The sequence below is a fragment of the Hyalella azteca genome, unplaced genomic scaffold (genome assembly GCF_000764305.2).
Source record: "Hyalella azteca isolate HAZT.00-mixed unplaced genomic scaffold, Hazt_2.0.2 contig5386, whole genome shotgun sequence".
NCBI lineage: Eukaryota > Metazoa > Arthropoda > Malacostraca > Amphipoda > Hyalellidae > Hyalella > Hyalella azteca.
This window is the reverse complement of record NW_025935579.1, coordinates 123500-195588: the sequence shown is the minus strand read 5'-3', so window position 1 is coordinate 195588 and position 72089 is coordinate 123500. Positions and strand designations below refer to the sequence as shown.

General features: G+C 37.7%; 1 protein-coding gene across 1 annotated transcript; it reads right to left on the bottom strand.

Annotated features, from left to right (window-relative positions):
* Positions 1-15487: 15487 nt before the first annotated feature.
* On the bottom strand, positions 15488-62553 carry LOC108668897 (irregular chiasm C-roughest protein-like). The gene is made up of 13 exons (XM_047880417.1): positions 62089-62553; positions 61054-61283; positions 60308-60496; positions 58205-58329; positions 55045-55196; positions 33005-33078; positions 32182-32358; positions 30327-30465; positions 28836-28994; positions 28167-28280; positions 25313-25401; positions 18470-18724; positions 15488-18127 (listed from the first exon to the last, which is right to left on the bottom strand). Exons 1-13 carry the CDS (start codon positions 62510-62512, stop codon positions 17597-17599), a joined length of 2658 nt encoding a protein of 885 aa, XP_047736373.1. The 5' UTR covers positions 62513-62553; the 3' UTR covers positions 15488-17596.
* Between the last annotated feature and the right edge of the window lie 9536 nt (positions 62554-72089).

Below are 72089 nucleotides of genomic sequence, written 5' to 3'. Positions count from 1 at the left end.
CTCAGTTCTTCCATGAAATTCGAACGCGGACATTCTTTCATCAATAGAAAAACAATGGAAAAATGATTTGATCCCACGATGCATTCGCCACCTCGGCTCACAAATTTCTACCCAGGTCTGGCACGACAGCCTGAGGCAGCAGCAGCCATTTCTACTGAGGAAACATATTTGGCTGGCCCGCCTGACGTTCTATCAATTTCCTGTAATCGTTAATCACAAGCGGCAGAACAATATACACTCCATGCCGCTGACCTGAGAGCTACGACTACCGCGTAGCATTCCAGTGGCACAGCCATGGTTCGTTTCTAATTTTGTTTTGTAATGATTAACTGTATTTCCTTACATATAATTGATAATAATTAAGAAATATGATTACATAATTACTTTTGCTTACTATTTTTGTTGTTAGAACTCATGACTGTTACTTTCAATTTTCAGAATTCACTGTGTTATTGTACACCATGCGAAGGAAATTTTTAAATAGTTTCCGAATTATTTAACATTTTTTAAGTTTGTAAATGTTCAGCAAATAAAGATGAAGCATTTGTGAAATCACCTTATGCTTGTGTACTATAAATTTTTATAATACATATAGTACTTCCCTATATGCCTTGGCATCATTTTCGCTCGTCTTTATGAATTAAAATTTTTGACCGGTATTTTATCACACGCCATATTGTTTGGGAACAAATTAATGTATTCCGAGTTATCCATTCAATAGAATAGCTCAGGCCTTCGTACTGAATCAAAATGTGTGCATGCCAGATAAAATCCCAATCACAATCAGTATATAAAACATGAATTTGTTGCCATAACGACGGTAAGTGATTGTGGTCAAATAATTTATTTTCGATTTATATTTGCTAGCAAAATCTGTGGTCGGGTAACGCAATTTTGGTCTGGAATCATTGTTGGGGCAAATTGAACGGTAATTCAATTTTCGTGTTGCGGCATCCACGGGCACAGATTGAGGTAGTTTGTGGGGCTTTTTGTACCTACGTTACGATTCAAAGTAAAGCAAATTATTGAAACAAGTAATGCTTAATGCATCTATTAACATATACTTCATGCAATATTAGTGTGATCTAGTTGCTTCATCGTTGGAAAATAGAAATTTAACGTCCTAAGATCGACGTTAATTCAACGTTGAAATTTGGTTGTTTTATGACTCATCGAGTGTTGCTAAAATTTCGACGTGGATTTAACGTTTAATTTATATTGATCAACATTTCAGCTTGAAATCAACGTTGTTTCAGCCTGAACAGGCCTTCAGCAGGACACTACTGTAGGCCTGCGGAGCGATGTAAATGCGCAGGGCGTCTGCGGAGCGATGTAAATGCGCAGGGCGTCTGCGGAGCGATGTAAATAATGATCACCGGCTTGATCCATTACAGTAAATTATCTTCCAACTTTTCCAGATTAAAGTAATTCTACCTTTTGCTCACGAACAAATTAATCGTCTTCAATGCCGATGTATGTAAAGGCCATTCGAAAGTTTAAGCCTATGCATTTGAGAAGAGAAATAAGTTTTTAAATTTTAGATTTTTACCTGCTTGCGCAGCTGATTAAATTTGAAGCTACTGACTCACTGATGCCCCACTGATGGCCAAGTATGAATAGATTTACACCGATATTCTTGAAAGATTTGCATGTGCGAGCTTGTATTGGGAAACTATAGCAAACGCTCTGGCCGCTCCAAAACTTGATGAGGTCCACTTCGTGAGGCTTGAAGTAAACTTGGTTAACTGCCCCAAGGATCCCAGCACTGAAACTGGTAAATGGATACCAAATACATCAACGTGTTCCTATTATTCTATTTTTATTTAGTGTAAATGCAACCGTAGACATGCTTGGATCCGGAGATAATTTTGAATGACTTAGCTAACTACTTCATACGTTTGGACTTCTAAGTAACTGGATACACTCTCACCACCAGACACTCGGAAGTTCTCTAATTATAACTGGTAGAAGTACGTAGAATTCATGTTAGTTATTTTGAAACACTGTTAATGGCATGTTAGTAAATATGATTACAGTGTGATGATGACATGATTACAGTGTGAATTATGATTACATCACGACGGTTTTGTTATTAAATATAGGCTTTCAATCAACAAATACTGTATGTTGGAAATATATTCAATGAGAAACTATTTCCAAAAAGATTCTTGGCACGAAGTTCTGATGACAAGATAACATAATATATTGATATTGGAACAAACCTTCCGCGGTCGATGACAACATTTATCACGGTAAACGAGCAGAATAATAAGAAGCTTCTCTCTTGACTGCAACAAATACGTACCAAGATTTTTCAGAAATCATCGTACGCCGCACCTATGAATGACACACAATGGACCTGTTTCTCCTAACACTAATTAGGTGGAATTGCTGGCTGCAGAAAGTTTAACATTGGTTGATCGAACCCAATATTGCAGTTTGGTTATCGATTGCAGTTGGAGCTGCAACTTTGTGAATGGAGCGAAATTACTGGCAGCTCCGTGACTTGATGAATAGAGACAGATTGCCCAAGTTGAGGCAAGAACCTGCGAGAAATGCCAGCATGATGAACCCCGAACGTTCTTGCTTAGGTAATGGAGAGGCGTCATTGAGCTGAGCAGTTCAAGGGATTGATGAGACATTTATTCGAAATTTCCGGAGAAATTCGTGCCGGGATCGACTGAAGGGTTCACCACTTTATCGTCTTTGAATTACTTGCGAGCTGTTCACGCTTCAGAGCTTCATCGATTGCTGGGAATTAAACTTGGAGCGCAGGAAGCATGTGCTTTAGCCTGTACCACAGTGTAATTGTGGAAACAAAAAGTATTTCTGCATCTTTTACGGATGATACTGGTAATGCCTAACGAAAATTTTGCATTTATATAAAAATTTCGTGATACAGTTACTTTCCAAGCGTCACTGATGATATTTTTTCAAGTAATCTGGCCAAAATGAACCAACAATGAGTGCCTCTCATAGTTTCATGGCCTCGGTTTCGTTATGTTATTCACGAAGGCCCTGACGCGTAAAGTAATTTCCCAAGAGTTAATTAGGGGAGTCAGAAGTCGGTGTGTGGCGCTGCGCTGTGCCGTGGCGTTGGTGTCGAGTTAGAGCCAAGTTTTAATGGCGGTCACGACAGCTGTTTGAAAGCATTAACAACTCGTCTCGGCACGATCGCTCACTCGGCCGACCGATGAAACAACACTATGATTGTTTGGCTTCGACAATTTAGGTTATACTTTATCTTGATGAAGAAATGGGAGGACCTGCGTGAAATGGGCGAATTGAAAATATTGTAATTTATTGTCAGGACTCGTATATACCAATCATTGAAATTTTTATGTAGAATTTAATGCCTGCATTGATATAATACAATAATGTATAATGTGTAATGTAATATAATATAATGTAATAACATATTTTAATATGTCCGAATTGAATGTGATTACGGCTACGTAACTTTTTCCAAAATATTTACGTGTGCCATGAAAATATTAAAAGGGCAAAGCCAAATCTTACTTGCTTCGAAGAGTTCTTTCATGCATGATGGATCATTTCCCTATATGTTTATTTGAAAGAAATAACCACTAGCGCCTTTGCAACTTAAAGGCGCGACGTGTGAAAAAGAAAACACATTGAAATTTAAAAATGCATATCTCTGTTCTTCTAGCGACCAAAAAGAAAAAGAACAGGGCGCTTTCGTAGAAGCAGTTCAGTTTTTGGCGATTTGAAGTGGCGCCTAAGAAGCCGAAAGAGTCAACGCTCTGAGAGTCGATCAATCTCCTGGACGAAAGGTAAAGAGTGCTCAAGAAAATATGACGACGCCAAAGTTCACTAAGTCATGTTAGTAGACTTTGCTGAGCGATAAAAAGTCACGCCGCAGGTCGGATTTTGGCGAGCCGCCATTGCAACGATGGTAGGTTTATATTGAGCTCATATGCCGTGATTAATAGGTCGTTATGCGAAAATGGTACATATTTTTTGTAATTTCAGATACATCATACAGACAATTTTATTAATATTAATTTTGTTTTAAATCAAATAAATAAGTGAATGCGAGATTTAGTTCTAGACTTATTATTAAATTATTTTCTCAAACGAGTAATAGAGACAGGTCATGTATGGCAATTCAAATTCGTTAAAAATCAGGATTTCGTTTCGTTAAAAAGGACATTGTGCCGTGACTTTCGATGTGTATATGTAAGAAATTGAATAATTCATACAACCCCGCTTCCCAACAGGTAGAATATTTTCTGAACATCACTCAGTAGATTAATGCTACACATCAATCATTAAAAACATTCTCTTTAATTAACTCAATAAATTCATGCGTCGTATCACGCAGTTAAATAATAAGTTCATTTCACTCAACAAAGTGACGATATGCGTCCCTGAGTAAAAATATCCTCTCTACATCATTTAATAAATCCATGTTCTGAATAAAATTTATCTTTTCACTTCACTCAACAAAGCCATGTTCTGCGTCCCTCATCGAAATATACATTCTACGGACTGAATAAATCTACTCTATCCCTGGTAAGAATATCCGCGTTACTTCACTAAATGAATCCACATTCTGTATCCCTCAATGAAAAAATCACTTTACGTCTCTCAATAAATCCACACTTCGCAACACCCAATAAATCCATACTGTGCGTCACTCAATAAATCCATGCGGCGGCAGAAGGCAATATGCGACAGCCAATTTTTCGCTCCCCCATGTGGGGAATGGCGCTAAATTCCTCCCAGGGCGCCCTATGACATCCCTCAGCAAGTCCCCCACTCCCCCTCCTATTCCTCCTTACTCACAAGTGAGTTATCACCAGAGCTGCGCGCACAGTTTTGTATTCCGCGGAGACATAGCAGGACAGGCCAAAATATTGCCACCAAATCCGGAATCGACTGCCGTAAAATTTATGATGTCAGACTTAAGTTTTCAGAAATCGTGCTCGACAGAATCTGTGTCTTAGGCGCGAGCAACCTATTGTTTTCGTGTTCTTGTTGTCAGGCGAGAGATATTTCTAATATATTATAATTGTAATTAGGATATAATTCTTCTATTTCTAATTGGAAGTAATTACAATATTTTCCTCATTATCAATCATTTCCAATTGGCTTGATCGTCGTTGTACATATAAAGGATTTGCCAATATTGCTTCATACACAATCGATAATCAGCTTCACCTGAAGACAGCCTAAATAATTCATCACTCTGACTACTTCCTGCGTACTACAATAAATCGTTCGTATGAAATGTCATATATGAACTGACATAAATCGTTCCTGTTCTGTTTCTATCTATCTCAGTTTTTTGTTAACTTATCAAAAATGTTTTCTGACCATGACCTTTTTACGCTCGAAAGTTGCAATAAAGGTTGCCGATGGTCATCTGTAGCAACTCGAGAACTTTAGACTCGCAAAACCAAGCGCCCGATTGTTTCCTGAAATTCGTGCACGTTTTTGCGAGTCTTGCGATCGTCTGCAAAACACGCAACTGTCTTCGCATGATGCATGCGAAGATGTCTTACTCTCTTCCTTTCCTTTGTCTTTATTCCCATTTGTATAATACAAGATACAAATACAAATTTGTCCTTACTGATTTTATCATCATCATGCAGTAGAGTGAATGGAGGTAGGAAAAATCGTTAACTAACATTTTATTTCGTTACGGATGCTCGTCGCTCAATTGTTTTCATGATTAACCCCACCGTAATTTCAAAAGTGCCTCGAAACCTCTTCGTTGAATATTTTTAAATTTTGAGCATATTACCAATTTTGCAAATACATACTTCAGCAGCGGAACACGAGGAAAACCTGTAACGGGTCGATAAAATACTGACAAGATTTATAGGTAAATTTTAATTTTGTCTGTAATCCATATAGGGTCTTTGTTACCGAGGTCTGTTAAATAAAATTGTTGTACCTACATATTATTAAGAAACTGTTGATCATTATAAGATTAAGTCTACAAATAATGTTTCGGAATCATGCTTCGCCACTTCAATATCATTCGAAGAATATTATATGAAGCAGCGAGGAAAATTATGCTTGCAAGCGCTACTTATGAAGTCCCTAGAGAAATCAGAGTCCGCTCGACAAACTTCAGCGATGCTCTGTAGCCTTCAAGGCATCGCTTATGTGAATACAAGACGACCTGGACAAGATTGCGAGCTGAAGTGGAGTGTCTGATGCTCAATGATGACATCGAATATTTATCATAGGGCATATGCAGCTATAAAATCCCTTGGCGATAACGTCGTTTATAAAATTATGAAATAAAAGAGAGGGTGAAATTCTTATAGAATTAAAGAATTATAAAATAGGAATATTTTCATTTTACGATGTCAGAAAATATTTTGATAAGAATGATTGTAAAATAAAAATCACAGCAACTATTTTATTATTAAAAGACTGTAGTAGAATATCTAAAACAGAAGCTGTGAGCGTGCTGAGAAAACGGAAAGAAGAAAAATATCACAGTTTGAATAGTGAGAAATGAACAATTTGTAAAATTGCAACGTAGCAGCAAAAATATAAACTCAGTTATTATAAATGAATGTTCAATGGGTGTTTTATTTCATTTCAGTGAAGAAAACTATCAACCTTCAGCGTCACCGGATAAATGATATTATCTGCTTCTGCACTTTTAGCACCCGATGCTAAAGTCCAAAATTTAATCGCAGAAATGAAAATTTGATTCTCAATTAAATTAAACGAAATATTTTCCGCTTGTTTTGCACAATTAAAATACCATCATACTACTGAAATTTGTGAACAGTCCAAGTCAGAAGACGCTCAAAATATTCCCAACTGACTTCATGATATTCCATCAAGACAAAGAATTATCCAAAAACTAAAAGCAATGCGCCAGAAAAGCAGCGACCTGCCGGACAGCCTTCAGTGCCCACAAAGTATCTCTTTCGGAGGAAGGCTTTCATCAAATTGATGAGTTCGTAAATTTTATCATACGGGCCATAAAAGGCAGGAAGAGTGTAAGAATTAAATAGACAGGTAGTATAACTTGGCGCTTATGGTTAGTTCCATTTTGTGGGCGATTAGGATAGCCATATAAGAGCTTGAGCACAGCCAATGTGAACGACGCTTCGAACGATAGCCCCAAAAACTTGCCTTCTGAACTTACCACCTCGTTCTCTGAACCAAATCCTTGTGTGCAAAGTTCCTGAGCGCTCATTCTTTTTCTAGTCCGAAGTGGCTCTCTACTCAATAGCTTCTAAGGAATGATGAAAGTATCTTCTTTATTTTTCTAAGATACATTCCACTTTAACGCTCATTGAACGGGAGAAAATAACCATGATCGTGTAAATCATATTATAAACTTGTGAACAATGCGTTTAATAAAGGGTTAACAGCTTTAAAATATAAAAAATATAATTCAGTACTCACAGTAGTGAGTGACACAGAGCGCATTTTCTCGTCGACGAAAACGTGAAGTCACGGACGGACAGACAGACAAACGGACGGACGGACGGACAGACAGACGGACATGGCGAGCACAATGGTGCATTTTTTCCACAATTGAGAAAATGCGCTAAAGACGGATATCATAGAAATATTTCCAATTTCAAAGGACTGTTCTCTGTTCCATCACAATTCAGAATAGAAATAAGCGTGAGTTCTGTCATAGTTTTGAAAAGCGCAAGTTCAATCTAAGGCAGAGGTCGAAGGCCTACAAAAAAAGTATTTTTACTGAATTGCGTAGCATAAAAAGCGAGCAACAGTGAGTCTGTAACCCCGAGTGTAAAGCGACTGTAATTCGAAGTAGTCCTTCTCAGCTAAGAACACAAGTTTTATTTCTCAGCGATCTCTTGCATTTCTGGCCAGACGTGTGTTTTGGGCGCGTTTGTGTCACCAGCAGCAGTGAAATGGAAGCGTAACGACCGCACCCGTCACAAAATACTGTTTAGGACGACCTGCTACCGCACGCGAAAAACAAGCGAGTTACGACCCGCTGTGCCGAGCAACTCAAGTCTAGCGCTGTTTGTTCCAAACCTTCTTTCGAATTTGCCGTCTGTTTTTAGCTCAGTGTTCTGCTTGCTGCGTGTTTGCCTCAAACGTGCTTGATTTGCCCTCGTTTAGTTGTTTACCACAAGTTTGCAGTGCGGATTTTGCGCTCTTAATTGGTTGTTTCGCACAAACATTTTAATTGCCAACTGAAATGAGCTAGCATATACATATATTATTTCCATGCCATTTATTGAATACACGTAGGGCTACGGAATGTAGTGGCTGTTTCATGGTACATGGTTATTGATGTGCGCTATGGAATTTCAAACAATATTCACATTCATTGTGCTTTGTGATATTAATTTTGGAAATTTCATATTTTCGATTAGTATTCATGAAAGAAAAATGCCCAAACCTTGTTTTTTTTTACTATAAACCAATAAAAAGAAAAATTGATTTAATGCTTGATTGAACAGGATTGAACATTGATTTAATGAACAGGAAGGAGACTTAGTTGCAATTGTTGAACAGGTTGCGGTAGGTTATCAGGCTGAAAAATAAAAAATGAGACTATATGAGTTAATCATATTGTTAAATTTAATTAAATTTCTTGAAAGTACATTTTTTAAATTAATCATCCGCTTGGTGCATGTGTGTCGTACGCTACTTAGTTATACTCGATTTTAATTTCAGTTTTGGATTTTATTTCCAGGCTTGCCTGACGGTTAAGGGATTATGTGATACGTGTTTTACCTAAGAATAATGCTGACAACATTTACTGCTGACAACTGACAACTGACATTGACAACTACTAGCTTGTAAAAAGTCACGTAATAAAACTTTCGTAAAAGACTACACCTTGCGCATGTTATCATGGTATATTTTGCTGCTACCTCAGAAAGTACTCGTATTCACATATACTTAATAAACTTATGATCTTAATATTTGTGATAGATCGGGATGGATCTGTCACGCTCATGCACATACAAAAATCCCATTTGAATATTAGTATACAAATTTCGAGTCTATATGATTATATCATGTGAGGTGATAATTAATATCCATTCAGATACAACATTTAAAGGGAACATGTTCATGGGATAGCAGCCAGTCTTTAAGTGCGTCCGGAGTTCCGAGGATGGCAGATAGTCGTGGACTTATTCAATTGATTGTCAGTATTTTGCAATACTCCAATGTCAAAAGAGAATTTTGAGTAGCACTGCATCAAACTTTATTATCATTGTGAAAGAAGCAAGAAGGGATGTTTTTGATTCCTATACGCTTGGGTTTGGTTAAGAATAATTTGTCGTGAGTTTAAGCCCCACGAAGCTTGTCCTTGGCAGGCTGCTCGAACTTGGGCTTATGTTTGTTTTGAGCTGCCACGTGCAGCCGTACAAATTACTGCACTGTTTTTACCGAGCTTGCGGCTTAGCGCGACGTTGGTTCCGCAAACTTTTCACGCATTGTATACATTAATGAACAATATATGATTCGTGAAGAAATGCTTCCTATATGCTCTAGTTTCATCCCGCCGGCATTCATTAAGTCTTTAGCGCAACTCGGTCAGAAAAATTGTGTAACGTATCACCGCACATATCTCTCCGCGACTTAAAACTTTAAAGGAAAACAAAACTTTGGACTCGCTACAAACTGAGATTAGAATCGGAGCCACGAAGATACCACAAAAGACTTTTTACGGCAGAGAAATTTCTTCCAATAGTGCACTTGAGGCGTAAGTTTTGTAGGCTACTCTCCAGGTCCTCGGCCGAACTTCTCTGCAAAGTTTGACTATATTTAAATTTTAGCGAAGTTTCCCCGCGTGACAAGAAGGACTGAATAAATTGTATACCAAATCTTCGCTAAATTGCCGCTTCTTGCCGGCACCGGCGAGTGCTTTTATTTTGCGACGAAGAAAGTAGGTGCTTTTACCTCCGTGTTGTCGCCTAATTAGATCGCTCCCTTCATTATGCAGCTCTCGATTCAGGTTGAACGAAGGAGTACTCAAATTTTTTGCTCGCTCAAGAATTTCATAAGGCGGACAAATGAAATACCAAATAGCCTACAGCAATATATGGTCAAGTTTATAGTGCAGAGATGGTATTCGAAGAAACATGCGTAATACCAGAAATATATTGAAAACTATGAATTATTTCAGCTTCATTAAGCATCATAACAAACCAAAGTACTTCGGTCATCTTAGTATCTCAAGAATTTAGAGAATAAATAAAAAACGGGCAACACTGCTGCTATAGAATACAAGTTAGAAACTAGAAATTTTGCTGAGTTTTCCTGGTCGATACGTCAGATTGAATTCTTCAATCAGATATTATTTGCTTATTGTCTAATAGTGAGTGCAATTAGACGCAACCCAGCCTCTCATACAGATAATAGAACCATATCTTTCCGAAAAATTTCGTGCGCTTTTGATATATCAATAATGAAGGAATATAGGTCTGTTTTTTTTTTCTTCAGTTAAAAACTTGTGGTCCAGTATAGTACCTACCAGCCTGACATCTAACAAGGTATGGCACTAATGAGAGACTTATATATTTTAGTATTCTTCTATGATTTTGACGATCTGTGTTGCTACTTTGTTATAAAGGAGTCTATTTTTGCGACATCAGAGCTAACCGAGGCCGTAATCAGATCTGGTGAGCCTTCAGTCTCAACTAACGAAGACTTCGATCTTCTTGTACTGCGTTGCGCAACCTACAAGACGTCACTTATCCCACTAAGATGCACGTAAAAATCATGATTTATTTTGCTCTCCTGCTACTTTTGTAGGGTGAAAAGGAACGATATTTTTGGGGCACTGAAAAAAAGTACGGAAGTTTAATTTGATGGTATTAGATAGTTAAAGCTTTGCGCTTTTCATTGTTGTTTGAGCTCAGAGACCCTCTACTAGTTATTAAAGAAGAATTTATTATGAGGTTATAAAATTATATTCAGATACAAAATAATAGGAAGATTTTCTTATAATAAATGAACAATAATTCGTGACAAGAATACATCGTAAAACTGCTTCCATTTATCGATGATAAAAGAATAGTTATTGGAGAAATCTCCTCAGGCTACTGTGTTTTATTTGAAGTAAATTACATTTATTGCAACGCACGAGCAATCCTAATATCCAAGATATTTTCAACGCAATATTATTAATGCAAAAATTTTATTTATTAGGAAGTAATGATACAACTATGTAAGAATTCAGAAAGATCCTTTTAAGCTCATAAAACATTCTATATTGTGATATTCAAACTTAGTGTTTCAACTGTGAAAAAAATGAGTAGTTCTTCATGCATGAGCTGTAACCTTATTAATGGAACTTTCACAATAGGCCTCATATTGTCAGCTGATTTTTCAGGTTCGACATGTGCATGCCAACGTACAGGTACTCGAGTTGATGTGAGGAGATTTTCGTGCTTTGTGAAAATATTTATAACTCATTGCAATTAGATGTAATTAATGAGGCGTCTTTGTTTACGTAATAATGCATTGAATATATTGAATGTCAAAATCAGTCAAAAATTACGCTGATTTTTGTTGACAGCAAATTAGATCTTGCGTCAGAAGTCATCTCTAACTTCAAATCCAAAATCCTATATGTAAAAACACATAAAATAGGCAACTTTGAATATTTATGTACATCGTCGTTAAATTTAGAATCATCAGAATTTATGTTAGGAATCTCAACTTAACTTGGCTTACCGCTTTGAAGGCTAGTCACATACAAAGGGTGAATCATTTCCTGTGTTATTTTAGCATTGTTGTATGCTCTACACTGCTGGAGATAAAAAGCGTGTAAATATATCATGCAAGACCTCACAAGCGCTCATATATGTACTTCAACATTTTGTACATAGTAATTTGAGTAATACATTCCACCGTCGTCTTTGAACGACAGTAACAAATGAGCAAATTTTTTAATCAGAATTTTGGCGAGAATATTAAATGTTCTTTACATTATTCCAGCCATCTTCACTAGCCATTTTGGTCTTCTTCGGGCAATGCCAAAACCAAGACGTTTACTCGTCGCCACGTCGGTCGACAACCACCAAGAATTTTAATGTTCAAAGCTGTCTTCTCTTTAAAAGTCGCGAAGTTCGATGGCTTGGATTTTTGGGAAACGAATGCGTGAAGTTTTGAGAATTTTGTAGCGATAACGGCGCGAGACACTTCGTTCATAAGTCATTTCTTTTGTATAGTATGTGTACAAGTTTGAACATTCGTGGGATGGAGAAATGAATCGTGATGCGTGCATTTCGTGTAGAACTTACATCATGACTATGTGCGGATAGCCTGCAATGAATGGAGATACAAGTGCATTGGTGACAAATTCATATTTTCACGGACTTCCTTGTATTAAAAATGAATCAGTGTAATAATAAATAACATTTAAAGGGCTCGCATTGTCACTCTGCATATAAAATGAGTTTATGTGCGATGCTAAGTTCAAAATTTCAGAGATAACTGTACTTAACTGAGGAATCAAATGTTAATCCCCTAATACAAGTAATCTAATTATGATTATTGACTATTAGATGAAAATGTTTAATATTTTCGCATATTTCAACTCTAAAATCCTTGTTTCATCACGAATCTAGATTCTTCTGTAAAAAATTAAAAAATATTTAGAAAGGAAGGAATAGTATTATTGAATTGTTATCATGGAAGCGAGCTTTAGTTTATAAATAACCAAGCATCAACAGCTAAAAATTCGAGCGCATGTCGATGGAGGTTCATAACAAAATTTTATATCTCGAGTCCCGAGCAATCCCCTCACTGGAAACTGTCGCAATCGCTTCTGAAGATCATAAAACGCGCAGTTATTGCCTGACAAGTTAGGCGAGAGCAATTACTGTGATGTATAGCAACGATGTGATGAAGTGCACCGCAGTATATTCAATGCACTCAACTCTAGCGATACTCGCATGCTGTATTATTGTTAGAAAAATTCGTGAGAGCAGTATTCCAATTTTGATATGCAATTCAAACGACAGGAAATTGGCCATGAGCAGATATCGGTGGAAAAAATTTGGCTGTATTTTTTTATTTTTCGAAATTTGTTGTATTTCGACCGTGCATAAGCGACTGCAGGTACGAAGTAATACAAGCGAATCCACTTAAAAAATGAAAAAAAAGTCCATTTATTTATAATTAAAGAGCTAGAATGAAATACTTGTGGCCTCCGGATTGGCGATCAAAAAAAAAAATCAGCATGAGTTCACATAGCATATTTTACGATTTAAAGAAGCCTAAAATTCACAAAAAAAAATTGGGGCTTTTTATCTCGTAAAACAAGTAGATGATCTTCGTGGTCATGTACAACATTTTTAAAGCCATCGTTGCCACCTCGACGCTTGTTGGCCTTCAGTATGGGAGCCGCTGCTTCACCTCACTCCGCCGTGGCTGCACATTCCATCGCAGAGCAGCACCAAGCCAATCTACTAAGTGATACCTCTACAGAAATGGGGACGAACATCTCACAGCCACCGCCACCACCACTACAAAAAGAAACTCCCACCATGCTGGTCCTTTTATATGCCCTAATATAAACAAAACTTTTCTTCGTGATTTTTTTGTTCTTCTCCCGAATAGACACATGAACTTTACTACACTCTCTCGCAGATGAATTTCATAATCATAATGAAGTAGATGTAGTGGCATTTCATTTTTGACCATCAACAATGAACGTAAAATTATATTTATTGCAAAATTCATCGTGATTTTTAAGTAATTTGTACCTGTGTTGATTTCCGTACGAAATGAGTGTCATCCGAATCAATTCAAATTTTTCGTCACCTACAAAAATGTTGATTGAAAATTTTCAGCATAAAAAAAATATTCCTGCATTTTGCTACCAAGATATGTTGTATGGCCTTCTTATATCGGCCTCGGCTTCCACAGAGATCTACAAGGAGCTTTTACGAGTCCATTCGAAAATCATGAATGAGGATTGCTGGACTATACAGCCATCCCTGCTAAGCCCATCGAGCAAGATCACAGACTCATTTGATACAGAGTTTCATTACCAATTCGAAACAGAAAAAATTGTTACGAGAGGCGAAAACTTCTACTCTTCTGCCACAGTTGCACTTCGCAGCATGTTTTGTAAAATCATGAACATCGGCCACTTTATGGCCTAGGGTTGGCCGGAGATGAGATGACCAATATTTCGCCCACATGTTCCTCTCGCGACTAGCACCCAACTCTCCCTCTGATTTAGAGTTGCTCAGGTGAGCGCGTGCTCGGTGATCCAAATAGAGCAGCGCCAGCCTCACCTTCATTCCAACTCTACACCAAGCACTAAACTTCCGCCAACCAAACCGCCGCTTCAAGGCTTTCCTTCTCGTGCTCCACCTCAACCAAATGATGAAATTTTCTTTTCTTCTTCATTTTAGGTCGAGTGCTCCACGGAATACATGGGAAGGCCTGAGAATATTTCAAGGGTTTCGGTTTGTTACATGATTACTCGAATAGAGTCAAGTAAGTTTGCATTTAATACAGTGACCATTTTCTGTAAGAATACTAATTTAAACTGAAATTTTCCCGAGCGAAATAATCGAAATTCGTGGGTCTTTATGTACAACAATAGAATTAACTACTAAATTTCCTACAAAAAGTTAATATTTGTTGAGTGATTTCAAAATACTCCAAATCCTATATCAGTTCTGGGCGATGTGGTCGGTCGTTGGGAACTGAAAGATTAGAGCAAAGCATGTAATAATTCTGCAATATCAAGAATCAACTTTAAGCTAGATTTAGAATAATCGAAATGGACACCACTATTACCTACTATTACCATTACGAACTGCACTCTGAACTATACATGCTCTGCCCACTCTGCCAACACGGATTCTTCGATTTTCTTGATAATGAACCAAGAAGGGTTACATCATGGTTTAACTATATATCTACTAGTTCAACCATGGGTTACATTAGGCGCCCGCATGAGGAATTCTACAGCACAGTCGTTGCTCGGAGATGGCACGGTCTCCCTCATAGAGGCCGTGGCCGCGCAGCAGCAGCATCGCCTGTCCCGTGTCGCATCAGCAGCCCGCATGGAGGAGATGCGTTAGCATGCAGCGCGGCTGTCGTTCATTTGATTAAGTTGCGCAGCAGCTTGATCTACTTCGCTCCTTTAATTTGTTCAGTTTAGCTCATTTTCAGTCACTGAAGTGGATTAGCTAAGCAAAGGCGATAAAATTTGTTCAACAATGAGCTGAGTGGTTAGGTAGTCGCCGTGTCATGACAATACTGCAATTTGAACTTCTTTTGCCCTCACACAATTGTTTATCACCTCTTTGGGAACGTGGCACACACGCTCCGTGCTAGTTAATATAGAGGCAACCCTATCACTTTTTGTGTAATGCGAGGTATCTTTAAAATTAATATTTTGATAAAAAATACAAAGTTAATAAGATTTGTCTAAGTAAGTATTTGAGATATAATAATTTGTTGTGCTCACTTCTACGACAGCATCGAGAGCCTTTTACAAGGATATTCCAAATGAAAATACGGATGCTAAAATATATTTACTGCAACTGTGATGCTATGTACAAAAATTACAAACATTTGATATGTACAAATAATGATATGAGTATTGACACTGATATGAAGAAATGAATCAGCCGGATGCGACCTGCACACTTTGCACCTACGCGTCTTATGACACAATAGAGCGCAGTTCTAGAGAGAATTCCCGGCATAATTTTAAATACAATTAAATATAATTCCAGAAATTTTAAATTTATATAAGTAAATAATAACTGTTTTCACTTTTTCATTGAGTAGTCGGTAGAAAACATTATTGACTCAGAGACTATGAAAAGATGAATGAGAATGAATATTTGATACTTTTCGTAAAATAAAAAAGAATTAACAACTTTTAGTTTTATTGTAAATGAAAACGGCAAATGACAATCGTTCAACCAGACATAAAAACAGAGTAACGTCTCTCTTTAATGACGAATAAATGGACGAGAAAATCCCAGCTATCCCTCGAGCATCGCACTCCTCACAGCAGAATATTTATTTAATTTTACATTTTCGATACAGTAAAAATATTTGACACTTCGAATTCTGAGTAAATGCGTATGTACAGTACAACGATATTTCAAGTAATTCTACATTGATATGGATGGAGAGGAAACCATAGGATTCCTTTTTTAAAAAGTACATAGAAACATAACACGTTGATTTAGGTACTTACAGAGCATAGGTATTGGACCAGACGAGAAAAATAGAACAAAAACAGCCGTCTGTTATTGCTTGGAAGATTTCTCACTTCGCATTCCCAAAAACGGAACATATACGACAATAATTTTTCCAACACTGCATGAACATACCTACATTTGCTTTTAGTTCAATAACTCAGTCATTGATCCGATGAATTTTCAGAAGTCATATTCCGCGACCGGCAAATAAAAATTTCAGGCGAAGGTTGAATTTTAAATTAAAAACTTGGCATTGAAAACAGGCATTTCGCCTCGATTAGTTATCGAAAGACCTGCAAATAATGTGCCGGCCAATGTAAAGCAACGAATCAACACAACGGGTTTATTCTATACTAAAATTATTTGATCAATAATAATCAATACTGAAAATTTCACATAAAGACTAATGAGCAAACACGGAGTCGTTGTAAATACCAACCGTAAACGATGCGCACGAGAGCCAAGTCGAGAACAAACAATTCGCGCCAAGTTTAGAACCCAAAGTTTTAATACTGACGTAGGCATCAAAGAATACAAGTCCGCTCGCTTGTGCTGCGCAATCTATTCCAATTAATTGAAATGCACATAAAAGATTGTATTCCAATTAATTACGATATACACAAAAGATTGTCATGTTTCTGCTAGAGTAAACTGAAAACTAAGGTAAAAGTTCATTTGTGTAAAACTTCTAAGTCGGAAAAAGTTAGTACATTTTTAATGAAATGAAAGAAATAATGTAAACTTCGATTAAATTAGGGACCTCAAAATGTCATATGTTGGAATCGGTCACGAGTTAAGCAGTAATGAGATCCAAGAGATGTAACGTAAGCAGGCTTCGCGAATTAAAATAAATTTATATAAACGCTATGTTACAGAACGGCATCTTGCTTTAAAAATCGAATAGAAAGAAGTAAAACCGTAGCAGCAATTCAGAGGGGCAATAAATATTTCAGTAATAAAATCTATTGGGCCGCGGCAGACGCTATATCAGAAATAGTAATTTAGATAAATATATTTCTCTACCAATCTATTTGCTGTGCTTAATACGTTCAGTTGCAGATACAACCATTTGTTAAGGCAAAAAAAATGGGAAAAAATTATCCATCATGGACGTTTTGTTGATAAATAATTCCTGATAGTAACGGATTTGGCATGAATTTAACCTTAATACTACGCGTATTACCTATCCATCACATCAGGCCGAGCTAGCAGGATCCTGATTCACTGAGCCTCACAAAGCCCCGAGCAGAGCTCGTATCGGCCAGCAGCGGGCCGACGAAATGCTCAAGTTATACGCCGGCATCACCACGGCGCACTTATATATACTAACAAACAAGCTATTACTTTCTTTTCACCTCACAACGAGCGCGTCGGAGACGGCCAGCGCAACTTGAGATGCAACTCTAAAATTGAGACTAGACGTGTGTTGCGAGAGCCCCCTGCATTACCTGCGTGCGCGGCGGCATGATGTACTGGCTCGGGTCAACCGGGATCCCCAGCCTCGGTATGGTGGCAGAGGAAGGCGAACAAGTAGAATTTACGTGCTCGCTTATCGACGCGGAGGTCGGAGGATTTGGTACTGGTGGCACGTTGTTGCCGTTGTTCATGTTGTTCCGGGACGTCAAATGTAAACCCAAAGGCAAAGTAGAACATCCCAGAGACTGGTTATTGTATCCGTTGGGATATGAGTGAGTAAAAGAAGGTGATCCGTCGATGTTGTCCCTAGAAATGTCGTAGTCTGCGTAACTTGGGAATAGATTTTGTTGGCTTGAAGTGACCAAAGGTCCTTGGGAATAAGTAGGACCTGCATTAGAAAAAGCTCCGCCAAGCCCGACCGAGGAGAAGCCGCTGGTAATGACGCCATGCTTCTGGCCACCAAGACTGTTGTGATCTGCGTAGTTTGCGTAGGAAAGAGCACCGCCGTTGCTCAGAACGTGCCCGTTTTGCTGCACATAAAATTTGGAGTTATTCTTTTATTTATAAGTTGAACCAGCTGGGGATTCAGTTGCATATTTTTATTAACTTAAAAGAATTTTTATTGTGATTTGCAGATTTTGCCACACATTAAAAACGGAACAAACGGAATTGTTGATTGATGGTTAAGTAATAATATAAACCCACAAACTGGTGATAAGAAGCGTGTTAAATTCCGGCAAAACTCATATCCAGTTACATTTATTTCACCATTAAAGTCATGCAGCACACACATTTAACATCTTTCTCAGCATAAAGTTTTATAATTCATTAATTAGATCACATAAACAAACTTATACTGCCATAACACGTACCTTTAGCGGTATCCTGGGGTAGCCTTCAGGGTAGAGATAAGAAGGGGATGAGGTGGTGAGGTGATAAGAGGGAGGAGTGGGGGCATTATTGGGGGATGACACAATGGGGGGCAGGTGGCGCCCGTTGACAGAGCCGTTGCCCCCCGTCAGCGTCGCGCTGCCGGCGTTGCTGACAGCGTCTTTGTCCCAGCGCTCCAAGTCGGCCGTGTCTTTGCAGTTGCTCAGCGAGGACCCGGTGCGGTTCTCCAGTTCAACCTGACAGAGAAATAAGACAAAAATTAAAGCATTTGTTACATTCTAGCAAAATTAGGTAAGGTGAGGTAATGATTTATTCAAATTATTATATTAATAGAGAATATTATTGCCTAGCGAGGAACAAGTGCGGTTCTTCAGTACAACCTGACAACGAAATAAGACAAAAAATTAAAGCATTTGTTACATTCTAACAAAATTAGGGATGGTGAGGTAATGACTAATGATTAATTCAATTTATTATATTAAGCTAGAAATATTATTGCTTAGCGACAACCCAGTGCGGCTCTCTATTTCAACGTGCTAGTGAAATGGGACTAAAATCTAAGTTTTTGAAACGTTTTGCCTTGATTACGTAAATTAAGCAAATTATTGTTCACATGGAATTCATTAAATAGTAAATATCAGGTTGGAGTGAACAAGGACTCGCTTCGCGGCACCGAGTGAAATTAATAAGATTGGGAAACTACAACAAGAAATAACATATATAGAGTGCGGAAAATATTAGTGTTATGATTAACAGGCAGTATAGTTGTCATGATTATAACAAGTTCAGAAAACTGCATTTGTTTGAATGATATCAAATATGTGAAGAGAACGGGCTCGTGATTATTTCGCTGCAACAACAGGACCGACTGCGATAAAAAAATGTGTGAACTTTTCTTGCCAGACTTCTTGATATTTGCACAATTCGGACAGAAATAATATTCCTGACGAAATCACCGATGGAAATCTGCTGGTTTTGGCGAGTAAAAACTAACTTCTGGAAGGCGCTAAAAGTTCGGATAGAACTTTACGATGATTTTTAGTTTCTGTTCATGGCTAATTCGATTTTCATTGCGTCGTAAATCGCATACATCATTCGAGCCCACGGTGGTCTGCAAATAATTGAAAGCGAAATAAACCTTAGCGGAAATTGATGGTGTGAAAGAATTTCAAAACGGTTCCTAGTGAAAATGGGTTTTACTTCAATTTATGAAGAAGATGAAAGAGGAACGGTAGGAGAGTAGGAACGGTACATGCTTTGCAGCGGTTTTCGAATATTAGACACCACGTTCTTAAATAAATATAAGCGACAATTGTTATCAAAGCAACGATAATTTTCCAAAGCAACAATAGTTACTCTTCTCACTGTACAGTATTAAATTGCAAAAGACAAGCTTCTGAAAATTTGCTGTAAAATGGCGCTAATTTCATAAATATCCAAGTCTGATGTCCAGAAGTATATTCCTTTCAATCCATCGTTACAGGACGATTTGAAGTGAGCGATGTGGCCTCCGAATCAAAATCAATGAGTAATTTAATGCTGGTGGTTCATTAGTATATTGACGATCACTGGCGCGGAAACCTAAGACGACCGTCATCAGGTCGGCAGCACTGCAGCAAGGCTCGCTACTCTTTTAACGTTGACATTTCCAACAAAAGGCAACGTTTCAATTTGTGAACAAGAAGCTGGAAACGAAGCAGAAAAAACGTCTCAATCGTATCAAACTTTAACTCAATTTCAATGCGGTAACGAATTTGGGTTCCTTACAGTGAATCTAGGCAAGCGCAGTCACACAAAATGCGGCTCGTGTATAGCCAATGCTTGCGATCTGCCGCAAAATAGGCAAGCGCCAGCGAAAGCAATCGGTGCTCTGCATATTATTATATAGAAGGAGAGTTTCGCTATGGTGGCAGTAGTACCTTATTTCTCCGAGGCATATTAGAAGCAATTTCACCAAGATGGCGCATAATATATTTACTCTTGGGAACAAGGCACACAGTCTCTGTACACAGAGAATATCGCTGCTATTCCGCCTGCGGGATGCTTAACCAGAACTCACTGAAAGATAATTCTGTCTCTACAACTTATAACGCCGAACAGAGCGTGCTGGCAGTACTTTGGAATCTTATGAACAGAACCGTGCCAAGACGTATTGCAGAATCTCTTTACTAATTTTTTCGTGAGCAACTTACGTTATTTTTCTGACTTAGAGCACGTTTTAATGACTTAGATTTTGCAATATTTAATAAACTAGACCTTAAATTAGGGATAAATGTGTACGGTCTAATCGTAAATTTGTATAAATAAACGATATCATGTTAGAGAGCAGTTCAAAATTTGTCATTTTATAAATGACAATGATTTTGATATTAAATTAATTCACGGAGAAGAAATTCATTTTTGCACGATATTTCCAGACTGTAACCTAGCTGTTAAGCCAGAAGGAACTTATCGTTTCCAACCTTAACCAATTACGCCGACTTTGAAGGATCAAAAAATTGTCCAATGATGTTTACCTCTCCGTTCGCTAACGAGGTTCTTTGATCACATTTTATATGCCGCACATAGCTACGAAAAAAAAAATTAGGATCCTACAGTACGAAAATCCTAACATCTATAATTGTATGAATTAGCTAACGTAATACCTATATTCCAAGGATTCTTGCAAGCGATGGTTATTAGTAAATTATATACGCTTTTTCTGAATAGTTTACGTACTTAATTTGCCCTTAATAGTTCCGTTGTTTGGAAAAATTCAGACATACGAATAAAATTCCATGACTGCTAATGTGCCAGTGTTGTGTGAACAGTTGAGGTTAATCTATAAAAAATGAGTATCGCTTGATTGAATACGTTATATTCTTTAAGAAGCATGTTTGAACCATTTTATGGAACAAAATCCATTTCTGTGCAGAACTTCTTCATTCATTACAATTATTGTAGGGAAATATAAAAGGGCACCGAAATTCACACGGTGAAAAACTTGGAAGTCTAACGAACAACCAAATCCCATGGTATTAAATGATCTTTGCATCAAGACTCATAATGCAATAGATCCAATTTGTCAAGAACAAAAAAAAAACTCTTCCCGGTCCATCTCGTAGCAAACTCCAACAAGGCTCACAATTATTCAGCATTAATTATACTTCATTAATTCAATAAGGGAATCACTATGGACCGAGGTACTATAACTGCTATGGAATGAAAAAAAAATAAAAAAGAATTAAAATGTCAGAGTCAAACAATAAAACAAGTCTGGATAGTTTTATTTGACACGAAGAAAATTAAAACGAATTAGTCGTAACTAGGTGCTAAAAATTTGCGACTCACGGTCTATTATTACTCAAATCCCATTTTACAACTTACAAGAAATAAGGACGCCGCAAGACCTGAGAACGCCACTAGCATCGCTGCAGATTCGTACCTTTCACCCCTAGAATTTTCCAACGTTTATTTTTCGTTTACTGAGCCCATCTGACAGAGAATTTTTTTACGTGGTCTCTTTCAAGGAGCCACTGTGAGAATAAATCCCGGCAAAGTCAGTAATAAATCCTTCTGAGCCATTATCTAAAGCCAAGCATTGATCCAACTCTAGTTATCGGAGAGTTAACAAGATTAGGGTCCAGCGCAAACCCAAGTCTACGACAAATATCACTTCTCAACTTGGTCGACTCCCCAAGCCCAAATTTTTACCGCCCAACCAAGTAAATTCGTCAACATATTTCTGCGCTATTCTACGTTATACGCAGTTAACAACGGTTAACTGCAACTGAGGAATAAATTTAATGACGTTAAATGTGAATTATTTAAGTAAGAGGCGTGGCAGAATGAAGACACAAGAGGCTGGATGCCTTCAAAAGTCACATTGGAATTTGTTTTCACATTCGATACTCAGTCGGAACATCATTGAAATAATGAGTGGCATCGTTGTCATTAATGCGATAATATATCAGATGCCGTCGAGCTCCCCGCCAACAGAGCAAAGGCGACACACAAATGTTTAACAAAATTTTGCTAGATCGTAAGCAGAATTTACACGTGAATTTCCGTTTGTATTAATGCCTTGCAAATGTCGCTCTATGATAATTTGGACCATTACAAACTTTTTCTAACTATAATTTTTAATTAATGCTGACGCCCGGATGTGAAAATGATAAGCTGCTTTGCCTAAGGCAGCAAGAAGTAACTTAATTAACAACAGATAACTGGAGTCTACAAAATTTGACATGAGTGAATCCAACGTAAAATCTCGACGAGTTGGTAAACAGGAAGCTCCTATTTAATATCTATTTGACATTAAATTAAATAAGTTTATTAACCAAGTGCGGCTGTGACTCAACTTAAGTGGAGGATTATACGTAGAGCAAATATATATAGCGTATTTATGTTTGATGAATTAGCTAGAAATAAATAAAAAATACATGGACAAAATCATGAACCTGAAATGCGAGCATTTATTTAGAGACAATGACACTGCATTGCCTAGGCAATGTCACACAAATAAATTGAACAAATAAATAATTATGACGGAAGCCACTTTTTGTAGTGCGCTACCGGCAAGTGATTTGGAATCTAGGAAAAAATTAAATAAAAAGGTTTAATCATCTGTTAATGATGGGATGTTGGGAGTCTTGACAACATGATGGTATAATCCGGCCGTTGATCGATAAGGAAATGCTCTCGTGCATAGATAATACGGGTATAGACAGGCTGCTTTACAACGCAACAAAACCTCGAGTAGAATGAGCTTTAAAAATGACAAAACGATCCCGCGTTTTCGATCTTAACTGAACCGAAATAAAATTGAAAAGAGATGATTTTGAACGTGGCGAAATAAAGTGAAGTAAAATCGTCGTCACCAGAAAAGTCCGGATAGACTTTAAATTGAAGTTAAATCAAGTATACCAAAAATGTGATACAATAAAGAATAATAAATTGCTTGAAAAATTCATTACTTTCTATGGAGAAGCATTGGAATTTTTAAAACCTCCGCTCACTGGCACAAAGCGAAAACTTTCGAGCAGGACATATCTCTCAATTTAGCATAGAGATAAAATTCGATATTCCGGAACACGACGAAGAATGGAGCTTCTGCCTCCGAGCCCCCGGAAGGTCCCGTTTGAAATTCTGGAAACCTCTCGTTTGGTGAGTTAAAACTGGCGCATATTTTGGCCCACTATCGACGGTCCGATCGAGTACATTAGATCCATTCCCAAGCGTACCTTCTACTGCAGTTATTCTCACTCTACTGCACTCGCAAAATACTGCGCCCAAGTTTCCACAATATTCATGGAAGTTAGCATATGAAGGTGCAAACAAATACACGAATATCAAGTAAATAGTCATTGTTATGGCGAACGTATATCTTGTAAATGAGAAATGTTCCTAGAAAGTTACTTATGATGATAACGATAATTCTATTCGAATATCGAACAAGAGGGAGCCGTGATTCACAAAGCGATATTTTACCCGTATATGAAAATTAATAATTAATTCCAAAAAATATTATAGGGAAAATTTTAAATGGGCCTGAGGAAAGTTGCACTAAATTAAACTTACGTATAATAATTGATGTTTATTAAAAAGTCTGAGGTGATAAATCGAATTAATTGGAACTAATGAGCCAGTCAAGCAGTTAACCGAAATAAATATTCCCTACAGAATATATGACTTGGGATATAATAAAAGATTAAGCAAAGTACTTAGTCAAAATTACGAGATAATAGAATAAAACATCTTACTGCATGGGGAACAACTGTTGAATATATATTCTGTTAAATATTCCAAAATACTAGTGAATTTTAGGAATATTGAATATTCTCAAGTTAAAAAATTATTTATTGCCAAAATTAATGGCGCTCAAACCCACAGGCTAGACAAACCAAAATAGCGGTATCCAAAATAAGAAATATTTTGAGCTAAACCTGTCAATGAATTAAATAATGTTGAAGTATGGTTTCAAATCAACCTCATGCAAATCATAAATGAAATTACAAGTCATCGATTTGTTCTTGCAGCGCGAGAAAAACATTTGTAATTTTTTCAATAAAACCATGTAAATTCCAGAAGATCACAATGAAGGGAGATCAGGTCTGTACACCGTGACCACCATGTGTGTTGCTATACGGCTGAGTCGTTAAATATTTTATCCAATGAATACCGATACAAATTTGAGGTGAAGATGACGCAATTAAGGTTGCGAGGCCTTAAAGCTTGAAGCAATTATGGGCGCGGCCGTACCAGCGAGGCAGACTTCACAAAGACCTGCCTCTTGAATTATGTATCAGCGGTGCATACTTAACGGGCTGTGAGGTAAACATGACACTTCTCTTGTGCCAATACCTGCTGATGTATGCCTATCGTACCATTTGTTGTGAAAAGCATAGGGGACAATAACATCTTCTGCACATGTTTTGAACCGTGAATATTTAAAAGAACGGCCTATCTCTTATTCCAATGTCCGCTGATGCATGCCTCACGTAGTATTTGTTGTGAAAAGCATAGAGAAAATGAAATATTCTGCACATGGTTTGAACCTTCATGATACCTGGTGATATATGTTATACTGAACTATTTGTTGTGAACAGAACTGATGAAAGTTTATATCTTCCACTCTCATATGCCACAGGTAGGCTGATCATCTTAAGCACTATCCGATCAAGAATCGAAGAAGCATAGAAAATTGATAATTTCTTCCATTTAATGAAAATAGGTTTCCGGATAATACTGTGGTTGGCTAAACTTACATCAACGTCTTTTTTTTCATTCTGAAGATAATTAATCAATTGCACGTACAGCAGGAATATACAACGTAAAAATCTCACCTTAAAATCCGAGTCGTTTCCGTTGCTGCTGTGATCACCGATTTGCAACGAGACCGTTTTTTCAGGGAGGCCTCCGTTACTTTTGGCGGCTGTGGAGAAGAAAATAATTTATTACATTTATGAATTCATTGCTCGACACAATTTCTATTTTATCAGTGCATGAGGTTAATATTCATACTGCTGAAGATTATACATCGATAACCGAATTAAAAATTAAACTCTTGTAAATCATACATTCTCGTTCTTTGAAATTACAGGGAGGAATCGACAATTAGGGATACATGAGATTGGAATTTTCTCTCTATAGCTTGGCATTTTTGTGTACGAAGTTTGGATTACACTGCACGTCTTGTAAAATCGGATGAAAAATGAGGGACGCATTCTACAAACAAGGCAGCTTCACGACGAAAACAAATGGGAGTCATATGAGAGAGCTCAGCCCATGACATCGAGCGGCATAAACCAGCTTTGCTTGCGACTTGGCAACAAAGAATTAGTTTAAAATTGTAGCGTATTAATTATGGGTGAAGTTGAACGCTAGGGAGGCGCAACTCGCATGGATTAATGCGGCAAGTTCGGTCATTACGCAAAACTGGAGTTACCCTGGTGACAAGTGCTTCTGTACGACGAACTCAGCCGAGGGTCTCATAACAGCTAAGTCGTACGTGGGTGGCACGGCTTTCGCATCGTTAAAACATTCGTAACAGCATTAAATAGCAAAACCCACACTACATCGTAAGTTAAAATATATTTAACAGCCTGTAATCGAGAACGCTCCACATGCAGCATCGTGATTAAAATTAATACCTATACGATTGAAAATTACTTTTTAAAGACAAAACTTCTAAAGAGGCCAGTGTCTCCGATGTTACACATGTCAAATTAATTTCTTATTTTATTTTGAATATAAAAATATTTGTTACATTTTTTATTTTAAAATTTTTTTGTTTTTAAAATTATTTATTTTGTCAATTGATTCAAGCATTGTCTTCGACATTACGCAAGTGAGCAAAATTTCAGATCGATTGGGCATGTAGAAGTGCGTTAAATATCGATCATAAGATTTGTAGCAGACAAACAAACAAAAAGAAGTGAAGTTAAAAATAATAATATGTGTTTAAAAATTACTTGTTAAAGACAAGACTCCTTAATTATCCAGTGTCTTTGATGTTACACATGTACAATGAATTAAATTTGTATTTTTTTTTAAATTTTTTTAATGATTAAAAATTTAGTAAATTTTTAAAATTATTTATTCTGTCAACTGATGCATTGTCTCTAACTTTATTCATGCATTGTCTCTAACTTTATGCAAGTGTGCCAAATTTCAGATCGATTGGACAGGTAGAAGTGTGTCAAATATGGATTATAGGATTTGTGGCAGATAAAATTATTTTTACATTTTTTGTAATATTAAACAAAAATTGCATAATTTTTAAAATTATTTTTTCTGTTAATTGATTCATGCATTGTCTCCAGCTTTACACAAGTGTGCAAAATTTCAGATCGATTGGACAGGTAGAAGTGTGCTAAATATCGATTATAAGATTTGTAGCAGACAAACAAACAAACAACAAGAAGTGAAGTTAAAGAGAAGTGTTGGTAAAAACATCTCTAACAGTCATCCCTCAAAATCGAGAAAGTCACACAACATCGTGATTTGAAAAAAATCTTTTCCTTCCAAGACTTGGAAACGCCACACTGCACGCCTTTTGCTGAGCACCTGGACCATTTTAATCACATGTGTTATCGAAAAATATGACATTCAAAGTTTTGTAAGTATTAATTTTTTGAAAGTTATGTTGATATTGTTTTGGATCACTTGTCCCGCCCGAACATACCTACAAAAATACTAACTTTGATGCAGTTTTTACCCTCTTGATGTGTGCATGTGCATATAAAAAACGTCTTTTGTTTTGCCCTTTTTCTCAAGCAATGGCTGTTTCAATAAAAAAATAAGCAGCGTTCTACTTTTACTTTCGATAAAATTTGCCACAGCTGATAAAAAACAACGAAACTTTAAATTTATGAACTCCATAGAAATGAGGTTCGAATAAGATACTATAATCAAGTATTTTTATGGTGAAGTTAGAACAATGTGCATATTATTATTTGACAAACAAAACTTTACCCTTGAAGTAAGAACAAGAGTTTTAGGGTATAAGTTTGATACGACGTCACGTGGAGTGCGTCGTGAACAGACGTCACGTGAAGTGCGTCGAGCACAGACGTCACGTGGAGTGCGTCGAGCACAAACGTCACGTGGAGTGCGTCGAGCACAGACGTCACGTGGAGTGCGTCGAGCACAGACGTCACGTGGAGTTCGTCGAGCACAAACGTCACGTGGAGTGCGTCGAGCACAAACGTCACGTGGAGTGTGTCGAGCACAGACGTAAAGTGGAGTGCGTCGAGCACCCAGTGTTCGCGCGCAGGGTGTGCGAGGCGCCTAAACTAAGCGGGCGAAGTATGCACAAAGTATACTTATAGAAGCGCCAATGGAGTCTGCTGAAGCACGTGACAAGCAAGTAAAAGCGCCAACAAAGACTTGGGGCGCAGCTTAAGTATACGCTCAGTGGAATTTAAAACGCTCTGAATACAAGACCAAGCAGCCAGGCCGGTCTTTTCAGGCCGTGCCGATGCATCTTTTTTGAAGGGCCGGTTTTTCCTCGAATTTGTAAAGGCTGAACATCAGTTTTGAAGTTATAAATGCGAGATGATGCACAGTTTTTAAACCAGGTATCCTTGCCAAATAAAGAATAAATGGTAAACATTACATGAATCGAAGATATCTTTGAACAGTTTTGATAAGGAAATTTTTAAACTACTCAAATTATACAAAATTATTGTAAAATACCGTTCTGTTTAGCCGCCGATGCTCGTCCGTAGATTATGATGCCGATGGCGATGGCCATGATGAACACGATGCCGAGCACCGCACCGCCGATTATCAGGAGAATCGGCATTCCTTCTGTTGATAAAAATAGTTGATGTTGAGTAAAAATTAAGAATATTACACAACATTTACGATGAGGACGAATTCAGTAAATTAGTGCAGGGAGAAGAGAAAGGTTGAAATGGCTGCATAGTTTACTGATCTCATAACAAATAATAATCATGTTATTTCGTTAGAATAATGAGCGAAAAAACTACTTTTATTCGACGAAACGATATAAAATGAGTACGGAACGCACACATACAACTGATAAAAATGTATGACTCAATTCTAATCAAAATATTTCATATAACTTTGCCAAAACATTATGGTGGAAGCGGCTCAAATATGAAATGATATTTCAATGATCAAAACAACGTTAGACCAATAATTTTGACTCCAAAAAATCAAAGAAATATCTTCATCGAGCATAAAACTTCGAGATTCAAGCTTGGTTATATAATAGATCGAAAGTGATGCATGAGAATATTCAAAGGCTTGTGTCCCGAGTGGAAACAGACGAAAGGGGCTATGCTAATGAAATCGTCAGAAGTGATGAACATCTCGTGAATGATGAAAGCCTAAACTCACTTCTTTTGTCGAGCACAATTTCGATAGTGCCGGAGCCGAAGGCGTTCTGAACTGAACAGTTGTAGGTTCCGAAGTCCTCGGCCTTGGCGTTGCGGATGATGAGCGAATGCCGGAGACCGAGCGCTGTGACCTCTTCCAGCTCCTCGTATCGGCCAGGCACTGAACAACACAATATAATATCGTTAGGTATGTTTACGATTCTAATTATTAGAATCTTTATTATTATTATATTATTATTATATTATCAAGGACTACTACACACAGGACATGCATAGCCTATGTCCAGCCTCTGCTAGCAGAGGCTGGACATAGGCTATGCATGTCCTGTGTGTAGTAGTCCTTGTATATTATATATAATATATTATTATAGTATATTATTATTATTATTATATTATTAGAATTTATTAGAATGTAATACATTTACTTTCAAGGCGGGATAATCAAAGTTTGGAAGCAATCATGATGAGTAATACCTGAGTGATTTTGGTCAAAATTAGACGTGCTTTCAATGTTGAAAAACTAGCAGTACTGGATTGGCAAACAAAATTTGTTTCAACACAATGAAAATGATAAAAAATTCATCTCCGGACTAATTTGTTTATAATAATGTGAAGAATTTAGTATTTGATAGATTCAATTTGTAAAAAGATCGAAGATAATTTGAAACTTCGTGGAAGCCATCTTATTTCGGGAAAGCCTACACGCAAAACAGTCTCATTTCATCGAATGCTCACTCAGAAGAAATCGAGATCTTCGACGAGATCACGAGAAGAAGCAGTCCAGTTTCTTCATTCACGTTTCGCTGAAGTCTTGCCATTTGAATCGGCCTCTAACTCTATGACTAAATTCAAACTTCAGAATACCAGTGAACTAATCTAACCAAGTTGGGGCTGGTTTTGCATCCATTGAGAGGGACAGAGCGTCAGGAACAGGCATTATTGCAGCTCATCTCAGCACCAGGGCAACTTCGGATGAAGCCTCGCAAGGCAGAAGGATTCATCGGCAATTCGAGAGCGCAAGGAGCGCCATGTTTGGGATACTTGCACACGAGCTTGTCCTAATCATCATTCGAATGCGTACTTGATTTAATTGCATAAATAAATTGGAGTTTGCAAACTAGGAGCTTTTTTACCTCCATTTGTTTAGATTGGTGTATATAAATGAAATGCTTAAGTGGTGGTAATTTTACATTACCTCCAGTTCTTACAGTTCCTCTATATTGATGTTGATATGAAAGTAAGTAATTCATCATGTATCGCTTCATCTTGTGCTCCCTCTATTCCAATTCGATAAATATGATGCTCTTCCTATGCACTTGCAATGATATACCTAAACTGTTATAAAAGATCACATTGCCACTAAAATGAAAAATGTTTGAAAAAATTGGTAATTTCTCGGCGGCACATCAAGAGATCGGAATTACTGCAAGTATATAGACAATATCTAATAATTATATAAATGGACTAAGCACGACAATACACATTCACTCACCGAGATCAACTTTGGAGCCGAACTTAGACCAGGAGACGGTAACGGAACGCGGAGACGCGGAGGTGACATAGCAGTCCACGGTGACAGTATCCCCTGTTGCCCCCCACTGCAGGGGTTCAGCTCGCACCCCCGGGGGACCCTGAGGGGGAACCAGACAAGAAAATGTTAATTTTAGACACTAAAGATTTGAAGCTGGTATTTTGCAGTTAGAAATAAAATAAAATTGTTAACTGGAAGAATTATTCTTCAAAAGTCATCAGTCATTCAACGAAAAAATTTGCAGTCACTAGCGGATTCTGAAATAACTAGTTCTATTCATACGGACAAAAACTGAACGTGAAAAATATTTTCTGACGAAAGCACGATTGAAATGGACGGTTTTCTTTTCAGTTGAAACAAAAGGTAGGGAATTTAAATAGAAATGCATCCATTGTTATTCAATTAAAGCAAAAGACGTTCAATAGGTGAAAATACAACAACAAAGAAAATTTATATTAAGATACAAATTTCCACTAAGTTATGCCTTGTTAGTAAACTCTGAAGAAAAGGTTTCAATGGAGAGCGTTTTTCACGGAAGTCAAAACACGGAGTCTCAGAAATGTTGCCGAGAAAATATGGCAGCTTCTCATCATTTATGGTTAACTTGGCCGTCGAATAATTAGACGAAGAATATTTTGGCAGCAGCCAGCCTCGAAGCATAAATTAATGAACTCCTAAGCCTCAAAAGCCCATTAAGAAGATGATTGAGCTGGAAACACGAGTAAAATGCTGCTATTAGTAACATTACTCAAATTTTATAATGGATACACAAATTTAAGATATTGTAAGATTTTTTGATTATTTCAAAAGTATATGAATGAAACATGTGATAAAATCCTGAATAAATAACAACTACCTTAGCTAGACTTTGATGAAGAAATATGTCTAAAAAAATTAGAAACGTCAGTGAGGGAACTCTTGCTTAAATAAATCGAGTGAAAACTTAAAAGCGAACATTCACGGACGAGTCTACACACGGAAACATGTTATCAGATTAATTAATGCACGTTTCGACTGACAATTCACTAGAATTTTTTTTGCGTTCATGTGAACTAATTGTGTATTAATGTGAAACATTATCTCAGAAAATATCAGTATTAAGGATGAACCATATAGGATACATAGTGGCACGTGAAAGAAATATGTTTAGTTTTCAGAAGGCATCATATTTTTTAGGATGAGCGTTATAGGAACATATAGTGACATGTTCCTGTGGACAAGGTTTACCTATTCACGGCTTGCTAGTCACGTTCGGTATTCATGATACGTTATAAGTTACGGCGAGGAACGCGTGTACTTTCAGCAAGAATGTTGCTGTTGTCTCGAGTGCTAATAACCTGGGCCCACCCAAGCCTCATGCTGCTTTTTACGACATGCTTGATGACCACGCGTCATGCTGCTTTCTTACGACATGCATGATAATCATGCGTCATGCTGATTTTTTACGACATGCTCGCCGTACTGCTTTATACGATGAAATACTGAAAAAATTGCTTTCTTGTGCTCTTTTGTTTTCAGTGGATACAGCAATAATGGGGAAAACATGCAAGTATATATTAAAGAGCGTAGAGATTAATTCACCAGAATTAATGGAGTCATTTTCTGAATCGAGAAATAGCAAGCAAGAATAAAGTAAAAGTAGGGCTTTGATTCCGAGGAAAATCAATAACAAGTTTAGAATTTTTCGTGTGTCTTAATTAATTAACGACATCATTAAAAAAATATCCATGAACTAAAATTTATTAAAATTTAATGTTTCCTACGCGCAAAGAATCACAGATTTACGAAACCCAAATATTAAGAATTTCCTTCCTACCTTCAAGAAAAGGCCAACGGTTCCTGATATTTCTGGGAAGCCTTCAACTTTAGCGATGCAGAGATAATTGCCGATGGTCTCTGCAGAAGCTTCCAGCCTGAGAGCAGCACCTCGGCCAGCGACTGTCTGCTTCTGCTGCCCTACCCAAACGATCGTTGCTTCGGGGTTCGAATCCACCTGACACATCGAAAATATTTAGAAAAATAGGCACGACTTGGTTAACAATCTAGTCATAGCGACATTTACACAACTGAATAATACAGTTTTGCTATCACATATACAAATCCTAGGGTTAAGAAAGAATGGAGGATACGTATAGAATTTTTTCGTGCGTACCGATGGAGGATAAGCACGAAAATGTTTTTTTTTTTAAAGTTGCCATGTTGAAAAGTATCAAATAATTACCTCTTAATAAAAATTTGGCATTTTTACTGCACGTAAAAAAATGTGTAACTCTACCATAAATTCGAAATTTTCAATAGCTTTAAGTTTTCTTACCTGGTCAATAAAAGTGTTACTTCGGAAAAAAATTTTAGTTTACAATCATTTAATTCCTACAATGGTTTCTATAGGCGACGGGTTCGTGCCACTGGGATACCAATCCTCATGTCAATCGCAAATATTTAAGGTATGATATTTACCTACGTTTCATTCAAACTAGATCGCGTAACACATTCAGACAACACGATATAAACACAACATTAACATTTGTAATGAAAAATATTTCAAAATACATTGCGAATCCTGATCGCAGATTAAAGTTTTGAGTTTCATTGGCAAAGTTGAAGAAGGAATTAGTTTATAACGGAAATTTTCCGTGTACCTCGCAGTTCAGTGTCACGTTTTCTCCGAGATCCGCAAAAGCATCTTCTGGGTCGCTGACAAAGCTCGGGCCGTCTGCAAAAAATAAAAAGATTGGAAATTATTTAAAATATACATATTTACAATGGAAGTAGCATATATCTATGTGATCTTTCATTGATCAATAGAAAAATCTTGATCAGCTGTGGCGTATTGTCATTTAAACATTGTCATTTATCAGAATGTATTTTGTCATTGAAACAATCTCTAAAAGCTTATATTTATAATCTAAAATGACGCAGAACCTTATTTTAAAAAAACGATGGCTTTATATTTCCGGAAAAAAATTAAAAATTTTCGTTTAGAAAGCCTCTAGTTCAATCAAAGCAAAATTCTGCAACGCATTGGAAGTGAAGCAAAAAAATCCTGCAAAATGTTTTGCACTCAATCTCAGCCGAAGTCAAAAAAGCTCGCACCGCCAGAAATTAAAATTGCAGTTCCCGTGAGCTCATTACTCGATGATCCATTTGCCGAGGATTTTTTACGCTGAGACAAAGCTCGGGCGGCAGCACGCAAAAGTCAAAGTAATTCGGGATAACCAGGCAGGCAAATGAGCAGCATTCATACGTCATTCACAACACGGCAACGAGAGGAATCATAACAGCCAAATCTGAGTAATTGGATTCTTTAGTGATTTTCAGAACGAATGCATTTATGATATTGCAGAATGCATTCGAAAACAAAAGATTATTTACTTGCCGCTGTTCTTTACCTTACTACAACATCGCTAAAAAATAGCAAACACAGTGAAATTTCTGGCTTCTCAGCTTCCTATTGACATATCCCATAATTTAAAAACAAGAACATCTTCGAATTAGTCAATGCTGGATAATCAGATAAAATTATATATTGTTTTTATGTTATGATTTTGCGCAGACATCGAAGTTAATTAAATATTGGTTTAAAATACCGTAGACTTCTGTGAAAATATAGAAAGATAATTTAGTTCGACATGCCAATCATGCAACAGTGTGAAATGCGTGGGAATTCGCAAACACTTATTCATAAGATCATTCGTTTGATATTGTGAATCATAGAACTGATGAGAGCAAAAAATAATGTAAAATGGTTTAAATTGACGAAGCTTCCAATCGATAAAGCAGTGATATTTAATTGTTGTATAACTGGCAGGAATTATTAAGAAACACAAAGTATTTGCAGCATTCTTATAGAAAAAAAAATTTGATGTTGCATGAGCCCTGACTATATAGAGAAAAAAATTCTAATTTTCCGCACACAATCCATCATATGAGAACACCATAAATGAAGCTTCAGTGACAGAGAGCAATAATTTTGATTAACGGCGGTTTGCGCAGCAATAATTTGTACCAAAAACCAATTCCTCGAACAATAACAAAGAGAAGACGACATTAGCACCTTTACGTCACAGCAAGAGCAGGAATTATCAGGTTTCACAGGTTGCTGGCACCGAGAATCTATCAGTAGCCACGGGCAAAGGAAAAGAATGGACGTATAAAAAAGTCAATGCGATATGGTACATTAAAATTTAACGTACGTGGATTGGCTATCTGTGAAATATAACGTAAATGGTAAGCTTTCATTAGTTGATTCATAAGCTCCTTTCATTAATTGGTCATGAAATATTTAATTCTACGTATGACACAAAAAATCTCGTAGCAAGAGTGAAAAATGCAATCAAAGTGAAAAAAACGTACTCAACAATATAGAAATTAATTCTTTCTAAAAGGATTGGGGTTCGTGGAGCAAAATATACAAATTTGACAGCACATAACACCAAATGAAAAAAGAAGCAAAATCACAATAAAGGTAAAAGAGTCCACGCCTATTTAAGTCATAAAAATATTCCTATAGAAACCAAATTTCCTTCGATTCCGAACCAGTCGGATAAAAAAACTTCTAAAGAAGCAAATGGTCAGGAGATAACAAACATCAAGCGATAGAAAATATTTGATATCCGCTAGCGCAATACCAAGCAAAATGAAGCACTGCGACGACACTAGGAGGTGCAAGGTTGAGCGATGCACCGCAGTGGCGTCCATCTGTTATTTGGCTTATGAAGACAGCGGCGCTTAGTCTCTGCCGCGATGCGAGCTCCGCGATTCTCTTCCACGGTGCCCCAATAAACTCTCTGGGATCGTCAACTCAGGAGTCGAGCAGCGCACTCGTTTCTAGTTGATTTTTTTCTTCAATTTCAGTAATGGTAAAAATTTTCCGTTTGTTTTTAATATGTGTAGCTTTGATATGGTCTGCACTAAGTTCTTACGTGAGAACTGTGAATGATAATTAAAAAAAGAATTTCCTTCGGTTACAAGAGGGTAGAAAATATAAACCAAGTACAAAAAAAACAATTCAACTTGCAACAAAAACGAAGGAAATAGTTTAATCAAATAATCTTTTCCACCGCGACTAACCAAACTTTTACAGGACTACACGCACGCCAAAAGTGCAACAATATGACGACAAAGCTTGGTGACACAAAACAAGCATCGGATCAACACCAACACGTAGCACAGAATGAAATACAAATATACCATGGAACAAATTCGCGGAATTCATCAGCTGCATCGAATGCGTTTGGATCAAACGTCCCCGAGGAATTTGATGCAGGCAACGGGTTCAATTCACCACTTCCGATGGTTCTTTTCCAGACACACTTCTTGCTGTAGGGAGTTGCAGCAATCGATTCAATATTTACAAGAAGCATCAACAACACCAATCATCTTGTCGATAGTGGAGATATTTGCTCGGCAAACATCACAAGATATTCCCGCTTATCTGCTCAATGTGCGCCGAACGCCTGACAAGGAAGCTGACGGCAGCCATCAGAATGCATTGTGACGCGGATAGAACATATTTCTTTACAGGAACATACTTTCGTGACATTGCTGTTGAAGCAAGTGAATTTGCTGCATGGTGAGGTGAATAAAAATACCGAAAGTATTTGCAAAATACTTGATTTACAGAAAAAATTGCTAGCCTACGAGTTATTCCTCGTAAGAATCTTAGCGCTAAACATGTAGAATGAATTTAAATTTCAAATCAATACTCAATCAAAAATGTGGGAAAGTGAAACCTTCTTAATGATTTTATTGCATCTGGAACCAGTTACCAAATGCCAGTACAGGAGTTGAACAAAGTGAGGAAACACAAAATGAATAATAAATGTCCAAAGACATGGCAAGAAAACACTACATTTTTTGTTCATAAACATTTCAAACTGTAGTCATCATCTCTGGAAAAAAATACGCCGGGCAGGTCTCGCATAACGCTCTGCATTTCAGTTGAGAGAATTTCGAAGCAAACATCTAGAGGAAGTGATTTGTCGGCAACCACTCGGCGCGTCCGGTAATTTTGAATACAAGTCGGGCGCCATTTGGTGGCTTCTCCTTGGCCGGATTCAGGAGGCGCGCTTACGCCTGCCTTGGATCAGCAGCTCTCCAATTTGTCGAAAGGCACTTCCGTCGTCCAACGGTCCCGCTGGCTGAAATTTCATTTGGGCTCGTGATGTCTTCATTGCATGATCCCATTGATTTTTCTCCACTACCTTCATTGGTATGCTGTTTTTTCGCAGAGCGGAAACTTTGCAAAATTTTCTGAGCCGCATTTTTGGAGGTATTTGCATGTTGCTGTCTAGTTATTTGACTTAAAAAAATATTTTCTCATTTCTCAACAAAAACATGTGTCAAGTAATGGATTTCATGAGACAAGGGGAACAATATGACTGCAATGTTTCTAAAAAATGGGATCCCTTATAATAATATAAATTGAAAGACACGTCTAACTCTTTCTAGCAATTTAAAATTCATATACTACTTTCAAAACTTAAAGGCTGTTTGTGGAAATATTTTATGAAGAACGGAAAACATTTATGAAATGAAACCGTTTGTTTGTAGTTATCTTCAAAGCGTACCATCAAAAATAGAAATAAATGTGTGGGTTCAAAGGCATGTCAATAATTAAAAAATTAAATGGATGTAAATTTATCATGGTCTGTTAAACTCCAGCAAAAGTTTTTAACACAAGCCTAAAGACTATTTTCTGAATATTCAAGATTAAACAAAAAGGTTCGATGATTTTAAACTTTCCGCTTTAGAAGCCTAATGCCAAATAGGCAAAAAGAGTCGAGGTAAAAAGCTTTATGGTTTGTTGAACTCCAACCTTAAGCAGAGGCAACGCCGAATACATCCGTACCATCAATCCCGAAGCCAAGGAAACCGCCGAATACATAGTAGCTGTGAGAGTTCGTATCGACAACGAAGAGGCCTCTGTGGCGAGTTTAAATAATAGAATAGTGTTACACAGCAACTTGATTTTTTTAGCTGGAAGTTCAAAGTGGTACGACTTTCTCGCTCTTTTAGCGACCAGAGTTTCAAGCACGGTGAGCTCAACAGATGTGAATGCAAGTGCAGCAGTAAATAAATAAATAAAGGTTTTTATACTGTGTTTATTATTTGTTCAGGGTTAAACATCATTTTAGTAGACCTAACGACAGTAGAAATTTCCACAACGTCATCCAAGTAACTGCTACCTGTACTTCTTGCCATCGGTTGGGGTTGATATATCAGCGCCCGACTTGAGGACACAACGGCATCAGGATTGTTGTAACAGCAACGACATCCCAGATGTTGTTACCTATCAGCATCATCGGGGTCCTTGACACAGGAGCAATTTCAGGATTGTTTTCGCCTCGGTGGCATCGAATTTGTTGCCACTGCGGCATCGCAGCTTTCATTGCCACGGCAGCATTGAAGTTGTTGCCAGAGCGGCATCAAAGTTTTTGTTGCCTCAGCAGCATCAAAGTTTTTGTTGCCACAGCGGCGTCGAAGCTTTCGTTACCACAGCAGCATCGAAGTTGTTGCCAGAGCGGCATCGAATTTTTTTCTAGCTACAGCGGGATGGAAGTAGTTTTTGCCGCGGCGGCATCGAAGTTGTTGTTGCCATAGCGGCTTAGAAGTAGTTTTTGCCACTGCGGCTTCGAAGTAGTTTTTGCCACTGCGGCATCGAATTTGTTGTTGCCACTGCGGCATCGAATTTGTTGTTGCCACTGCGGCATCGAAGTTGTTGTTGCCACTGCGCCATCGAAGTAGTTTTTGCCACTGCGGCATCGACTGCGGCATCGAATTTGTTGTTGCCACTGCGGCATCGAAGTAGTTTTTGCCACTGCGGCATCGAAGTTGTTTTTGCCACTGCGGCATCGAATTTGTTGTTGCAACTGCAGCATCGAAATTGTTGTTGCCACTGCGCCATCGAAGTTGTTGTTGCCACTGCGGCTTCGAAATTGTTTTTGCCACAGCGACATCGAAGTTGTTGTTGCCATTGCGGCATCGAAATTGTTTTTGACACAGGGGCATCGAAGTTGTTGTTGCAACTGCAGCATCGAAATTGTTGTTGCCACTGCGGCATCGAAGTTGTTGTTGCCACTGCGGCATCGAAATTGTTTTTGCCACAACGACATCGAAGTTGTTGTTGCAACTGCAGCATCGAAATTGTTGTTGCCACTGCGGCATCGAAATTGTTGTTGCCACAGCGGCTCTATGATTTTGGTTTCCCTGACCAAATCTTTTTTATGCAAATGCAGAGTCGCCATAATTCAGGCGCCCAAAAAGCAAATGCAAATACCCGCTCCAGGGAATTCCTTATCTCAAATGAAATGGCAGTTAACTGACATAATTTATGTATTTCATAATCAGAATGCAAATAATTCACTTCAATTAACCTCACTTAGTGCTCCTAATTTGAGTCGCTTTATTTCTAGCTGAGAAGAATTCACGCTTGGAAATAATCATCTATGATAAACGTTTAATAGATCCGTGGAATATTTTTTTAGAAGGAGGACAGTCCAATTAATACATGTTTTTGATATTAATATATCTTTGTTTTTGATGCATTCGGTGTGAACCCGAAATCATTTGGGGAGCAATTTATTCGCAGTTGAATTAACCAAAAAAATCCGTTTACGATCGTGATTAAACGATATAGTTTTTCTGCAATATATTTAAAGAAAATTAGTATTAGCTGGATACTATAGAAACTAAAAGGCGGAATGGAGAGAGATCAATAGTGCATGAAAAGAAGAAATGAACACGGTAATACAAATAAAAGAAATGAATTAATTGATACAACATAGCCTCGCAAGCCGAGGAAAATGAAATACTTTCATATGAAACCAAGTCAAAAAAGTTAAAAAAATAAGGCTAATATACGAGCACACAGAAGCATTAGAAAATATTTGCACTGCAGCTAAGAGACTTTCGCAGTTACCGTTGTTGGTTCCCCGGGCACAGCGAGCAGCGAACAATCGAAGCCGATCGTTGAGGCGAAGTCTGGCCTGATAATTTGCACGGATCTTTTGTTTTGACGCATTGATCATCGATGAGGCACGGCAGCAAAACCTTCAAATTTCGTGCAGTGCCAAACTAATGTCGGTCACTTGGAGTGGCACGAAAGTGAGGCAAGTGATAGAGGGAGTGCACGATTGTTGAGCAACTTGGCCAATATTATAGCGTGATATCCGCCAGGCATTGAAGTAAGTTGCCAAAACACGGGATATTAGAGAAAGTTTCTGTCGGTCCCTAGGCTTAGGGTATCGATTATTGTATAAAACATACACCACACTATTGGAGACCATTGCCGCTCACTAGCTTAGTCTGCGAATGAGCTTCCCATGAATGACTTACTCGCGATCTAAACGTCAAAAAATTAGGACATAAACCAAAGAAAGTTTCATAAATTCCCTTAATTAGCAATAAAAAACTCGTATAGACTGTCAACAACTGTGGAAAGTCGCCGTTAAGGTCAAATGAATGGGATGGCTACTTTTGCACTCTATTGATTCGCTATGTCAAAGGCAAACACAAAAACGTAATCACCTAACTGTGAGTCATAAAAGCCCTATTTATAAATCAATCATGGGAAATACATATAAACTACAACGAATTATTAACCTTTTAAACTTGGTCAAGTTACGGTCAATGATTATTAGGGAATTTTTATAGAGGGAAATTATGAAATGAAAAATCATCAAACAAATTTTCGAATAAGAATTAATCCACTAACATAAGTCACAAAAAATGACTTGATAAATAACAGACTTGAATATCAAGTTTTAGCCGATAACGGTCTTAATTATTAAGGCTAATATGCGAGTCGTTATGCCAGAAATCTAGCGTTTACTGAGCGCCTGCATAAGGTAAGGTGAAGCCTTCCTCTGATAGTCGAAAACTCAAGGAATATCAGAGAGGGAGATGAGCCAAGCTAAAGACGAAAATGTTGCCCACACATGAAGTTGGTGTGAAAAGTTCATGTGAATTATGAAGATCTAAAAATTCAAGAGTTATTTTCTTACGCTTTGAAATGTATCAATTATACAGTAAGCACGAGAGCAAACGTGTTAATGCAACCAAATAGTAATTTAGATTTAGACCTTTCATCAATTTAACGAAGCAAATTATCGACAATCAACGTTGGATTACGGTATGCCGATACTTTTTCTCCTTTAGTTCGATCGATGTTGCCATGTCCACTCAAATAGATCGGAATGATGCAGGAAATTCGTATTAATTTTGTTTGCTCAATATAACTAATCAAACAACCGTCAAGTTTCATGAGGTACATTATTACAGTTTCATAAATGTGCTAGAAATAAAAAAATGATATCTGCCAGGAGCAGCGCTAGCCAGTATGACGCGAGGCTGTCAAGGAAGTACACGAGAAGAATGCCAAGGTGGCTGAGGTATCTCATGAAAACAGCATCCTAGAGAGCAAGGTTTGCTCAAGGTAAGTGCTTTAATAGGCTATCTTTAGTGATTACCAACATAAAATGGGGATCTGTAGCGTAAAAGAGCAAGATTGTTGGGAGCTCGCCAGCCCTTACGGTAGTTATGGATGGTTATGGACAATCTCTGGTCAGGAGATATTGAGTTATTGTAGGACGAGCAGCCTAGCACACAAATCAGTCCAGACTGTCCGTCCAAAATAAGATTGGTGAGATCCATCAAATGTTTTATAAAAGACTAAAAAACCTTTATTGCTCTCTAACTTGATAAAATTTATAGGCCAATATTAAATTACGAAAAGAAAAGAAAAAATTACTGTCATGCATCTCTTTTGCATTCGAACGTGTCCCTGAATGATCGGTCTCAAGTCTTCATCAATCTATTATGAATTAAATGGATCGTTCAGCTGACATCAAATTTTATTTCCAAGCAATAATAAAAGAAAAGATTGCAGTAGGCGCAGGTTTCTCTAGACGGGACTACTCGTTTAATGATCCACTTAGAAACAATATAAAGTCCCTCGGGAGAGCAGTAATTGGATATGCGTGAAACGATTCTATCTGAGGCTCAGGTTCAAATTCAATTATGCAAAACGACTGGAAATCCTCCTGTATTCAGAATGACGGCGAAATTTTAATCCTCGTTTGTTTTTTTCGACACGCGTGTGGTGCGTAAAGTCTAACGGGAAACTTCGTCCTATCAACAAACACGCGCGCAATGGCACCGCGTGTGAGGGCATTAACCAAAAATTTCGTCTGGTCCGCGCACGACCCAATCTTATGGTACATATGACTATTAATCCCAGGGCATTTTTCATCGTAATCATTTTCTCAATTATTAAACATACACATCAAATTAATTACTGTTTAATAATGTAATTAATTGATTAATTACTCCCTCTGAAATTCCTGGCGTACAATGACTTTCATTAGCATAAACGAGGCATTGGCTCGTCAATTTCCTTAAATGAAACTGGCACAAACATTTCCGTCATGATCGCTGCTGGAAAATGTAGGATTGGGAGTAAGGATCTTAGCAATTTTATTTCATTTTGTTCGTCGAGAAATAAGAACAAAGTAATCGATTTAATCCCGTGAAAGATTCCCATTAAGCTTTGGAAGAATATATATAATATACAAACACATTATAGATTACAAGATTGCGTACCTGATTACACAATTCTGAAGCTTGCTTGTTCAAGCTGCAAGCAAGATTTGAAAAAACTCATTTGTTTATTTTACAATTGGAAGCTTATGTAAATATGGAATATAATTTTAAAAATTAAAAATATGTTAAAAAAAATAGCCACCTCGTCAAGAAATTCCTGATGTGTCAGCGACCTCGAACACTAATTTATTCAACAATGAAGAGGGACGTTCAAAATTTATTTTGACAATTTCTATTCTAAACGCAAAAATTTCATGAGGCCCTATAGATAAAAACAAAGACAATCATCTTCGTGTGTGGTTTGCATTCGACCTGCGACGGTCAATAGACCAACCGTTGAATCCTAAGGATTAGCCTTGCCAGGCTGTTGCTGTCGCCGTCGGTCGTGATGAAAACTTAAGGAAGAGGTGGCTTTGGAGAAGCAAGATAGGCTGCTTGAGTCAACACCCACCCGGTAAACATGTTGACTCTGCAAATAGCACTGACTACGAAATGGCGGTGGGGCTCAGCAGGCGCTACAATTAAAACCCTGCTGACAATGGAAGCAATTTGCAGATACGCAGCGTTATTGCTGTGTCTGATGAATGCGGCCCTGCTATAATGATAATTTTTTACAGAATCGGTAAGTTCTAAAATCTTCGTAATCTTATTTCATGTCCACGACCTCAACGAATAAAATGTCAGTTCCAGGAAGATATCGATATTAATCAAAGGACGCGGTACTATGAGACTATAAATTGAATAATTTTACGCGACTCAAACTCGACGACGACAAAGGCAGATACAGCAGGAGCGGAGAAAAACGAATTAAGAAGATTTATACGCAAAGATCTTGCAAGCATGAAATCCTAGGTAGCGCAGAAGTCCTTTTAAGTTGCAAGAAGATCAGCACAACAATGTTTGCAGGTCGTCTTCCATTCAAGTTGCAATACCAAAACTTCCGGCTTCAAGGTGAACGGGTATCCAAGTAGTGTTAATAAAAGCAAAATTGCGCTCGAGCGATTTGAGACTAATAGGCTCGGCGGGAACGCAGTTGATTTGCCCATGAATTCATGTTTTTGAATAATTGCTTGGGTTTGCTCAATCAGATATTCAGTATTTTTTTCAAATGAAAGCTCCCTAAATGCAAATTATTTGGAAATTTTAAACCGGATACATGTGCAATATCCAGAAGCCGAAACTTATCGTACGTAATTTCACTGAAAATTCTTTAAGGATGTTTATTACCCGCATATTTCAGATGTGCCATCGAATGTTAATAATTGATCTAGATAATTTTAGGAATGTGTATTATCAGCCCTGTTTCAGTTATTTCTATATCAAGCAGCTAATTCAACAGAAATGAAAAATTCAAAAGAGATGAAAAATTCAACAGAGATGAAAAATTCAGCAGGGATGAATAATTCAACAGAGATGAAAAATTCAACAGAGATGAAAAATTCAACAATAAATGAAAAATTCCACAGAAATTAAAAATTCAACAGAAATTCCCGGCAAGTTTCAAGCCGGAGTTGCATATATGAGAGACAAACAGGGGTTGTTTGGGTACATGGTGCTCGCCAACTTTGTGCAGCACCGTGTAGGCGATGGTCAAACCACAACATTCATACAATGGACACTTTTCGTGTACTCGCGACTTCGCCTGTTGAATGCTATGCTTTATGCGCTTACATAGTGCAGTGCAACATCCATTAACGAGAACAATGTGCTTTTTTCGGGATAGATTTTAGCTGCCCCTTTATACCATGCACTCGGAGGAAGTGCGGTGTACGAATTGCACTACTTTTCTGTACATGTTCACTTTTGAGCGTCGGTATGTCGAGGATATTCCCGCTTAATAATGGGACTCTTATATGAGAATAATTAGTGAGAATGTAGCTATGGTCAAATGGAATAATTTTTGAAGGCTTTTTCTTTTTGAAGGCTTTACCTAAAGACTTCTTGGTCTTTAGGTAAATTTTTTTAACTGATTTGCATTCGGTACATAAAAGAATTTCATTCCTTAAATTTACAATTCATTTCCGTTCAATACAGTATTCCTGCCTCAGAAATACAATAATAAAAAAATGCTGAATGCACTTCAAATATTACATTAAGACTGTCAAAAGAAAAACAAACAGTTTTTCCGTGCATTTCCCAGACATAATTCCGCAAGGACTGCATTGTTTGTACGACACCGCCGCGATCCCAGGCAGAAAGTCGACATCTTGCAATGACATATAATATAATAAATATGTTTTACAATAACACAGAGCGCCAGCAGAAGTCGTAAATAACTCTCTCTATAAATCCAATGGCGCTTTCTCGCTGGGACATTTTTTGGCGGGGCTCGCGGGAATTTAGGGCGAGTTGGGCGAGGGCGAGCTCCAGCCGAATTATGGTACCTGCTGCGACGTCGAGAGCCGCATTCTCGACAAATTAGATGCGATATCGCAAATCCCTTGGCCAATCACTTCACGCAGCGCACGTTAACCAAGGCAGATAACATAAAACGTTTCGTATTATTTCAGAGAAATCGTGGATTTGAAAACAGTGCGAATAATTTGAGCACGGCGGATTTATGCAGAAAAAATCTTACATATCTGCGGTATCGTCTGTCACAGCGAACAAAATTAGTTGATAAAAGACTTCCAATAATTTCGCGAGCATTTGAATATGGGATGCCAATTGTTATTTGATCAGACAGCAAGGCCGGCGAGATGTGAACAATGAAAGAAGTAATGTTTTGAGCTGTAAAAAAAATTCAATTACTGCGATACCTTGCCTATCGAAAATTTTATAGCATTATTTATTTGATGAATTCTTAATATGCCTAACAATTATTGTTTCAGGTACTGATCGATGTGCAAGCTGAAATTACAGTCCCTTAGAGCCCAACGTTGCTTAAGCGACAGACACACCGCGTGATACCAACTACGATGCATGTAATGTATCCCCACAAGAGGGTATCATTTATGCACCAAGCTTGGCTGCACGTACAACAAATGACCCGTTGCCTCGAACGGCTATACGCCTGCCGCTCTTCGGATCCAGCCACATCGCAGTGAGATGGATTGTTCTCACAAATGCCCAAAGATGTTATCACGTGAGCTTGCCGAATTACGCACGCTGCCAACAAACCAAATTACATTAACATTTTCATTGTGTGCAATACGGCTCGCTAGTGGCAGCGTTCTGGTACTAGGAACGTAATGCTAGGAGAGGTACAAGCTATATTGCTCCATATATCCGTCCCTTCCCGGGCTGCTGTTACACAATAGAGATCGTGTAATGCAACAGAGCTGTCCAGTCCTGAGGTCAGACCGCTCAGCTCCATTCCGGCGAATTCCACCAACATCAATAATTAGGAAAGAGTCTCATATTCTTTACACATTACCTACATTATTATTTATACTATCTTCTACATATAACAAAAATAGAGGAAAATATTATATTTTTGTTCTAGATATTAATAATAAAATATAATTGTATAACAGGATTAAGTTAAGAAATTTTTGGCTGTCAAGTCAATCATAATCAAGTAACGTAAGTTAATATACCATACGCAACTATATGAATAATATTGTGGTGTTTCCCGAAGCAACAATTAAAATGAGAGCAAAATTTGAATTGGATGCGCTGCAATAATAGTCCATGTTACTGTATTTGCTTCATTGTGCAAGACGAGAAATAACCAGGAAAAGCCGTCAACTCAGGCATAGAAGGGTCGCTGATTTTTCACGCCCTTTAAATATGAAGCGGAAAGTCGGAACATGAAAGTCTGCTGCCGGATCTCTTCCGCAGTGACACTGTAGCATTTTCAATATGAGGACTCAAAAATACACGCCATTCTGTTCGTTTCTTTCAGCTATCGTAGGATCAGTTTTTTTTCATTGCAATTCGGACGATATTGAACTCCTCCAGGCATTACCTACAGCAACTTTCTGAAGTAACTTCTGCCGAAGATATGGGAAAGAAATTACTCTCGTCTTCATCTAATGCTTTTATTTCTCAAAAAAATGAGGCATCTTCTTAGCACATTAACTGCAGAACTTAAATCAGTCCTTGTTTCACATTGACTCAAGAATAAAATTCTGAAAAACGAAAAATATTTTTAGAGGCAGGGCATAAAAAATGTCATGAGGCTGAAAAGATGATTGATGCAAGGATATAAATATTTTGTTAGCACCATTTATATAACTTACTAGGGATAATATTACTATAAAAAATACGAACATTACTCATAATGCATTTTTTCATAAGTAATCGACAGAACGCGCACGTAAAAAAGAAAAAAAGCACATTTTGTATCGATGAACTCATTTAACTCAGCAGAATGCAGATATACAAAACAAAACACCGAAAACCGAGGTTGGAAACGCGGCGAAATCCAATTTGCCCGACCCAATGCTTAATGAGATAAGCAAGCAACGAGATCAGCAGCTGCAGTTTAATCCATCCTAAAGCTCCATGCTAGCGCAGCTTCAAAATTATCAATTCATTTTGCGTGAACGCTTCCATAACAGTGAAGGGAGCTCCGAGCAGCGCGCATGCACCATAACAAAGTGAGACGCTTCTCATGTTTACGTAAATCTAACGTGGAAAGTATAGAAGCATTCGATAAATACAAATAGTAATAAAGAAGAAGATCAGAATTTGATGAATTATTTAGTTAAATTGATGGCAGAGATTAACAAGGTAAAATAACGGACGGGAAACGTAAATGACTCGCTATATATCCAAGGTGACATTTTAATTTTTGCGATTTATGAAAGTATAAAAGGGTATCTGATAAATGAAAAGCCAAAATTCAGACGAGAAAAAAAATCCCGATCAAACCGAAAAAGAAATAGAAAAATATTTAATTTAAATCTAAATGTAGAAATGAAACATGTTGGTTAACATTGCATCTACTATAACGACTTTTATATTGGCATTTTGATGCGAACTTTGACGTAATTTATATCTGGCAATGTACTAAGCTATAACAAATGGATCGAAAAAATGGACTGTAATTATCGTAATCATCTATTCGATGATGACATCTCTTTAATAAGTAATTACGACGCCGTTTTTTAATCACTAGGGTTCGAACAGTATTAACTGATAAGGAATTCTCTCCAACGCGCTAGTTTGTTCCTCGCATCCATGCAGTCTGACTCACTCGATCCATTAATCAGGATTTCCAGATCTGTCAATGTTTAGGCGACACATAATCAAGTGAAGTACTTGGATAATTGGCATCCCATTTCCCCTGGTTCGTTTAATTAAAAGCTCAATCGGTGCAATCCAGTAAGACCTCCTCCAGTTACTGACGGCAGATGCTTGCCGCTGACAGAGCTGTTTGTAACTCCAATGGAATTAGATTCAATTAGTGAATGCATGAGCGAGCGAGTCAAGAAAATTTCCAAATCAATCAGTGAACAGTGGAATTCCAGAGAATTTTTTTGATAAATCTAATCATGTTGCTATGCAGGACAACTTCTTAAAAAAAATTTCTTGTCGGTTAAAAGTAAAAATGTACAGATATAAATGAAAGCTAATAAGTCATCTTATGAATGAGAATTTGTGAACAAATGCGAATATATGAGATAATTTTTCAGCAAGGACTTACAATTGCGACAAAAAATCTAAAATCTTGAAGTTTACGCGAAAATTAGAGTTTTGATTGCATTATTCTTAGAACTATTGTAGATTGCATTCGATATCGGCTCAGGATTAGAGAACAGTGCCTATTGAAATGAATTTTGGGTGCAGGAATTCGATCATAGTGCATTGTGATTGTTGGAATCATCATATATTTATTAACACTGTCAAGTGTGGACATTAGAGAATCAGTTTGAAGAGAAGATGATCTGAGAGGGATTTCGACTGAGCTGAAAGATGGATCGAAATGTACAGGGCCTTTGGAAGACGAGCTTAACAGGGCTTTTCTGTTTAGTTAAGGCACACTTCAAGAGATTATCGGTCTTTGAAGCAGAAGATTTTTCCCTTGTATTCAATTAAGGCGGGGATAACGCGAAGCATAAAGCTAACACTAGCCCACGCAGAGCAGTGGAGCTTCGAGAGCTACGTTACACCTAGAATATCGGCTGCTAAAGAGCAAAATGATTAAAAAAAAGTAACTTGCCGTCTAAAAAGCAGAGTTCATCTAGTGCAGAGGTATGTGCGCTATGCACAGCTTGCGCGAACAGTGAATGAAAAACGGGAGTTCGAAGATTGATAAAACAAGAATGAATATATATCAATACATTTTATACATTATCTGTTCTGTAATGATAATGATGTCTATGATGATAATAAAAATAATGAGATATTTCAAGGGATGATTTAGGTACTTCTTATGGACTCACATCCGCACATAATTAATAGCAATTCGAATGATTTCTTTGATATACAGTTAGATGAGCAGATTCAATGAAATAAGACTATATTTGCTCTATCAAATTGCATCTTGCGAATGAACAAATTGAAATAATTTTCTAAATAACCCGTCTACCGGTAATTTGACTTCACTATATGCACTGACTGAATTCTGGAACGCCTGCATATATACATATGCAATAATTTTTCCGTATGTTGCAATAGATAATTAATAAATGAGAGGGGCAATATGTGTTGAACTGATGAAATGCGCTCAGTGATGAAATAAAAGTAAATAGAAGTAATCGTACGCTGTTATAATGGGTTATATATAAACTGCGCAATCGATAAGATAATTTGTAATATATACTACGACGAAACCATATGGCATAAAATCAAGTAATGATTGCAAAGGCATAAAAAAACAGTTTCAGTCGTCTATTGTACATATTCATTATCATTTTCTACTATTAGCGTTATCATATTTTAGGCACAATAACGCCAGTACTGTGTAAAATAAACTAGTGGTATATATGACCGAGCAGAGACAATGACATATACGTGAGCTGCCGAATACCCTTGCTAAGGAGAAGCTAGGATATGATTAAGATGATGTTATAGGGACGCGGTGTTCCGATAGATAAAAGCAGCATATGGCCTACACGAAGGATGGTAAGCAATGCACGCAATTGTGCATCTCATAGCAATCACAGAGCACAGCGCTTATGACCTGATGTTTTCGGGGCTAATATGCACATAATATTTTCACCGGTATTTTCTCCTATAACTCAGCCACCAGAAGGCGTTTTAAACATGTGAGTTATTAATGCATTATTTATTTCTAATGCTTGAAACACAATTAATTGTTGCGTAATCAAAAACATCGCAGAGGAAATTTTAGTCGTTGAATGACACACGCGGTCGCTTGATGAATCGATGGAAAAAAACTTTAATGAAAATTGAATCGCTAGCTATGTTCGCGTGCATTCGGAAAAATATGAAGTGGAAAGATTTTGATATGACAAAATGCAATGCGCGGCTGCAATACCGAATAGAATAGTGCGCGAACGAAGCCGAAGCTCGTCATAGCCATTGCGTCTGTTTCAAACATTGCGCGTTTTGGCGAACGCGACACAAAACGAAATTTGAGCCGCAAGTCCGAGGTCCAATGATCAAATTTTGGCGCGATGAAAAAAAACTCGGGAACACAGGCAAATATTTTAATAAATGCCAGGCGGCGATGTTGTGGCTTTTTCATATTGAGGCGTGAGATATTTTCGGGGGCAATGTTTGGGATGCTCGAGTTTGCTCATAACGTTGGAGGAAGGCTTAACGAGGCCGGAATGGCTCGTAATAACGCACAACGGACACCGACACTCGTTACAAATTACCTCAAGCACACCGCGAATGACCCGAGAATGGGTAACAACAACTGCCAAGCCTAATAACAATATACGGTTATTATGCCCTCACCGTGCCGTACGGCTGCTGCATGATATTCAATATCCACGTCATTGATAGCCACCAGCGGTGCCTTAACCATTTTTGCCCAATGACGCTCCACGAAATGAGATTCGACGCAAGAACGAGTCTTTGTTAGGCAACACCGAGGCGTTCACTATCAATGAATTAACTTCTTGCTCCTGGATTAATAACTCCAGCATTTAGCTTTGTAAACCTAAAAATAATAAAACTGACATTACTGAAAGTTGTAGTTCAAATATTATCCAAAATGATCGAGACAGGTATTTAATATGCGTGTGTATCAACTATAATCCCAGAAATGCTTCCTTTGTCAACACCGACGCGTTTATTGAATGCATGTTTAAACGAACTAAGCATTAAAATCAAATATTCAACCGAAAGAATCGAAGCTTTAAATAAAATTCACTAATATAAAAAATAAACAATTAAACCACTTTAAATAGTTTAACATCAAATCTCAAGTTTAATTAGAATAAGGATTTCTATGATAATCGAAAATTATTCTGTCTAGAAAAATGTTGAAAGTTACTCGCCAGTTTTATCGACACGTTAAATAAGTGAACGCAAACTTGCAAACTGAAACCGCCGCTGCTGCATGCAGATAAGAGAGCGTTGTTGGTCCAGCAAGCAAGCTAATTGCGCGGGCCGTGCAGGCTGTTCAGAAATAACATATACTAAGATTTGTTAGCTATTGCAGCCTTGTCTTAGTGTTTGCTATGATATTATTAACTTATTTAATATTGTGAATGCTTATAATCAAACAAAAAAATCGATAAAGAAGACCCGGACTCATTGGGAATTTTTGGAAGGTCTCTTAATAATTTTCTTCGAATAAGGAAACTAAAGGAAACTTTTAAAATGAATTTAAGTATGTTTTGCGCATCAGCAAAACTGCACGCGGCTTCCAGAACAGAAATCAATAAATTCAGTTGAAATTTTAAAATAAGCTTAAAATTTAGAGTTCTCTTTATTTAATAAAAAATTTTCTAGGAAGCAGTGAAGTAGATTTCTTCCATGCAATGTAAACCAATTATTTTTTCGAAATGAAGAAAAATAATAACAAAAGCGAGGCAGAACGTTAAATAACAAAATGCACGAATTATGTAAAGTTGCATGCGATTATGCATGAGGTTGAAAAAAATCCTCGTCTCTCATTCTGAAGTTAATTAGGCACAAGAAATTTCCGGGTCTGGTGACCATTTCGCGTCGGATGTGACGTCGAGCGGCCAGCAGCAGTGCATTTCACCGGAGAATATTGAGTCAGGCACCGCTGAAAACTGTCTCATTTTTCCATCTCGGCGGAAAACCAGGCATTTGGCCGTAAAATCGTAGGCTAGTTTTGAGAAGATGCCGAGCAACGTCTATGCAATCTTTCTGCTGCACCGACACAAGTAAGACTTTTGAGTCAGGCGCCGCACAATGCCGGCCCCAAGGTGCCATTTTCTGTCACTCATAATATTTCCTGCAGGCGCGCAAAACAAAAACATTCAAATTTTTAAGAACGACGTGAGGAAAAAACATCAAATTACGGTAACAATTGTGAGAAGCTACGGACAATCCACTAAGGTTTTCCTAGACGGCGTTGGATACTCGCAGGCGCACAAAGTTAAAAGCTCATACTTTTGCACCTCAATCTGCATGCAGGACTCTAAATGAGGTTCTAAAAATTTACACTACTCGCTTATGCGCATTAAAACTCTTTTTAAAAGTTTTTATGTATGATTTTAAAATAAATAAATATATCTCAACAATTTAATTTGTCGATTCAATTTGATTCTTGAAACGATGCAAACTAAAGTCTAACAATATAAAATATAGCCTACAGCAGGTGATTATTTCTCAAGAGAAACCGCAATTAAGGCGAGGAGAACATTGCGAGGGAACACCAATTCGTGTGCGAATTCAGACGCCTAAGTTCCATAGTCTCCCGTAAGTCAATTAATCGATTCGACACCATCAACAAGCATGCGTTAACAATAGCTGAATTTGTAGGAGACAACACCGACGTATCGGAAAATGTCCTCTTTGTACGACGGAACAAACTCCATGCGATCCTTTGTGAGGCGCCAACAATGGGCCTGAATTATTTGTGGAGCCAGGACCAGCTCCGGGCCTTTCATTTGAACCATGATTAAACTCATGATTGACCATCAGTAATCATACGAACTACTAAGAGCACATTAAGTTATTGAAATATGTTAGACCACAGGTATGATAAAAATGGCCAGAGTTGTTTCTATGTTGAATCCCGTGACATCCAGAGATCAAACGAGCACCAAGTTTTGAGAGACTTGAATAATCCCTGCACCGATGTTATTTCAAGCATATATACTCTTTCCACATTGGGAAGTTAGTATTGAAAACGTTTTGTTTAAAATATCAAATCCGATCATTATTATAATCGCTAGTGTATTCAGCTTCAAATACTCTATTTTTCGAGGATAGATACAATGATATAAATAAATATAATTTTTGTTCGATCGACGAGGAAAGACTTGGTGCATTGGCAATGAAAACGCAAGGTTAAATAATATGAGTGTGGCTAATCATCTTGGAAAAGAAGACCACAAGAACAATAATTTTAATCGGAGCCACAGGCAACAGAGAAAAACATCAAAATGCATGCTGGAACGATCGAGAGTTCCGCCTGCGTACAATGAAATGGCTTTCGCCATCACCGAGTGAAAGTTAAAAAGAGGATAATCATTCCACGGCAAATGGCGCATCTCCTTACAAAATACGAACGTAGCGCAGGCAAAATTCCATAGCTACATTCCCTTGGTATTGCGCTCGCGGATGAACATTTAATTAATGGACACTTGACGCCGCAAATGAACTCATAACTCTTGCGTAAAATGGTGATCAGCAAACGAGGCGATAGATGGCGCTGCATTTCTTGCAAATCGCGGAAACGCAGACTGGGATTTTCGCGACATCGGATGGCGTAATCGGATGTGGTGTTAGAGGGTATTTAATCATTTCAAGAGCGTGTATTTCACGAGTAGAGTTATAATACGATATATTATGTAGCTCCTATAGCTATCGACGCAGTTAAGAAAAAGGAGAGTGAAAAAACTTAGCAGATCTACATAAAATAAAAGGTATTGAAGTAATTTTGAACATGCATATGATTCGTGACAAGGACCCTACATGCAATGAAGCAGCCGATTCCATTTTAGTGATTGCTTGAATACTGGATTTTAAAGAACATAACATATTAATAAGCATATGCAGATGAAACATAATATATCACAACATAACTGAACACAAATCAATCATTAATATTGATCGTTAAGAATACGCTCTGCAACAAGGGTATTCTGTAGCATTGCCTTAGCGGCAATCCCAACTTAAAAGCAGTGTCTGCCGTCAATGCGTTCCGCATAGCCAGCAAACCTATACCCAGTCTACCAATTGTTAAACTTATGGTAACGTCCTCGGGGTTTCAAAAGTACAAGAACTTACCCTCCAGCACGAAAAACTTCTATTAAAGACGTGCTCCTTCTCTGAGACTTGCCTCGTTAGCAGTACAATAGCAAGTCACTAGGGAAGGCGGTAAATAATCGGGCACTTTGGGTTCGTTGGAAGCGTCGAAGTGTTCACGTGTTGTATTGACGCGAGGAACGCAGGCTATCATATTTTATAGAGGTGCCATCGACCGAGGGCAGACATCTTTTCAATAGTTTACCGATAGTGGCCTAACTGAGCTCAGTCGCTGCTAACCCACAATCTTGCTGGCGCTCTCAAGGAGCTGCGAGCCTCGAGGACTCTCCAGCTAACGGCACCGAGCGTCCGCAAACATTTCGGGAACACGGCGCTCGATAAAACGGAAACTACTTCGAATTTATGTAAATTTTAGGCAAAATAGACCGAGAATATCATGAATATCACATTGTTTCACCCATGGATTTGGACATTTTGAGGTTACGACAAATGAACAAATAGAGTTTTCGTGAGAAAGTTACGCTTATTACATAAATATGTGTGACTAACTAGGTTAATTGCTTCATTTCAGACATTATATAAACTATGCTAAATAATTTGGGGAAAATTCTTAACAATAATAATTTATTTGCATACAAATTTTAAATCCACATGACTTTCGACGATCAAACTTAAGTTATGATTGGACTGAAGATCATGATTTCGAGAGAACAAATTCAAGCGTGAACAGAAATCATTCAGACACGGATAACTCTATCGCAAAAAAAAACTGGCTAACAATTGTAAATGCCAGCTAAGAGCATGCAAGTGCATTTTAATTGCACACATCTCACTTGTTAACTGTCCAGTTCGCACCGCCATTGAAAGAAAAGCTATTCAAAAATAGTGCGAGTACAATTCTTTAACAGAAGCTATCAGTCTTCACAGTTCGTAGACGACAGGTAGTTAACTAAAAATTACTGAATGTTTTTTTAAGCTGAGCAGAGAAGAACTGGGAGAAAAAAATAGAATGAGCAGGAAGAAAAATAAAGCTATCCATATAAATGAAAAAATCTTATCCAGAGCAATTTCTGCTCAGCATATGCAGACATAAAGCATCAACTCGGTATTAAAAAACTATAGGAGAAATTAAACGATTCTTGCAAATTACAATACGATTGGAAAACACAACTCTCCCTACTTCATCAAATATTTAATCGCGGTCTTGAGCGTGAAAGCGAAAGAGAAAGAAAAGAGCCTCAAAGTCCATATCGAACAGCACCAAAAAAAACCAACGTCACTCAATCACGACCATTGCAAAGGCCAACGACTAACGAGGCCAGCAGGGCTAAAAATTCGCGTGTTTGTCGACAGAGTAATTCTCTGCTAAGTGCATGAATTTTTGAAAGCAATGATCGCAGCGATCCTTTGTTGCGATCATTTTAAAGCGGATATTGTGCGTGCAACAAAATAGCGCATGTTGCGCATGCAATTTCTTTCAAAATACGGTGTGCAGAACCAGTCTTTTGGTGGGAAAAATTAAGGTCTATTTCAAGTACACATGAGAAATAATGCTCCACAGTGACAACTACTGAATAGCGAGAACTATTAGCGAACACGCATTGGAACATGTGTTCCGTTACCACTAAGGAATACGAATTTAGCAGAATTCGTCATCATTCGATCCTCTATATCATCGAGAATATTTGCAAAGGATACAATATAGTACAAGTGAGTAAAATAAAAATTTACAAGTGAGTAGGATGAATTATTGAATAATTTCTACAGAAAGTATCAACGTAAGATAAAGGAAAAATGTGGTACTCACAATGTACAGAAAGTCTTGATATTTTCCGAGAAGACCCGACCTCGTTGGATACTTCGCATGTTATATCTTCGATGTTATTTTTCCGAGACACGTTTTCAATTACCAGTTGAGTTGAGTTCTGGTTAGATACCAGCTTATCTCCGCGGTACCACCTGAAAAAAGTGAATACAAAATGTCATCAATAGTATTAAAAAGGTATAGTGTGCACCATTCATTTAGCATCTTGTCAAGTTTTTTCTATAAAATGTACTTGTTAACTTGTAACTACGATGCCGCAACGATAATTACAAGTAACTTTAATTCAATCATAATGCCTTTTCACAAATCAATATAGCCTATAATCACGTCACAGTGCAATAATCAGTGATGCATCAAAGACTATTCACTTCACATAAATTTTTTCTATTGAAGGTTTAACTCAGCTAAAACGTTACTTTTTCAGAGGACCACGTGACCAAGAATAAATTCGATAATCCAATGAAATCATGCTCGATACCAGCACCAGAAAAAATAAGAAGTCTGGTGTGTTCGTTGGAAGAAAAAAGTTAGAATTTTTTCTTCTCCGCGCTTCAGTTCAAACCCAAGGAAGAAACGTTTTTGCTTCAGTTCAAACCCAAAGTAGAATCTTTTGGCTTCAGTTCAAGCCCAAGATTCTGCAGAGGCTAACCAGTCATGAGCGTAGCTTGTGCTAAGAAAAATAAAATTGACCAATCGTCTCAGTGAAAATTATTAAACGTTCAGGACAGAACTCACAAAATGCGTTATTCTTCGAAGACGTGAAAAGAGACAACGATTCTATATCGTAACAAGTTCGGAGTATCTTGTTAAAATCAGCATAAGTACTACATACCCAGACTGTTCACGCGAACATATGTTAATCTTTCTTCTAAACTCGTGAGTAGGTTTATTCATTGTGCTAAGTAAAAAGATACTTGCACAAAGAACCTCAGTAAGCGTTCTTACAAATCTCGAAACCGAACGTTGCGCAACTGATCAAGTATATTAATGTTTCGGGGTGGTAATGTCAAAAAATGCTTCTAAAATTATTTAGAAATATAATTAATAAATTTTTAGCGAATAACACAAAGGCCACTTTGAAAAGATTACAAACATTATTGATACTTGAACACACAAATCTATCACGCCGACTGAAGAGCCTGTAAGTTTACTCGGTGGAGGCGCTGTCCGCTTTACAGTAAACATGGATGGGTGTAAACACGCCGCTAACTTCCAACTTATCCGACTTACTGGCGGGGCAGTACGAATTTTATTCTAATTTCAACAGAAGGCAAAAATTTATACAACTGAGTTGCGGAAAATTTGGGGGCTTATATAGTCACATACTCTAAAAACAACCCATGCCACCTTGAGGTAGAGAAATAAATAATAAAAATTATAGATAAATTACAGGGCCCTCCAACTTGTTCTACAGTCATTCAGGACCTATAATAAGGCAAAGAAACCAAAAAAATGCACACCAGAAATCTCCTTAATGTCAAAATCCATTTAGAGAATTTTCTAATTTTATCTAAATTCTTGGGCGCTGTTTCATAAATTTTTATCATCATTGCTTTATCAATTTTTTCTGCAATTATTTCATGATAGTCCTACCTAAACTTGATGTTCAACATTAATTTCAACTTTGGTATTAATTTAACATGTTAATTCAATATGTTTTTTTTTTACTTTTGCATAATTTTTCTTCCTAACTAAAAACTAATAGAATTAAAAGGCTGGCAATTTTTAAGTTTATACACTAGCAGTATTCGTGAGGTTTGGTACAAATTTCACAGTGCTAAGTGAGATTATTCAAAATATATGGGGGAAAACAGAAATTTTTAGAGTCCGATATGTTGAGGATATTTAAGCATTTGATATAGCAGTAGGACGTTGTTTTAATGGTAATGATTGTTTTTATGCATTTATATCACTAATACTGATATACACTATAAATATGGCATAATAGTTAATAAAAGTTATTAAGTTAATAGCAGCCTAACTCCATATCGCCCACTTAATTTATCCATAGCACTACTTTCGATCCAGAACTTAACCCAAACTTAAATGGAACCACACGGAAAAATTCCCTCAATATAATGTGTACATATTTATACCGAGCGATCAATCTTGATCAACTTATGAACTAAATAAATAATTACACTGACCACAAGAATAAAAGCGACCAGGCACAGACGAGGAGAAACAAGGCTTATGTATCGATTGCTTTAGACGGCCATCAGCTCGACTTCATTTCTTTCAACGACAGTAAGAAAAATAACTTAACGACAAAGACCAACGACCCAACCGCAGAGAAAATGACAGGCATGATGGCATAGAAAAAGAACGAGCGCAGTAGTGTTGCTCTACAGGTTTTTATGAGTAATTCTTGACACTGAATACAAATGGAAAAAAATATATTGTATGCATCAAATTGCTAATGCTATTAGTTTGTGATTCAGTTAAACAACCATGAATAGCACGAAATTTAATGAAATAATTGCGGGGCTTACGAAATTTAGATTGGGTTTAAACTCCGCACTCTCAGAAGTTGGATTCGCGACTGACCAAGTAATAATAATTTCAGTGGAAACGGAGAAAAATCTCAACAAATCGCTCGCAATAGGAAAATTTTCTTTGTATTTTGAAGTAGCCCGTATTATTAGCCTGAAAATTTTCAATACTTGAAACTAATCGGTAGGTAATTTTGTATTAGTATTGGGCAAAATAATTCGAAATTTTGTATTTCAAATACGTTACATCTGATAATCATTATAAAACACCGAAGCAACCGGAAGCTCGATACGTGAATGAAATGTGATAAAAGTAGGCCGATTAACAGCGAAATTACGAATTTAAATGAGAAGTCCTAAAAGTTAATCATAGGCTAATCAAACATATTTTTATAGCGCATTGGCATATTTGACCAAATGTTTACTAATTAAATTGATGTTCAAATATTCACACAAAACTAAATGAACGCACCATATATTACTTGGCGAAAAAAATTAGTCAAGTAACGGATTAACGCGTCGGTTGTTAGCAATTGAAATTCGTTATTCCTATGATTAAATTATTGAAGGTTGGGCCAGGTAGAAAAGAAATAGAGCAAAACACCAGGCATAATATACGATGAATTATAACTTAGTTTTACTGCGCTGACCTGAAAGTTAGTAGAGCAGGATTGGCGGAAGCCTGACAGTTGAGAGTGGCAGTGTCGCCTTCCTTGTAGCCCGAGCTCGAGTGCGTGATGGTCACTTCAGGAGGATAGGAAACTTCCATGCGAACCTGAACATGAAATAAACGGTTTATTAGTAATTGAATCGCATTCTTTTCATTCAAGCTCAATGTGAATTTCTTTATACGATGCGCACAAAAAAATAATGTGTAGAAAGAATAAAAGTTGATCCATCTCGCGTTACTAGAGATTTCAAGATGTACACCAAGAATATTGTTGATTAAAATTGGCGAAAAATCGAGCTTAACGCTGTATTTACATCTTTATTTCGCTTACCGTACTCTACGCAACTGAAAATAAATCACTTTCCGAAGAATAATTTGGAGCCATTTTCTAATTATACTAAAAATAATAAATTATCAGTGTTCGAAGCAGTTTTAACTCCTGAAAGATAAAAGCTCTGCCATAGATGTTGAAATCAAAATAATAACAAAAGTCTACGGACATCGGTCAACTAATTTAGTTAACTCCGCAAGGACGACGCTGACGCAGAGCCTGAAATACTCGATTGCTCCAGCACAAGAATTATCTAAAATTGAAAAACTCTATATTAATTGGATGGTTTTTCATTGATAAATCGACTAATTTATATTAAAATTGCACGCAACTAGAGTGGAGAAAATTCAACTCGCAATTGAATTACGTGAAAGGTTCCGTGAGTAGAGACGAGGACGATGCTCAATAGCGAGGAGTGTTTGAACATTTAAGCATCGACCAGCTTCTCTAATTCATGGCGGTCGATAGGAACCAAGCTACACGTACTCCTTTACAGTAGTTATTATCAATTGTGTTACCGCCATGGTACACAGGGACAAAAATTTAGATCGGGATCCTTGACACGTTATCCTACGAATGCGCAACGAATAATACACTCAATGATACACAGTATAACACTTTAAACGATGTATTAGTATCAATAAAGTTTGAAAGTTTTGAAAAGACATTTCGAAGTTATCGATATAAAATATGTTTTGTGAAAATAATTGTATAAAATTATAAGGATTACCTGAATAATAGCGAATGTCCAACAATCACGCAGTTCAAAAACCACATTCCTAATGAAATTAAATGTCCATGGCTATGTTTAGAAAATGTAAATTCCTACTAAATATGTTAAGGTAATTAAAATCGGATTGAAATGAGTTCGAAAATTTGCATACATTCGAATAAGCCTAAGCACAACAACATCGTTTGTGTTGACAGGATCGATTTAATGTAAGTTTCGGCGTGACGTCCTATAATGACATCGCCTTCATTATCCGCATGACCTCTAATTCCTGTCAACACATTCCCAGCAAGGACACTCGATATTTTAAGCTCATAATTAAGCACAATAATTAGGTGACTCTTTTGGGCAGTTCTCTTCTTAACGATGTTGACAATACCCATCGACCGCCCGCTCGACACGAGAGACTGAGCAGCTTCTACGCGCTGCCCCGATTACACGCGCTCAAATGCACTAAAATAAAATCAACCAACTTAACAACAAGGAATTAGATGTTCCAAAATATTACATATTCCACTGAAAACCTTTGTTTTGATCTGAGAAACTTAATTAAGGGTCAATTTATCCGGGAAATGAATTGCCGAACAGGAATAAGGAATTTTTTGGAAGTATAGATTATAATTTTTCATCGACTCCTCAAGCAATATATACGACTACCTATAAGAAATTAAACATAATGCTGCTCATATCACAATTGTTATTCATAATGGAGGCGTAACTCAGACATTTCACGATAATTTTTGCAACAAACAATCCAAAATAGTCAATCAAAATAATGATTAGAAATAATACACTAATAATAATAATTGTATTAAACACGGGATTTCAGTTACTCAATATTAAGGTTCAAAAGTCGGGACATCATTTCAACTGAAGCCTTACGAACCTTCGAGCTAAGAGGCTGGTTGATGGCCGGGTTGCTGGCAGTGCAGGTAATAATAGCGTTGCACGTACCTGGGTGCTGAGAGGCTGGTTGATGGCCGGGTTGCTGGCAGTGCAGGTAACAATAGCGTTGCATGTACCTGGGTGCTGAGAGGCTGGTTGATGGCCGGGTTGCTGGCAGTGCAGGTAACAATAGCGTTGTGGTGCTCCTTGGTAGCCACGAAGCTGAGGGAACTCTTGGCGTCCTGCCTGTGGTTGTCCTCCAGCAAGTCGGTCGTGTACTCCACGCCATCCCTGAACTCCCGTCCAGCGCCATCCAACCATTGGATCTGTAACAATATTAGAAGGAGAATTATAGGAAATTATTTACGTAAAATATATTTATGAAAGCTTGATTATAGACTACAGAATGCTTCTTATTATTAAATGCATCTTATTAATAATTTATGAAGTCAAATGTATTAAGCACAATAGAGAATACAGAATCAAACTGAAGTAAACGGACAATCGTTACATATTAGCTTGTTTGGGATTTTGTGTTCAAGATTTATTTTTCATCACATTTCCACGTTTGCATGAAAGAAATAATACAGAAAATACTCAAAATATTGATAAGCGGTTTCATTAAACATCAATAAATAATGGAGACATTGTATAAAATTATACAACGATCTTGTATTAACCAATTTTGAAATTAAAATAACAAAAGGAAGACTTTGAATTTGCAGATCTTACATCTTCATCACAAACCTGTTTCATCCAATTCAACAACGTAATATTACATCTTTATCACAAACCTGTTTCATCCAATTCAACAACGTAATCTTACATCTTTATCACAAACTTCTTTCATCTAATTCAACAACGTTAACAAATGAACCCTGACCTCAGCTGCAGGCTTTCCTCCCCTCGACACACAGTCAATCTGCACCCCAGCGCCAGCAGTCGAGGTCACCACGGCGCCTTGGCTGATCTCAGGTCGCTCAGGCGGCACGTAGACCGTGAGTTTAGCGGACTGCGATCTCACGCCCGCCACATCCCCGACCCCGGTCACTTGGCACTGAAACTCAGCGTCGTCTTCAAGGGTAACTGGGCTGATGCGCAGACTGTAGTCACCTAGGGACAAATACACACCAACACCAACGGTTATGGTCGCTCGATTGAAATGAAACGCGGGGTCAATGCATATCGCTATGACTTGGGGCAGTGCCATGGCTCGCCATGGAAAGGCAAAATGAGGCGCGCAAAAATGTCTTGAAAATGGACGATACTTGCAGAGCGTGAAACGCAGCCTCAGTATCCTCATGAGGATCCTTTTGATTGTTTGCTTACGGGATTGGATCGCGCACGAGACGGTGTACATTGAGCTGGGAACACAAAGTACGTATATACTCAAGTCTCAAGAACTGAGCAAACGGAAGATATTAAAATAAAAAGATTACCGAGAGTATTTAACAGGCAAAGAATATTTATCAAAAAGTCTTATCTGTTGAAAAGAAGTAAACTCGACGAAGGAATATTTTTACGCGTCATTAGCAGGTAAGAAGGATAATGTGATATTAAGAAGGATGATTAAGTGTAAGAAGGATAATGTGATATATGAAAATATTAGACCGGTGGTATTCGGTATAATATTTTCAACGATGGATCATTGGATTATTCGAACAAAATGTCGAATTTTTATCGATAAATGTTAGGCAATAAATTTTGGCCAGCGTGGATAACAGCTTAGAAATTTGCTTCCAGCCTAATTAATTGATATGTGGAGTTTTAATAAAAAAGATTAAATCTCCACAGATATTAAAGCAATTCTTATCAGTGTTCCTATCTCAATATTAGGACCAGGAATATGTTTATGAATTTGGTTAGGAACGAAACGCAATATCACGGCAACATATTAAACAAGTCAGAGATTACTCACCCTCCTCATGGGATCCGATCATTTTGTATCTCTTGAATGCGGTAAGTTCTCTTTCATTTCCGAGGCCGAAGTCATCTCTAGTCCACTGCAGCTCGCCGATCATGTTGATAACGCGACATGGTAACACAACTGTAGATCCGATCACGGCAGTCTGAGGCGAGGGTTGATTTGCGAATCTTTGTCCGGTGACGTTGTCAGAACCTCTCCCTATCCTAGACCCTGATATTCCACCCACAAGAAGAAACGCCAACCAACAAGCCAGTAATAAATGCGCGAGCGTCGATGGTGTTCTAAATGAACTTTGCGCCGCAAACTTCGGTGGGAAAAAGAGACGTGGCTCTGAACTTGGGTATACTAGTCTATGATGAGCATCCTCGAGTTTATGTGAAGAAAATAAAGATGGTTCGGGTTCGCTGTCAGTCATTTTTCTTCGTCTTCTGCCTTCTGTGTATGACTCCCAGCAAGGTTTCTGGAAAGAAAAAAGGTTTTGTCAATTTTAGAGCATTGTCCCGGATCAAATCTGACAAGAAAAAAGTTTTATTTGGCGATCTAAAGCGTAGAATATTGGGCGAATTGTGAATCTTGAAATTAACCTACAAAAAAAGATGGCTACCGCTGCAATTTCTGTCAGAGAAATTCAAAATAATAAGTACAATTACTTGTTATCGCATAACCTGTACGTCGACACTGAAAACGAGCGGCTACCTACAAGGAAAAAATAAGATAATGACTCATCGGAATAAAATAAAAGTGTAAAACATGATACAGTTATGAATCGTCGACATCTCTTGACATTCCGTGAGGCATCTCAGGCCTGCAGTTCGGTAACGAACTCAATCGTTGACAGCAATTCCAGCTATGGAACTGACCGCCATATTCGGGAGCAATAGAATCCGGCGTTCATTCCACAGGAGCAATTATCGCAATTTAAGGCCGTCTTCTGGCAAGTAACGTATTTAAGTCGACATAAAAAGTGCGTAGGAAACAAAGGGCAGTATCGTCGCTATCAAGCAGGCAGTGAGAGGCTCTAAAAAGCCGAGCACCCCGTAAATGATAATTATGACCACCAAAAGTTTCCTGCAGATAAAAACCCAAGCCAAAGGGAGCTATTTTAGCGAAGGATTTACTCAAAATCCCAAGGCTGCTAAAAAGATCAGGTGCTCCTCTTTTGGGGCGCGAACGAGAGCAAAAGTTCACATGCTGAGCTTGAACAAAATTTCAGTAATTCGAGTTTACTGAAGCGTATAAAATTGGGTAAATTCCCTAGTAAAACTATTTTTTAGCAAGATATACATACGTATGCAAGTCATGTTTACATATGCATGACGAAATTAATTCGTCCAAAAACTGCCTACGAATAATATTGACCGACAATGTGCATAATCCTCATCAATGATATGCACTGCCCGTTGATTTGACGCAGTTAATCACAACTACAGCACGACTACCAAAACTCGGAATATGTTTTATGAATAAACTCATGTATATTATTTGAACTGAAATATAAGGTTCACCTCGACGTTCCAGGCTGCAGAGAAGTTCACCTCTACGCCTCAGCGTATGTAGTAAAAGGGAGCAGTATATTTTGTCAACATTACAAAACATCCTGGGAACTCAACGACAGATGAGCAAAACGCGCGATCCGAAAAGGAAAAATATTTCGCAAAACGCAAGAAAAATAATTCTTATTTAATTAAAAAATAACTGATCAAAGGAACTCCTGAGGCTCAGGAGAGTGGGATCAGGAAAACAACAAAAAAGCAGAACGATTAATTCTGTTCGCGTAATCCCAATTGGTTTTCTTGCTGAAAAATTGCGCCCAGAAGTATAACGATTTTCGAGAGAATAGCCGAAGAATTAAACCAGAAGAATTTATGGAGACAGATACTCGAACAAAAAGTAGTTAGGAAAATAGTGCTAACAACTTATAACAATATATCTTCACATGAAAAACTGCAACAGCCGTTATTTTCCCCCTGAAATGCGCAGTTAAAATGGATCCATATCAACCATATGTTGTGGAACCTCTATAGGTCTTGTAGTTGAGGAGGACGTTTTTGACGGGTACGGGTAGAAGAATGCTGCGTTCTAAGGATCCCTTTCAGCAGAGGCAGGAGGTGGAACTGCGACAGAGAGATCCTTGAGTGTGTAATGAGGCTTTAATGGATCTCGCCGCCACTAATCTCGCCAGATAATAATTACGCATCGATTGAGCGTCGACGAGGCCTGAGGCTTCCAGTCGTCATTACAGATGCCGACGCAGAATGGCACCGAGCAAGATCGTTCCCCAGGCACTAAATGGAGACGCAAAAATAATTGTTAACAATAGAGAACGTAAACCGGAATCCATCTTCGATTGCGTCAAGAATAAATAACTTATAGCATTTATGTTATGGCTATCTTATCTTTCGAGCATTTATTTCTTGAATAAATTTTAGGATGCCACGCTCTAAACATGGCACCAAAATCTTGACTTGACAAAGAACTATTCACATCGTTTATGAGAATTTTTTTGAAAAATGAAATTATATTTTCGTGGGCACAAACAACCTGTTTCAATTAAGGAACACATCTAATAACTTACGAATACATCATAATAATTTACAAATACATCATAGTAAACGCGAAACGGAATTGCAAATAGAAATAAAAAGAAGGTCTAACGGTTTAAAATAATTGGGCACGAGCGTGAAAATGACGCCAATTCATTCATCAAGCAACATGTTTAAGACCTGATACATGAGAGCGATAAGAATCAATGACAGAGTAAATAAAGCATACAAAACAAATGTCAAGGTATGAAATTAGAACCTGAATTAGAAGGCAGGCTCATCATATAGAAGCGCATGAGCAAAATTTGGTGCATCAGGCATCAGATTAAGCACTCTATCTTTAAGGATCGATGAGGCTCACATTAGGCGTCATCTTGTTACTTGCCATGTAATTAGTCAGTCTTCTCTTGGCCCAGAATATCAAGCAGGAAGCGAGAACCGCACGCGAGCGTTAGCTTCAGTCTACAAGCTAGCGATCTTTTCGTCTGACCGAAGAAAGAACAACGACGGACGTTCCAAAATAACAAATTCTAGATATACTATATAAGGCGGGAGAGAAATGATTTGGCCAGAAAAATTACATGCTTGTTGCGAAATAATTAAGCTGAGAAATAATTGAAAGTCAATAGTTTCTCTTTGTGTTAGTAACCAAAATTACTTTCAAATTTCTAACACTTTATTCATATCACCACGCTTGGATCAAGAACTATACGCTTGCTTGTACACGTCAAAGTCTCGACGCGTTGTCCCGAGCTATACATACATGGAGGCAAGCAGGGATACTCTAATAACATCGCGATTTTTTAGGGCTTCCTGCGCTCAATGATGATACGTGCAGCAAATTTGGGTTAATGACCTGGCGTCGCATGGCCCAATAAAGTCCCAGAAAAATATGAAGGAATGCCTCGGATGGCAAAACATGAACTACCTCATAAGTCGCAGGCTTTAGAGGAGCCGCGGCTTAGGTTACTGAAGTAGAAACGTTAAGTAGCGCTAATGATCTTCAATTCAAAATCAGTAATTAGTAATGTAACGATTCATATGAATGAATGGCTTCCTTATTGCATAAATCATTTCCCAGCTAATATTGACGAGAAAGGATATTAATTTGAATTATACCGTCGAAATTACTGACATCAACTTGAACGACTTCAGCAATGAGCTATTGAAAATTTATTAATTATGTTGTACCTCGAGGCATTATTAGCATATTATTTATCAAGATATTAAGTAGAAATGTGTAAATCATACGAATTGCACGGAACCACACTTGCTTGAATAAACGCAATAAACATCACGTAGTCACCATAGTGAAAGTAAAATGTTTTAGCCTCTGACACATCATTTAATTTTAATGCTACCCGAGAGATTTTTAAAAGATTCGGGCAGTCTTAATTAATTCTTGGTTATGCGGGAGAAAGTCTCGCGTTGACCGGAGCCGATTAATTAGAATTAAGACACGCCACTGCAATTAATTAAGACTTTTCTCTGGCACAGATTCATTGACACAGAATAAAACTAAGGAAAAATGGACGACGTATAAAGAGGTGCTGCGGGGTGTCAAACAAAATTATCTTGACAGGCAATTACAAACAAGTTGCACTACAAACCTTTGCGAGCGCCAGGAACTGATATATTTTAGAACAAATATTTAAAGAAGTCGAACTCACACTTTTTTCTATATATAATGCAATTATAATTATTTTCACTAAAGAAATTTATTAAATTGAGTATTAACGTATAGACTTCCAGAGTACACGAAACAGGTTTCAATTTCTTTGCATTCAACGGATAAGAAGGAGCATTGAAACATGAATACGAAGCGATAGTTATTTTTGCTATAGAAGAACTCTTAAGCACAAATGATTCCACCAATAGCCTTGAATGGCCATTGTAAGGTAAAGAATGAGGCAGGACGAGCTGCAATTTCCTTATATTGAACAGCGTGGTAAACTCGAAAAAATAAGACGAATCAAAATTTTACTATGATACCAACCATTACATTTTATTTTTGACGCGGATTCAATTTAACGTGGTCGGCGTTCGATCATGAAGTGATTTTTATTAATTATTAGCAAGTAAATCTTTAAGGAAGAAAACCAAGAGCCAATAACGAAATGAAATGGTAATCAAATGTCGCATTTTACCTCTCACACTTTCCATTAATTTTTACACGAGAATGACATTCATTTCTAAATTTGACTTCGACGCATGGAGACAATCTGGAAAAATCGACAAGATCGCGAGTCAGGATTCAATAAACACGATCAGATCCCGTAATGTTGGATCTGTCATACCATCGCGCCAGCCTCGCTTGTCTTCAAATCGCCGCAAAATCCCAGCATCATGCAAATGATCTTCCGTCGAATATCTTCTCGCTGGACCTCGAGACCAACGAGACCAAGTCGTGCCGATAGGTCCACACTCGCGGAATTTTTATAAAAATCTCTCAACTCTTATACTGTTTAAGTAGGGATGTGAGTTCGTATTTGATGCCGCTTATTTCACTTGCACTATTAGTACAGCAATGAAGTAAGTAAAACGTGATTCACGCACAACGATATGCTGGTTGATCGTGGTTCAGTATCAGCCTAGAAGCTATGGAAATTTGACTATAAATAAAAGTTTTTCAGCACTTGATTCAATTCAAATTTGACATCAAACTGGAAATACTGTTATTTTTGTAATAAAGGGTACAAGTATCTGAAGAAGTGGTCATTTGAACTTCAACACATCCATTAAAAGTCATCGGATGCGAATATTTCGCATGCTCATGCTCTCACAGCAAATTAAAACAACAAATAACCCAAGGTCCTACAAATGTTCCAATCACAAATTTCTGTACCATATTTTATTTTTACCAATAATTTTTGTTACAAAGTATTCACGCGAGCAAGAAACCTGAGAAATCGAATTTCAATTGCCATTTTATACATGCATTTCTGGGAGTCCAAATCGATTATTGTAACAATAATGCAGTAACATTGACATGGTAACAAAACTGTATATTGTGGGTAACAAGTGCGTAACTAACTTGTGGGTAACAACACTTTATTCTAACTAACTGTATAACTGTGAACTGTATAACTATGGGTAACAACACTTTATTCATGTGTCAAAAAAATACTGTATGTTTTGTATAGATGAAAACCCTGTATGTTGTGTACTTTGTCCACAACACAGTACAGACCGCTGCCGAATAATTTGAACCGTCGATTTTTTAAACATATCCTGTAGCGCGTACGAGACGCATATGACGCAAAGTACTTTTGATGACTTCGCCAGGTATACGCGAGGAAAATACGCTTTTCCTTGTGAAACGATCCATTTAATTCCAACAATACGGCTTGAATAACGTTAAAGCCCACGCAGGTACTATGGCAAGCTGGGCTGAAATATTGCCTTCGCTGGAGGCTTTCTTTGACTTCCGATTCAGTCGGAGATAATTTCATGGTTGTCAAAAAATATCACGCCGAGGCTACTTCGAGATTCCATAGAACTTGCCTCTTCACTCGGGCCGAATCCATAAATATCCGTCAAATTAGAGCACACATGCAATTGAAAACGAGACGAAAGGACATGTAAGAATAAAATGAAATGAAACACGCAACAGGAGACAAGATGAAGAGAAGGCCAATGAACCATACAATTGAAACTGAGATGGACAGAGGTAGGGAAAAAATTGCCAATTATCTGTAAAATTGAGTTCGTGAAATTTTCTTGGAAACTATGGAAACGAGCCCTGATGAATTATGCCCGCTACCATGCAGATACGGGACTTTAATTGGTTTCATCTATAATATTAGATCCAGTAACTTGACCAATAAATAGCTTCAAAAAGCAACATAAAGCCATATATATAGTGCAATCATTACACGAAAAATAATCATACTCTAGCACCGTTCCTAGTATTTGATATCCAATTGAAATATCCAAAGTCCACGTCAAGAAAATTAATCTAAAATTTCCTGAGCTGAAAGCCTGACAAACATGCTGTGGTGTTTCTAGTCCATCGGCGCTGTTATTGGTGACGGTGTCTCTGATCTATGATACTGCGATCGACTCCTTTGACACCAGGCATTCTGGCTCGGCATCGTGCGGCTTAGCCTAAATGTGGCGTTGGCTTACCCTTAGTTACACTTTAGTCTCGGTCGCAGCAGGCATCAATCATCGGTGACGCGTGAAAAAGCAGTGAAATCGAGAAGGCTTTTGCAGCGATGAACAAAATGCATCCTTGGAAGGGTAAATGAATGCTCTGTACATCGCTTGTGAAGACCGTCAATCACTACAAAGTTAGAAGAACAAGCATACGCATGTTTATAGATAGGACACAATTTAAGTAAACTTGCAAATGAAATGAAGCGTTAATAATTCGTGAAGACGATTCATTGTATTCAGTCTTCAACCTAATATGACAGATAAATATCTAGTAAGCGTGCGCCTATTTAAATTCCGGACAAATTTGCGCGATTCATATAGAGGAGCAACCAGAAAGAATAATTTTGGGAATCTAATATAAATAAGTAAAATTAGACATATACTAATGTGAGTGTCACTGATTTATTTTAAAGATCTAAATTCCTCTTCATTCATCTTTCATCATTCATCTCACATCATGAAAATTTGAACCCCAAAAATCTGGAGCAACAACATGTGGAAATCGCGGCAAGTGCACAAGCGCGATGATGAGTGGTACATGAAACAGAGCGCTCTTGATTACAGTCATTCTATGCAGCATCAGCGCACTTCATCAGCCTGATCAAAAGCTCAGGAAAGAGTGTAAAGCTTGTGGTATGAAAGGGATTATTTGCTAACGGCGAGATTACACTGGAACAGCCAGCAGCAGAAGGCCGGCGCTCAGGACGAATTTAGCGTGTCGGTAACATCGTTCGAAATTTGAGGGAACAATAATTAGCAAGCGTGGCAATTTTGTCATGAACTTGCCGATCATGGGTGTTTAGCACCCCAAATTACTTCTTTTTGCCCAATCGTCTCCAGGCATGTGGCTTTTAAATTCCACGGAACAATAAACGATAAGCGTTAAATTTTAAACCTTTTCACATGAGCGCTTAACGTGTTCATTGAATTTCTTTCGTTATATCCATAAACAAAAAGAGCTATTAAAGTGGTTACTTAGTACCACCACCATGCACGTAAGTAGTATGCTTGGTTAGGTCGATGATCAGCACCTACGTGCGATGCGCGATGCGTGCATCCCGAGAGGCTGCCCCACGAGGGTAGCCATGCAGGATGGCGCTACCAACGACTAGCAATATTGGCACAGCATCAGCGTCCTCCCACGGGCGTGTTAATCCTTCATGTGCAAGAAAATGCAGGATGAGAAAGTTAGCAATAAAATATGCCGATTACGATAACATTGACCATGTTATGAAAAACATAGTACGATAATGGTCAGTTTGGAGAGTAAGTTCTTAACATATGCTCTTAGTGCATCATGCGAAGCCGACATCAACCTCATGAATGTTGTCAGAAGTTAAAATTTATACGCTTGCAATTGGATTTCAATGGAATGTTTGTTCAAAAGACCACACGACGTACGTACAAGATCAGTTATGTGCTCCACGTGAACACAGCCTAAACCAACCAGTCTAAATTCTTGCTAGCGACAAAGGCACGCCATATATGGAAGGGCAATTGCGTCCAGTAATTACTTCAATGCCACCATGCATGCTATATCAACAGCACAGATTGAGTTGGGCTGTGCGTTGAGATACCGAGCGACCGAGGCTACGACGCTCGAGGGACCGGCGTCTGCAGGAAACAACGTGAGCAACAAGATATCAAGAAGCTCATCTCATCATAGTGGAAACTGCTCCAATCTGTGTGACAGTCTGAAAATACTAATTACAAAAATATTTCCAGTTATGAAACTTAATCGGAAATTAATCTCGACAAAAAAAAAACACTTCCTATGATTGTGCTAAATAAATTAAAATCTATACTCATTTATCACAAAATTCAAATATGAAGATATTAAAAGATGACAGAGAATGGCTGAATGATGATAAGAATTATGAGTTTCGCACATGAGCAATGGAACTAGGCAGTTTTGAACTAGGCGGTTTATTTGCGCCATTTGGCGCTGGTAGCGGCGTCAGAAGGCGCAGCCGGAGCGCTAATATCGAGCAGCCATTGCTCAATTCCCCATGAATATGATAAGCCTGGAAGCTCCTGCTAATATTGCTCCGAAAGTGCAACGCATTCTCGCTTGTTTTTCACCTTTAGACGCGAAATCTAATCTTCTCCCACCAAGAGCGGTTTTCTCGAGACCATGTACCACATATAGGGACTTAGATTGCCTAATTCCGGCCAGCAATCTATTTGCGCGCCGTCTGAACGAGAACAAGGCAGGGCAAGACTCAAGGGCAGGCTTGACGGCCGAATTGGAAAGGGAGGACATACAATCTGGACGCCGGCGTGCCCACCCAAACAGAAAATTTGAAATGAAACTATTGCCGGCTTTTATGCAGCCTCAAAAGCAAGTTGGATGAATTCAGATGAGATTTCTAAAACTAAAGAAATCACTTTGACGTTGTCGTAGAATTTAATATACCTTGGAAGGAACCGATGTAATGTCATTCACGCATCAATTGTGACCCGTTTTTACTATTGAAAATTTTTTCATCGGTGAGGGGTTAGGATTTATAAAAAGTCGTAATAAAAAATAGTCATCAATAATCAACATTAAGAAAAATGATAATGGTGGGAACAGCAGCAGTGTGCAGGTAACGTACGTAAAAAAGAGGCAATTGAGAACAATGAACAACGGTTGCGGGAGTGACCGGTTTGCGCTGAGCGAAAGAGTGCATGTGAGCACGTACGGCTCAAAGATAGCTTTTACGGCCGTGTTATGCGGAAGTTTCCCTCTAGAGGTTCTTTGCAAAGCGATGCTCCAGAGTTGACCGGCGTCATTAAACAGAGTCGGAATAAGAAAAATACTCGTGAACTTCCATCGAGCTTGAATGCTTATTGCTTAATGCATGAAAAAAAGAAGCCATGTATTGTGAAGAGGATGAACTTTATATCCGTGCAATGCAGAGCGGTTATTTCAAGCTCAAATCGCACAAATACTTACGCATTGTAGTTCACTTCAATTTTTTGAGCGCGGCAATGAACTGAGGTATTAGGATATAAACTTTAATTCTACTAGAATTAAAGGATATGAAGATATAAACTTTAATTCTACTAGAATTAAAGGCTATGAAGATATAAACTTTAATTCTGCTAGAATTAAAGGATACGAAGATATAAACTTTAAATCTACTAGAATCACGGCTAATCACCATCAAGTATACGAGGAAAAAATCGCAAACTAATTGCGAACATTATCAAATCCAAATAATTCTATGTTCAGGAAACATAATAAGTTTGATTAAAGACGAAGTGTTTTAATAATGTTCACAGACGACGAGTTTGTAAAATTGCATT

Bases quoted from the DNA above. Each gene is read 5' to 3' on its own strand.
- LOC108668897 (XM_047880417.1), bottom strand. From the start codon at position 62,512: ATGACTGACAGCGAACCCGAACCATCTTTATTTTCTTCACATAAACTC. The intron at 28,995-30,326 runs GTGAGTGAATGT...TGTGTTGTTCAG, and splicing joins CGGCTCCAAAGTTGATCTCG to TGCCTGGCCGATACGAGGAG. The intron at 25,402-28,166 runs GTATTTTACAAT...TCTTCTCCACAG, and splicing joins ATCGGCGGCTAAACAGAACG to CCGCCAAAAGTAACGGAGGC.